The sequence below is a fragment of the Acipenser ruthenus genome, chromosome 1 (genome assembly GCF_902713425.1).
Source record: "Acipenser ruthenus chromosome 1, fAciRut3.2 maternal haplotype, whole genome shotgun sequence".
Taxonomy (NCBI): Eukaryota; Metazoa; Chordata; class Actinopteri; order Acipenseriformes; family Acipenseridae; genus Acipenser; species Acipenser ruthenus.
In genome coordinates this window covers 99,087,028-99,159,116 of record NC_081189.1, presented here as the reverse complement: position 1 = coordinate 99,159,116, position 72,089 = coordinate 99,087,028, and the positions used below count along the sequence as shown (strand labels likewise).

The window sequence follows — 72,089 nt, the reverse complement described above, 5'->3', positions numbered from 1 at the left end:
GCCACGCGTTATCCCGAGGCCATTCCCCTTCGCTCTACCTCAGCCAAATCTATTGCCAACGAGCTTGTGAAGGTCTTTTCCCGAGTGGGGATCCCCAAAGAAATACTGACCGACCAAGGCACCAACTTTATGTCCCGACTAATCCGCGGAACATGTAAACTTTTGGGGATTAAGACCATTAGGACCTCGGTGTTTCATCCTCAGACCGATGGTCTTGTGGAGCGCTTTAATAAAACCCTTAAGAACATGTTGCGCAGATTTATTAATAGTGATGTGCGTTACTGGGACCAGCTGATTCCTCCCCTTCTCTTTGCGATCAGAGAGGTACCCCAGGCTTCCACGGGTTTTTCGCCATTCGAGCTGCTATATGGGCGAAGACCCCGGGGTGTGCTTGATCTGGTCAAAGAGATGTGGGAGGAGCAGCAGGATAATTCGACTAATACAGTCCGGTATGTGTTGGACCTGCGCAAACGTCTTGAGTCTGTGGGAAAATGGGCGCATGACAATTTGCAGCAGGCTCAGCACAGACAGGAGACGCAGTACAACCGAGGAGCCCGGTTACGCACATTTCAGCCGGGGGATAAAGTACTTCTATTATTACCCAGTTCTGAGTCAAAACTTCTGGCTAAGTGGCAAGGACCTTTTGAGGTTACACGCCGGATTGGGGCGGTGGATTATGAGATCTGCCAGCCAGAGAAACACATTTATCATGTAAACCTCTTGAAGCCCTGGCTGCAACCGGAGGCATTGGTAGTGGCGCAGGCAGATGACGTCACCGACCTGGGACCTGATCTTTCTGTGGTGGCGAAAACAGGGTCGGTACAGATTGCAGAAAATCTGACACCAACACAGAAATGTCAGGCTCGGGCGCTGGTGACGGAATTTCCTGATGTGTTTTCTCCCGTCCCGGGGCAGACTCGAGTAGCCCATCATCACATTGAAGTTGAGCCGGGGGCGCCAGTTCGCCAGAGGCCGTACCGCATACCTGAGCGTAAAAGACAGGTAATAAAAACGGAGATTGATGAAATGCTGAGACTGGGGGTGATAGAGGAGTCCCAAAGTGACTGGAACAGTCCAATTGTTTTAGTGGATAAGCCAGACGGGTCCACTCGGTTTTGCATTGACTTCAGGCGAGTTAATGAGAGATCGAGGTTTGACGCTTATCCCATGCCTCGGGTAGATGAGTTGCTGGAGCGTCTAGGCACGGCTCATTTTATGACGACACTGGATTTAACGAAGGGGTACTGGCAGATACCCCTGACCCCGGAATCCCGAGAGAGGACGGCGTTTTCGACTCCCTTCGGGTTATACCAATTTAGGACCATGCCTTTTGGGTTGCACGGAGCACCAGCCACTTTCCAGCGGATGATGGATCGCATTTTGCGGCCCCATCAGCAGTACGCCGCTGCTTACATAGATGACGTGGTTATCCACAGTGAGGATTGGCCGAGTCATCTGTGTAAGGTAGCGGCGGTATTGCAATCCTTGTGGGAGGCTGGGCTCACTGCTAACCCAAAGAAATGTGCCATTGGGAAGAGTGAGTCGGAGTATTTGGGGTATCGAGTAGGGAGCGGCCAGATCAGACCGCTGATTGCTAAGGTGAAGGCCTTGGCTGACTGGCCGGTCCCTACGACCAAAACCCAGGTGCGCTCTTTCTTGGGACTAGCGGGCTATTATAGGAAGTTCATCCCGAGCTTCGCCACGCTCGCTGCTCCCTTGACAGACCTCACCCGGAAGGCTGCCCCAAATACGGTTCAGTGGACGGAGCCGTGCCAGAGGGCCTTTCTCGCTTTGAAGCGGAGATTGTGTAGTAAGCCAGTGCTGTGCAGTCCTGATTTCAGCAAGAGGTTCACCCTGCAGACGGATGCGTCAGAGACAGGTCTCGGGGCAGTGTTGTCTCAGGAGGTGCGGGGAAGCGAGCACCCGGTCCTGTATATCAGCAGGAAGCTCCTTCCCCGTGAAAAGAACTATAGTACCATCGAGAAGGAGTGTCTCGCCGTAAAATGGGCAGTCGAGTCACTCCGGTACTACCTCCTGGGGCGACACTTCACCCTGATTACAGATCATGCCCCCTTAGCATGGCTTCACCGGATGAAAAATAATAATGCCAGGATCACGCGGTGGTACTTGGCCCTGCAGCCCTATGCCTTCCGGGTTGTCCACCGAGCAGGAAAACTCCATCTAAATGCTGATTTTTTCTCTCGGGAAGGCATGGGGGTGTAGGATTTCGAATGGACCGGTGGTGCCATTCTGAGGGGGAGGATGTGTAACAGGGAGAGATCTGGACTGGCCGTCTGACGCAGGCACGATGCTGCAGGGAGGGGGTGGCAGTCCCGTGGGGTCGGCCTGTCAGTCATGGCGGTGACACGGAGAGGTGGGGAGGAGGGGGTGTGCGCTTTCCCCCTCTCTGAGTGGCTGGTAGGCGGGCTCTAATGGGATTGTGTGCCCTATAAAAATAATACTCTGCTGTTTCCTCAGGTCTGCCCTTTTAAAGAAACAAACAAAAGACGTACTGGGAAGTACGGGAGCCGGGACCGAGAGAGAACCGGGACCAAAAAGAAAAACGAGGAAAACAACGAAAAAAAAGATAAAGAACGGAAAAAACCTAACTGTAGTGGGGAACCCGTGGGCAGACCCCTTGTGTAGTGTGAGGGTAGGCTGAGGAGACGGCCAGAGTAGGACGGAGACCCAGGCCGTGCGGCTAGCGACGGCTGGGGTAACGCTGCCGAAGTGCAGCACCTTTTCTTTTGTAGTTTTGTTACTGTGTTTTATTTTCCTGTTTTTTTTTCCCACCTTTGGTTTTGGAATTATTGTTTGAGCACTTGTAAGTGCGCCCGCACTTGAACCGTACCGTACTGGTATGTCCCGTGGTTCTGTGTTACCATAGTTGGTACGCAGACCACGGTGAACAGCGCCCTCTGCGGGCTAAAAATAAAAAGTACACCCAGCACAATAAAACTGGGCACCTGTGCGGTGCTTCAAGTACACCTGCTATTTCTTGTGTCAGTGAATCACCCACCCCCTCCCACAACTTGTTTCAGATAGGGCCCTTGATATTTATCCTGGGTAATGTGATACAAATGTCCTCCTGTAACAGCACTTCAAGAACTTCATCTTACAGAAAAGAGACGGATGGAAGTATCTTCTTGAATGCATAAATAATTCAGAAACTGTTTTGGAACTTTATTCAGAAACATCAGAGAATTCCAACAACTGTCTGGTGCACTGATGTTTGACCTTATACTAACAAAATGGTTCTTTTTTGATGCCCATTATCAAGCTTGAACGAGAGAATCATAGAACAGTTGTCTACCCAGTATGAAGTCGATATGTCGAAGTTACAGGTCTTTTTTCCAGAAACTAAAAAGTCCATTGACCACAGTATGGCCACCATATTATGCCACAGGTCAAAGTGAAGAGTACTGTCAGATTCTGCCCAAAGAGTTTCCTTACCATTGAAAATATGAAGTCAGCTTCTCAAATAATTTATGACATATTAGCAGTTGAAATAGCGACTGCAATGATGGATTGGTTAACCTTTAAGCTCAATTGTGCAAATTTTGTTCATTTGTTCAATAATTAGCTTCCCTTCAAAGAATGATCCTGTAATCTATAACAATGTATATTAACTGTATTTTCATCTGCATTATAGTTTCATCAGATGGACTCGGCACAAAATTAATTTGTGTGGCAGTGTACAAGGCCTTCATTACATTTTAAAAAGCATCATTAATCATTAAATGTACTTTCATGAACAGTCTAATATTTATTTTAATTGTTGGCTGGTAAAGTTCACATTGGCTGTGTACAGGAGTGGTGTTGTTGGGTGCTTTGGAATGCACATGTTGTTAAACTTGATGAGTAAAGAAATAAAAAGTGCTTGGCTGACTTAACTGTTATCTGTAGAGATAAGGCCCAAACAGTAACTTATTAATTGAATACATTAACAAATGTATTGGCCAATTTAAGGCAAATACATATATTTATTTTGCTTATTGTGGCACCTCTTTAAACATAATTTGTTTCAACAAACATTTTCACTCAAGATAAACATGGTGTATTAAAAAGGTAAACTTTTTTCTTTTCTGTTTAAATGACTACACTGCAGTTGACGTGCTTACTCATGTATACACAGCACCAGAATTACAGAACTCAGAAAACACTAGTATCTAAATGAGACAAATAAAGGTTACTGAAGGTACCAAGCATTTAAAATGTTGTGACTGTTTAAGTAGAACAATATAAAGCATTTTCATTCAATATAGTAAGCCATTAAACATAAAAAAAGCATTTTTTCTATACTCCAATGTAAATGTTCTTGTTCTACATGGTTGCAAGAAAGATATGCAAGTATTACTAAATCTGTATAGTGTTACCACTGCCAGTGTAGTATTTTTTACATCAGGATTCATATTACAGTACAGTACATTCCTGATAATACTGTACAAAAGTTTTTGAATAAACCCTTTAACAGCCAGGTATTCAATTTGTATCTGGAAATCAAGTGTAACAGAACACCCTGCAAAGTCTGCCAGAAGCGGATTACGTTACTCTGATGTTATACCGTGTTGTCTGTATCAGAGCGTTGTATTTTTAGACATATTGCAGACTCTTTAAAACATAAATCAACTATGCAATACTTCTCAGGAGCGTGCAGCAGGAGAAAAGCAATATTATACTAATCTCTGTAGTGTTGATTCAATGACAGTGCGTCCTACCTAGGCTCAGTGGAATGGTGCTCAGTCCTGAATTGGCAATAACCGGCACTCATTTAGTAGATGGGCAGTGTTTCCGATGTGCTCTCTATTGTGCGTAAGTCCAAAGAGAGCGACTTCCTTCTCCCTTGCTGCTATATCCTTCCAAGACGTTCTCTGAGGGTGGGGCTTGCTAGAGAGCCAAGAGAGACTGGACAATAGTGTGTGCTTATTACTTATGTGACTTACCACCAATAATAGTAAATAATAAAGTGTGTTACAACTCCCCTCCACTAAGGTGGCTGTGCACAGTTACTCTAACAATACAGTCACATCTAGTGACCTTGGCTGTCCACAAAACATTTTGAACACTAAATGTCGATAACTTGTAAAAATCTAACTCTGTTCTAGAAATAACTGAACATTTTGTAGTGTCCCTTGTAGACAGATTTTGTTTTTCTTTTTATGGTGCTGCCATGACAAGAACATATGGCAAGGGCCCTATAATCTGGTTTGGCCCGGTTCCGCAGGTTGTAGGGTCTCCCCTGACTCCTTTTGGGGCTGTGTGTCTTCGGTTCATAATTGCAGGTATACCCCAGTGACAGAACACTTCATTTTCCATCTTAACCAAGATTTTCGTCGTTGTGCCACGATGCAGGGGAAATAATTCCACCCACTTAGTAAATTGATCCACAGCAACAAGGAGATACTAATTTCCGCTATGGCTCTTTGGCAGTGGTCGCATGAGATCAACAGCTATCTTATACCAGGGTTTGACAGGTTTCTGAGGGACCATTACACCTACTGGTTTCTGGTTATCTGGCTTGACCTTTTGGCAGATGTCACAGCTTCTGACACAGTTTGCAACCTCTCGGCCCATACCTCTTCAAAGGTACCGCTGCTGAAGACGATTTAAAGTCTTGTGGAACCCCACATGTGCAGCTGTCTCAGAGTCAATGAATATCTTAAGCATTTCCTGCTTGACAGAAGAAGGAATTACCATCTTCCAATCCTCATCTGATTCTGTGCGGTGATGATCCCTCTCCATTCAATAGAGGACATCATCTATAAGCAGCGCTCCAGATATGGTTTTGGGTCTGGGAGTAACTTACCCTCTAATCTGAACACTGAGAGAGTAAAATGTATTTTCAGGGGGTAAAGTTCCATGACTGATGTACTCAATGATAGGCAACAGGTACCCACCCTTCTTTTGCTCCTCTTGAACATTATCTTGGCTTAAAAGGAGTGGAGGGTTTCCCTCAGCTAAGGTAGAGATGAGGGCTGTTATGGCTTCTTCAGGTGGGAGCTGCAATTCAGGAAACATCTTGTCAACAAGAGAACTATAATCAGAGCTGTCTTCTAGTACAGTGTTCAGAGACAGGGCATCTGCTGCTTGATTTGAAGTTCCTGCACAGTGCTGCACTTCAAAATCGAATTCCTGATTTTAAATGTCATGCTTGCTAGTCACTTCACTACTGGCATCAGTTTGAAGGACAAAAGGCCTTTGGAAGTTTGGATAGCTCAAATGCACAGCACTCTGTAGCTCTTCTTAAAGATGCTGGAAGGTTGCTTCTGCTTCTGTACTCCACTTCCAAGAGGTATTCTTCTTTAACAGCCTTGTCAATGGCTCAGTAATGTTGGAAAGCCTTTCTATCGATCCTCCGTACCACTTACACATGCCCAAGTATTGTCAAACATGTTCTGGTTTGCTTGGTCTGGGGTACTGATTTTTTGCTTCCATCATTTTTTAGTCAGGGGCTACTCCTTTGTCAGAGATAATGTGCCCTAGATATTTTAATTCTTTCTGACCAAACACACATTTCTCAAGCTTGCAGGTTAGTCCATGAACCTCAAGTTGCTGCAAGACTTCAGTTAGATCTTGCAGATGCCGTTCCCAGCTTGATGAGAAGATGACAACGTTATCAAGATAAGCAAAGCAATTGTGATGGACCTTTCCCCAAAGTTCCTCGTTCATAAGCCTCTGGAACATGGCTGGAGCATTCTTTAGCTTGAACGGCATGACTCTGAACTGGTACATGCCCATGTGTTTAATGAAAGCTATCACTTTCCGACTTTCTGGTGACAATTTTCTGCCAATATCCACAGCCTAAATCTAGTGTGCTGAAGTAGTGTGCCCCATGTAGACTGTCGAGGACCTTCCACATGTTTGCCACAGGAAAGGCATCTGTTTGGGTTGCCTCATTAAGTCTCCTGCAGTCATCATTAAAACTTCCATCATTAAAACTGTTTCATCCCATAGCCTTCCTGCCATCTTCAGTCGAACATTAAACAGTCCCAAGGGTGAGCACCTGATGTCGGTAGCCAAGATGACATCGTTCACTTCCCACGTTGACAAAGTGTGGAATGGTATGGAAAGTTTCTGCATTAGTTCACTGGACATCAAACATTTGGTCGCTCCAGTATCTAGCAACGCCCGAGTCTTGTGGCCACCTATTTCTACCTCAAGGGGAGGCAGGCCTCCATATCTTGACCAAGTAGAGAGATTGGTGCCTTGGAATGAGTGCGGGTTTTCATGGACGCTCTGATCATTGCTTGAGTACTCAGATGTATGCTGTAGATCTTGGTGGGCAGAATACATCGCTGCTAGGCCTTCTGCAGGAGCATGCTCTTCTAATAGGAAGGGCCTCCCTGATGTTTCCCTGGTCCAGGTGGTTGTCTGTGTCTGTGGAGATACCAGTAACAGCAGCAGTTACTCTATCAGGTACGCTGGGACTTCCTTGAGCAGTTTCTGTGCATGGAAGTATCATTCTAAAAGAGCAACAAACTCATGAGGTTTTGGGGCCTCCTTTACTGCCATGTTCAGGGGGCTGCATAACTGATGGAAGACAAAGCCATGGTGTAGGGCTTGCATGCCATGATGTGGATAGCAAAGACCTTTCATGTAATGGAGGTAAGGGGGTGCTGAACTGGAGCTCAGTAACTCTGGGGTTTAGTGCAGGAGAATCTGCTACAGCGTTCTCAGTCTGAGACATTGTTGTCTGGGTGTGTTGTTTAGGCATACCACCCCACAAGCCATGGCCTCCTGAATGTGTCTGACCTCTAAGTGAAGGCTTATCAGGTGCCCAATCACAGCAGAATCAAAATTGCTTTGTAAGTTCTCTACCTTCTGTTTCAAAGCATCTACGTCCTGCTGCATGCCCTGAACACCTTCTTGCACAGAGCCTATGTCAGTTTGCATATTCTCCACAGCTATCATGCTTGGAAATAACACATTCACAAGATGCCATTCGGGCCAGAAGATCAGATGTAATCTTCCCAATGTCACTAACTTCTCTTCTGAGCACATTTTGGAGGAGATTAAGGCCATTGGTAACCTTATGGAGATCATTTTGCACTGACCCTAAAGCCTTATTAATTTGTTGATTTTGGTTCTCCAAAATAATATTTTTTCTCCAAAAGCATATTTTTGAAAACAGAACAATTGGGTTAGTTTTCTTGATTGTAAATATCCTGTTGCCCCTTTAAATTCGCAAGTCGGACGGTTTCTCTTGCCTTTGCATTGCTTTCAATGACTTTGGAATTAGCTTGAAAAGTAGTTCTATACTGTCACCACCAGAGGGAGCTCCAGGCAGCAATTCCACTTTTCGCACACTAGCAGGTCTTTCCCATGGCTGAACCGGACGTATTCCTGCCAGTTAGAATACAGGAAGTGTTTCCTTAACAACACACGGTAAAAATTGTTTTTTTTCTTTTTTTTTTTAACCAGCGGTTTTGCCCAGTGAAGCAAGCTGGAGGGAGCATGAACTGGATGCACTGGGGTTTTTAGAAGACAAATTATGTTTCTTCTGGCGAACGTTCCTGAATAAAAGTTGAAAAACCTTAATTCCCAAGTTGGTTTACCTATGATGTGTGAATAAGAAATATCAAAACAATCAGAATTATGTTGGAAAAAAAATAAAAATAAAAAGTAATGTATTTTATTGTAAACCCTACAGGGGTTGTGTAACAACTCTTAAAGGAAATACTATTAGATACGTCATTATATATAGTTATAAGTATTGGGACATACAGTATTTACTGGTATCAAGATATTTAAACTAAAAAATGCTGTTTGTACTTCTGTTGTAAAAGGACACATTAAATTAAACCTCAGGATTGCTTGTTACTTGATTTGTATTTGGAACAGTGTAAAAAACATCGAAAACGGCCCAAGTATGACAGCTGTTATTCAAGCTGAGTGGTGTTTCATTTCTATTGAAGAGTCAGACTAGGTAATAATGTTACCAGCACGTCAGTAAAACATTTTTTTTTTTTTTTTAACCAAGCAAATAGTCAGACGTTGTACATTTCAATAGTTACACCATACAAAGTTATGCAAAATCCTAAAAATGAATGGCCTTGAGATCAATCCTTTGAACTGATTTATATATATATATATATATATATATATATATATATATATATATATATATATATATATAATGATAATAACGTTTTTTCAGTCACTGTGTAGTACATAAAATGTATGTAGTTGGGTAAATGGGCATTTTTATTTTTATAAGAAGAAATAAATATAGTAATATAGTATGATTATAGAACAAGTAACTTTTTTTAATTTTATTACAGAGGCATCATTGGGACTATTTTGGTCCTCATAATAATTGAATGGTGCAGCCTGTCAGCTTCAAAAATATTAATCTCCACATTAGCTATGGATGGACAGCAGCTTCTCATTGTGTATCCCTGAGCTTTACTTATGGTGACTTCCTTCTTTTGACAGTATTCTGAAATTAACTTTTATTTCAAATATTGTATTTAGTGGACCTTAACTTTTACAATAGATAGGTGAACATTGTAAATGGAATTTGAATGGTATGACAATCTTAAAAATAGTGTTTACTCATTTCCACCATAGACAGCCTGTACTGTGTGAGTGGCTTCATACGACCTGAACTTTGTTTGAACCCAATCAGTGTGATTCTTATTACAATTACTCAAATATGTTTTGTTAAGGTGCTTTGATATGAATTAATGATCTGCTCTTCTGTTTTAGTCGCCCTTCATAAACATTTGCAACCCAGGCTAAATTAGTATTCAGGTAAGAGCCAGCGCCATTTAATGAAAAGGTATTAAAGGCTATTTTGTTGAGGTTGTCTGTGGTAATCACATTTCTAAACCTAATTTAACAAGTGGAGTATAATTTTGCTGCACGATGGATGAGCATCTGCAAAATACACTCCTTTCCATAAGTGGAGTTTAAGTTCTGGAAGGTTAAGAAAGATTTACCTCCATTTACCTCCTCTTCCAGAATGATTATACGTTGATACCGGCACATGTGCAGCGGCTGAGATTCGTTTTTCATTAAGGAGCTTAAATTTGCATCAAAATAAAATTGAAGTAATAAAATTAAATGACTGTAAAATTAAGATTTTTTTTATGTACTATGTATCATTGAGCAGAAAATATTTAATGAAAAATGAAATAGATTTGCTGGACTTTGGTGTACAATGGTATGAGGGAGTATTAGGATAAAGAGGTGGGTGACGGTAAAATTAATTGAGTTTCTTAAATATAAACCAGAGTAGTTAATTTCAGTTCAAGTGACCTATAATTGGAGCCAAGGAGACATTCCAAGTCATGAAAGGCAACTGAAAGACAGCCCTTTCAATAAGGAATGTCTTTTTTTCCCAAAACAACTTGTGTAACCATTACCAGTTGTAGTTAGGTTTCTATTCAATTAAATTACCCAAAAATGTTACAGTAATGGATTTAATTAATGTTTTGTTAGTCTCAACTAACAAAGCCCATGACCCAGATAACTGCAATTTAGCTTGACAATCTTACAGGCTTGATTCTAAAATCATTCTTTCGTTCTGCCACACACCCCTTGACCAATGATAGGCTATGGCATCAGCTTGGATTCCCTGCTGGGCTATCAGTGTTTATTGATTATAATTCATTAGATAATAAATGGCTGGCAGCATGATATAAAGTTATCTATCCCAAGAAATGGCAGTAAAAAAAAAAAAATGATTAAAGCTAAATGACATCCTTCATCATCACAGGATTTGCAGACTTCACTGATTTGGTCACTGAGTAATACCAGAGGTTAGGGATGCTTTGCACTTTATAACAGAATGTACTTGGCAGTGCCCCGTCTAGCAAAAAAGACTGGATTTAATGGCAAAATCAGTTTTACTTTCAGCTTGATTTAAACCGACTACCTGTACTTTACCACAAACATGTCTTCAAAAGGTGCAGTGAACTAAAATTCAAACAAGGCCTCACTAGATATATAAAACTGTTTACATTGTTGTTTTATTTCCTATAGGATCAGATATTTTTTTTGATTTTCCCTCTTACTATTTTTTTAATATAATTTGTTTTAGTTTACGCTATAAAAGTCAGTTTAGGGCCTTGGTATGGCAGTAAAAACATCAGCACCTCAGCTGAGAGGAAATTAATCTTCCAATCAGCTTTTCAAACTCTTAATACAGAAGTGAATTGCCATTGGTAGGTACTCGATTGTAAATGACAGGGAGGACAGCTTTTCATGTTTTGAAATCAACACGTTAATACATTGGTTTATTTAACACCTGCCGATTTTAAATATTCCTTAAAGACAATTCTGATTACAAGCAACAACTTTTTACACATCCCTAGTAAGAATACCTTAGTGCCCCAAACTCATTTGAAGGTACTGTATGGTAATCTATTACTGTTTACATGGCAACAGTACAGAGTAGGCACTACGGAGCTCATCCCTTCTGACAAGTGTGCTGGGTGTAGAGAAGTGCATTCTTCAAACCTGGTGTTTTGTCTTTTTGAAATCCCACTATTAAAATATTTTTATGTAAGTAATAAATTAGATACAAGTTTACTCCCATCTTAAAATATTTCATATTTTATGATTCATGAATGTTTTTTAAACCGTGTTGATTTTAAATAACACACAGTATACTAAGCAATAGAATGTATTTGTGGTACAGTGTGTCACAGCGTGAAAAAAAGAGATAACCTGACAATGTAAAAATAAGACATGGAAATAATAATAGTAAGATATTTAATATTGACTCACAGTTTTATTTTCTCTTTTTTCTTCTCAAAAATCACAATGATTCTCATAAGTTGTTATCTCCAGATATGTACTGTAAGAAAAAGTCACAAAAAACAAATACATGTTTAATATTGCTTACAGATTTCTTACAGTTCAGATTATTAAAATTTGAAAAAAGATAATCAGTGTTGTGATCATGACTGCTTGTATGGGTATGGTGAGGGTGGTGATTATGGACTATTTGGTCTCTGGTCCTACCAGTTAAGGGGAGAAGAAGAAGCCACCGCGATGCCAGGTCAGCAGGATGGACCGTCACGAAGCTACGCCCTTCCCTCCCCCCAAAGCCAAAGACTAAGTGGATCCGCCAACTGCACTTAAGTGCAGGAATAACAAAAAAATAATAACAACAATGGACCCAACCCCCTCTCCCCCAAGTTATAATATGGTCAACCCTGGTTAACTTGACATCCCACAGGTATGCCATTTAGTGTTGACTTATTCGAGGTGCTGAGTTAACCACGGGTGCACATGAGCCATGGCATTAACATGCATGTAAGTAACAGAACTCAGACATTTACAATATTACAGTATTTACACATTTATTTTTAATATATGTCCTTATGAAAACGGTTGAAAGAACTGCAGTGAATGAATCAATTACAGTAGCATATACAGTACTGTACAACTCATATAGGTCCATTGAAATAAGAATAAAATAAGTACAGCGCTATTTTTATGAAAACAATCCAACCACAAACTGTTGACTACTTTTAGTTACTGGCTTGTACTTTTAATTTGACGGCTTAAATAGGCAAAGTTAACAGATGTACATTGTACAGAATTAACTCAGTGAACAAAAACAATGAATAAACAACTTACAGTTTCACACAGAAATCAAGCATTGTTGATTGTTTCGCATGTAAAAACATGGGCTTTGAAAGTTCTGCTGACAAGGAGCTGAGATTCGTTGGAGTATCTTCAATGCCCTCTTGAGCCAAAATCATCTGAACCGTGTCCAGCGATGGCCTTATCCAGTCTGATGGGAGGCTTTGGAAGTTCAGATGTTGAGTTATCCACTAGTCTTTAATAGTTTTTTTATCCCATCGGTACCGGTAATAAGTAGTTACGAGTGGTGTCAAATAAAAAAATGAAGAGGCAGGATGCATATGTTTAATATGGAGAAAATCCAGGACCAAGACTGTCGAATTAAGCGAAGGTGTTGAGTTATCCACCAGTCGAGTTAACTGAGGTTGACAGTATGGGGGTGTGTGTGTGTGTATGATGGACAGCAGTTTCTCATTGCGTATCCCTGTGCTTTACTTATGGTATCTTCCTTCTTTTGACAGTATTCTGAAATTAACTTTTACTTCAAATATTGTATTTACTGGAGCTTAACTTTTACAATAGATAGGTGAACATTGTAAATGGAATTTGAATGGTATGACAATCTTAAAAATAGTGTTTACTCATTTCCACCATAGACAGCCTGTACTGTGTGAGTGGCTTCATACGACCTGAACTTTGTTTGAACCCAATCAGTGTGATTCTTATTACAATTACTCAAATATGTTTTGTTAAAAACTGTGTGGTCCAGTGGTTAAAGAAAATGGCTTGTAACCAGGAGGTCCCTGGTTCAAATCCCACCTCAGCCACTGATTCATTGTGTGACCTTGAGCAAGTCACTTAACCTCCTTGTGCTCCGTCTTTCGGGTGAGACGTAATTGTAAGTGACTCTGCAGCTGATGCATAGTTCACACACCCTAGTCTCTGTAAGTCGCCTTGGATAAAGGCGTCTGCTAAATAAAAATAAGGTGCTTTGATATGAATTAATGATCTGCTCTTCTGTTTTAGTCGCCCTTCATTAACATTTGCAACCCAGGCTAAATTAGTATTCAGGTAAGAGCCAGCGCCATTTAATGAAGAGGTATTAAAGGATAAAAACTAAACAAACCAAAAAAAAAATGAAACAAAGATGAAGGTACCTTTTCCTGTTGGGGGATTTTGGTTAAAATCCAGTTGTTTCTTGATCTTATGATAATTTTAAATCAAAGTCCATTGCTCATATTATTTATCAATGAAAATATGCATAAGAATCCACAGAAACACCCTTTTATATGAAGTTCCCTTTGGTCTCAAATGTTGTTTCACTTAAATGTATTATGGTATGATAGATCTTGACACTTTAAAAGTTACATGCTGAGGTTAGTTGAGTTTAGAATAAAATTGGTGTATGTCTAATGTTTTGCCATATGATGGTGCTGTTCATACTTCTTAGACACAAGAGTAAGCTGTTCTCTATTTATCTGGTTTTAAGGAGGAAGGCTTTTTACTACAGTATATGAAATATGAAATTGAAGTGTGTAGTCATAATCACTTGCATCATACTGTACATTTAAATACATTCCTTATAGTGTTTCAGAGATCTCACAAAAATATGTTAGGAAGAACAAAGAACAAATAGAAAACTCATAATTGTTTTGGGGATGGTATAATGAACTATACAAAGAAAATAAACCCAAGAGTGTTAAGCAGAGATATAATGTTTGTTTCTCATTTTGTATCATAAACATGAAATTTACTTCTTAATTACAGTAATAACTGGAGCAAAAAGTTTCAATTGTGTTACTTTTGGATTTACTGAACCAAGAAATGTGTGCTATATGTTACAATTTGTGGATCTGTTCTAAAGAAACATATTTGAAAAATGAGAAGATCTTGTTGCATTTATATTAACATAGTGAAACATTTTAATTAAACAATCTATAGGTGGCACTTGTGAAAAACATACTTCAAATGTAACAAATTATAAAGTAGATCATTATAGTGTTTTAGGTGAATGTTTGTTTTTTATTGTTGGCTCCGTCTATCGATGTCTGTGTTTAAAAAAGGTATTTACAGTGGGTTGGTAAGTAAATAAGGTTAACTAAAGAACTTTAGCAGGTGTTAACATCATACAGGTTTTAGTTAATAAGGTTAAAAGGTCTTCTGGAGATCTTAAGCATAAAAAAAAACATAATTTGCTTTTATGTAAGTAGCATTAAAGCTGCCAGCAATTACACACAAATCAAATAGCAAATGATCCCACCCCTAGGTACTGTATGCTGTTCCTTTAAATGACTGATGTGTAAATTTCTAACAGCATTCCCAGCAGTCAGTTAATGACGTCACCATGGTTTCCCCCGACTCTAATCTAATGATACTGGGAGTTGCTCAGCAGTGATTTTTTTGCCTCTGTGAGCCGCTTCACTGTCGTCTTTTCCTGGCACTCTGAAAGCAGTCCTGGGAACCTGATCCTATTTTTTTTCCAGAAGCAGTAATGTAGTCTTTCTGAACAGAAACTTCTGATCTGCCGGCAGCAACCTCCAGTTTTCCCTGAAGCAACCTTCTTACCTTTATTTTCCCCCTAACCTCTTCATCTGAAATGGCACTAAAAGAAGGCATATTGCCCATCAGTGAGATGCTGAGTCCTTTCCCAGAGGTGATGGAGCTGAACGTGGGAGGACAGGTGTACGTAACTAACCATTCTACCCTCATCAGCGTCCCCGAAACTACTTTGCACAGCATGTTCACCAAGAACCAGGTGAAAGATTTACCGAGGGACAACAGGGGTCGTTTCTTCATAGACCGAGACGGTTTCCTCTTCAGGTACGTTTTGGATTTCCTTAGGGACAAGCAGCTGGTCCTTCCAGATCACTTCCCTGAAAAGGAGAGGCTTTTAAGAGAGGCAGAGTACTTCCAACTTAATGATCTTCTTAAACTGCTGACACCCAAGGTTACCAAGCAAAGCTCTATGAATGACGAAGGATGCCAGAGTGATATAGAAGAAAATTCTCAAAGTAGTGACCTGGCCAGGACTGCTGCATTAGACAAGAGGTCTGGATTTATCACCATAGGCTACCGAGGCTCTTATACCATGGTCAGAGACAACCAGGCAGATGCCAAATTCCGCCGGGTGGCCAGGATTATGGTGTGCGGCAGGATTGCCCTGGCCAAAGAAGTTTTTGGGGAAACATTGAATGAGAGCAGAGACCCTGACCGACCTCCTGAGAAGTATACCTCACGCTTTTACCTGAAATTTACCTACTTGGAGCAGGCTTTTGACAGGCTGTCCGACGCCGGGTTTCACATGGTGGCTTGTAATTCCACGGGCACTGCTGCCTTCATTAACCAATACAGGGATGACAAAATCTGGAGCAGCTACACTGAATACATCTTTTTCAGTAAGTTCCAGAAAGTTATTTTGTATATTTGAAGTTACTTTATTTATTGCAATATATGTTGTCTGCAGTACATTAGTCCCAGAATGGTTCAAGTCTTACAAAATAATAGAAATAGTTTAAAAACATTAGTTTTGGTAAATTTTTTAAGAATAATATGTGTGGATAGTAATTTCTGTGCATTGCAAATTTCTGTAAGAAATATGGGAAAAGGAATAATTTATATATTTTTTTTATTTACAAGGGAACCAGTGATATAAAGTCCATTCTGTAATCTAAATTTGGATACTGCTTTTCTCACATGAGTACAGCTGATGGCATTCTTAAATGATTTTTGACGGGTGTATGGTTGTCCACATCACAAAGTTTTGCAAAGCCAACAGCTTCTTATTATTTTGGGTAGTTTCAGGTCAGGGTTGTGCACATGGGTAGAAGTGGAGAAGGAGGCATCCCCTTTAAATGCTGCTATCTGGGGTGTGGACAGATAGGTGCTTTGTTTTCTTACCTGAATTTGACACCCCAAAAATCTATATTGTTAAACAAATATTTTAGACATGGGTATTTAGCCCTAGGCTGTATTACAAGTCAGTAGTGTGAATGAGCTGCCACCACCTTTGATTACCCGGTCGGTCTAAGGGAAATCGTAGAAACTTATAGTTTCACTTAAAAACAGCAGTCCAGGGAAGGAGCTTTATATGCAACAGATACATTGGTATGCTAACCAGTGGCATAGTAGAAATTTATATATATATATATATATATATATATATATATATATATATATATATATATATATATATATATATATATTATTGTGATACTCTTAAAATGCAAATCAATACAACCCCCCAAAGAATATAAATCAAAACATATACATACAAAGAATAATACAACTGCTGTATATTCAGACTGACAGACTGCATATCAGTACTAAACACTGACCAATTCTATCATTCAATCAATCACCCACAGGGCTTGCAATTAAACAGAAATCAATTCATAAAACATCTAACAGACCACAAGTGTTTGAATCAAAGTTCAACATTCAGCACTTACACCCTGGATATGAATACATGTTGATACATTTCAATAAGGTCAACATAAATCATCGTGGAACCTGAATCGCTTCACTGGGTACTGTGGAGAAACTGGGGTGGGGTGAAAAGCAGTCTCTGGTAGTCAGCAAGTGGAGTCAGGTTACAAACTGCTATAACAGAGCATATCGTGTTGAAGTGAAATCTATTTAGAGATTCATAAAAGCAAATAGCAATCAGGGTAGGTGGGTTCATCTTTGCAGACAGTTTTATGGTGTATCTAATTCTGGAGTTTTTAATACAGCTGTCAAAAGTTCATTATGAGATTATACCTGCGGGAGACATGAAACGATTGTGGAGCCCCACATGCTCCAAAAATCTTATTTAAAACAATAAAATAAATACAATTCCATTAAAAATGACATTAAAGTTATTTTGACAGTGCCCTTTCCTTATTTTGCTTTCCAAATTCAATTATCTAGTCTGCACACAGGAATTCATTCTCTTCCAGTTTTTGTGATCAGCCTTTAGGGCCTCATTTACAAAAACTGGCTAAACGATGGTGCACAATAATTGCAATTACTGTGCACGATAATAATTTCCGAATTTATTATTGTAATTTTATTCATTATCGCATGAAATAGTGGGCATATTATGGCGCACATTGATTTTATTGTGCCACACTGTGGTAATCAGAATGAATATGTGATTTGTATGGTAATGTATTTAAATGAGGCACCCGGCCACTCCGAATAATGAGATGTGCTTTATTCACACCGTATTTACTAAAGGACGTTAATTTTAGTGCGCGCATTAAAGTGATCATTTATTAGTGCGTATGAGAACCAGGCATTAACCACTGATAAGCGCACTATTTTTCTGGCCTGAAAACTAGTGATGTGCAGTTCGATTGTTTTTACTGACTCGATTCATTTGATTCATTCAGTTTAGTGAATCAATTCAACAGATTTGTTTGTTTGATTCACTAACATTAAATAAATACATCTTGCTGAATTACTTAGTTATGAAGATTGGTTTGAATGGAAAAATTCTGCCAGCAAGGGCCATGTAAGTTAAGACTGTTCACTTGGTGGGCCGCATCGTAAACAAATAAATACATAAAAATATATGCACGATTCCTAGTCATCAATAAATATGCAGGCACGGTTTCAATCAATTAATCAACATATTACTTCAAGTATTTTATAGTACAGAAATAGGCAGATATAACTAGAAGCAGCTTTCCTAGAACACTGACAAAAAAACTAAATATCACAAATGTAATATAATGGGAAGTAGAAGAGTATTTGATTTCAATGGAAATCTCAAATCTCAAATAAAAGATGTCAGAGTATATAATGCTAAGTCTCAACATTTAACTTATATTCCAAAATATACAATTTTTAACAGCACTGAAAAAAAAGATACTGACAAGCTGTGAAAATGTGAAATAGTAATCAGTACCACTTTGAAATGTACCTTTTTATGGCTTCTGTCGGGACACTTGACTCGCACACTTGATAACAATGCTCATTACGTGTTCTAATTCTGCAACTTTTCCACATAATGCCTGTTGATGCAGAATCCAGTGTAAGAACATTGGTACTTCTGCATTTCTTTCTTTATTTTTTTTCTAGCACTCTGCTAGCCAGTCCACTCTTTTGCCCAGTCATATATGGCGCACTCTGTTGTATTCCCAGTTAGTTTCTTCCAAGGTAATTCTGCACTTTCCATGGCTTCTTGAAGGTAAAAAAAGTCATTTCCTGTGGTTGTGTTGTTCATGGCATCCACAGCACTTTTGTTGACTCCATAGCTTCTTTCATTTCCAGTAAACTCAAAATTTGTTGCTTTGTGCAGAGTGTCATAGTGACGTTGTATGTTATAATCTTTCATAACTGCAACCGTTGCACTGCAAATCAGACATCTTGCCTTGCAGTCAAAATTATTCATTGAACAAATAATCATCTGGCTAATTTGGGAATCTTGTGTTCCGCCTCCACCTTTCACTTCTGTGACAACTACTTTTTGGCTACTGATTTTAAATTTTACACACAATAAAATAAATAGTTTAAACAAGCCATCGCTTCGCTATCCTAATCAAAATGATGTGTGTGTGCTGTTACACGTTTGTGTGAGGAAACGGATCCTGTGTGCTAATTGATTGGCTATTTTACTACCTCTGTGAGCGGTGATTGGCGTAATGGGAATGTCATTCATACAATGCAGACTGCACATGTTGAACACGCTTTATATTAAAGAGGCGGGTTGTTTTAAAAAATAATTCTAAAACGGTACAGTACATCAATGCAATTTTAAAAACTAATGGGCAGGCCGCCAAAAATTGCCTCCCCTATATGTATCTTTGACACTCCTACTTTTAGAGTATTAACTATTTATTTTAAACTATGCTTCAGATTTAACTGCAACCTATTTAATAAACTGCAATTTACAAAAAAAAAGCCCTTCTAAAGCTCACTGGGAATTATATTACATTTCCCACACAGAGGACAGGTTTACAGGATGTGAAAGTGGGCTTCTGCCAGGTTGCTGGTTTCCCCAATGTGATTGGTGCTATTGATTGTACTCACATAGCACTGTCACCCTGATCCATGGAGCCTGCTCTGCAGAGTGACAGTGCTGACAAGGATGAGAATTGAGGCTACATCTCATCAATCAATATTTCTCGAGTAAGCAGAACAAAAAGAAAAAATATGCCATTGCACAACATGACTTTTATTGAAAGGAGAAAGGCTTTTTTTTTTTTTTTTTTTTTTTACATTACACAAGGAATACATGTTAAAATTAAAAGGTAATCAGTGCAGTTTCACTTTACGTTGCCTTTGCCTGTCCCCTGCTGAGTGCTCTGTCTGTTGTCATTTTTGGTCAATTTAAGCCACCTCCACCTTCACAATAACCTACTGACCAAAAGATACGCCTGGACTGCTGGAGCTTTTGATATCACGGTGGTCACGGGTAAGTCTCTGACATTATCGTGCACATTAAATTATCACTCACAATACATGTAGTGTGCACGGAATGGTATGTAAATTAGCCAAATACTGTGCACGTTGACTCTGTTAGTAAATGGGGCAGTACATTTAGATTTATCGTGCACGTTAGGCTCTCTACGTGCATGCTAACTCCTTTAGTAAATGAGGCCCTTGGAGTTAAAAAAAAAAAAAAACAGGTAGCCATTTACCAACACATAACATGTTACTTATTTTCTGTATACAGATTTGTCTAAGATTCAAGAGGTTTTTGTTTTTAAATGTATTATGTGTTTATTTACATGTATAATGTTTTAAATAATCAGGTTGCCAAGTTGTCAGATAATGCTCCATGGGGTGAATACATTCAAAATGTTTTATGCTGTTTCTATTTATTCTTCCTGGAAATGTTACTCTTCCCTGGCACTTGATTCAACTTGATTTGTTTTCTAAGATTTATCAGAGTTTTGTCTATCTACAGTATATGTTCTAAACAGGTAGTCTTTAGTACAGGTGTTACACCAAGTGGATTCATTATCAAATGAAAATAAAATGTCCTTATTGGTTTATATTGGTAATATATAAACGTATTATTACAACTGACCTTTTAAATCTCCAGGTGGGCTTCTGGCATGCAAGTAAACTGTAGTGTGAACCCATTGGGCATCCACTGCTGTCAGAAACAGCAGAATGTTTGCAAGTGTGTAGCGACCCAGTGACAGGCATTTTCGCTTCTTAACCATGCTACAGCATGTCAAATTAAATTAGTGGTGTCTTCTAGTCGTCTTGAGTTGTTAAAGCAGACTGAAATCTGTGCTGGCATAAGTGTGCTCCAGTTACTAATGATGACATTCAAAATCAGATTTACTCCTTGTACAAAACATAACCCTACAGCGCACAACACTGCTGACTGTATTTCTCAATATTTTTCAAGCCATACTGAAGTTACAATACAGTGCTGCAATTGCCTCAGGTTTAATTCTTTTGGATGAATGAGGTCTATGAGATCATTTCCTGTAAGTTAATATAACAGAAACACTCATCTGCACTGATGAATTATTAAAACAGACTGATGCTCCTGCCCATAGACCTCAGGCAGTGCTGCTGTCTCGACTTTCGCATCATGCTGCTGGGGTTGCACCTGTTTCAAGTCAGTTTTACATTTGCTTTTGGTATTTTAATGTTCAAAAGCTTCAAACATATTTTGTATAAAACGCTGTGGCCAAAATACAGCAACGATTTCTGTTGTTGAGGAGGCTTTAAAGTATGACAGTGTTAGCTGTTGCTCAGTTCTCGGTTTATTATATTACACCACTTATTTAGGTTTTATTTGAGCAATTCTTATTAAGGTCTGTGTGTATATTATTATGACAGTTCACGATATTAGAATGTATTGCTCCACCTATAAATCTTTAGTAATGTTAAATTATTGGTACAGTGTGTCTATAGAAATTAAGAGACAGGTACTGCAAGCAGTTAAACACACACACACACACACACACACACACACAACCATAGATATGTCAATATTATTATTTTATTACTGTACTTCATTCATATTAAAGTGACATGGCTTGACCATGACCAAATCAGAATCTATGTATCAGCAGTGTAACTGTACATATATAGAGATATTTTGTAAAGAAGTACTTGAACAAGCTGATGGAATATTCATGAACACCACTATACAAGTCCTTGGGGACCAATAAAAGGATGTGTTTTAGTTTCAAAAAGGACATAAAAACGCATTTTTATAACCTCTGCTTTCCAGTGCACCTAACACAGCATGTATATCCTCTGTCACTTTAGATGGGGTTGTCAGCATTAGCAGACTAAAATAAATATCAAGAACTTATTTAACTAGAAAAGGATTAATTGTTGGTTGGAGTCCGAGGACCAGTTAGTAAGCATTGCTATAGAACTATATTTTGTAAATGAGTGCCAGCTGACAGATTTAAATTCACAACAAAGACATCTTTCAGTGACCTTCACGCATTTCCAGTTGAGAAAACAGATGCCTTTGGGACAAGACAATGCAACTAAACGCTGATATTAGTCACTAATATGGTTAAAGCCTTTGGAATTACCCAGATGAGCAGGAGATTAAAAAATAAATAAAATAAAACAAAGTCTGAGATTTCTGAGAATGTTGGTTTTAAAAGAATTTATATAACAAGCTTGTTTAAATCATGTCATTGTCTGTTGTGTTACTGTATATATATATATATATATATATATATATATATATATATATATATATATATATATTTCTGAGAGAGTGAGAAAATGCCCTCAATACATAAAACAATCAAAATATGCTGCATCACCAGCATCTGTATTATACTACCTACAGTGCCTTGCATAAGTATTCACCCCCCTTGGACTTTTCCACATTTTGTAGTGTTACAACCTGGAATTGAAATGGATTTAATTGGGATTTTTACCATTTGATTTAGACAACATACTTAACACTTTGAAGGTGACACAAAAGTTAATTAAACAAAAAAAAAAGACATTTGTTGGTTGCATAAGTATTCACCCCCCCTGAGTCAATACTTGGTAGAACCACCTTTGGCAGCAATTACAGCTGAGTCTTTGTGGGTAAGTCTCTACCAGCTTTGCACATCTGGATCCTGCAATTTTTGCCCATTCTTCTTGGCAAAATTGCTCAAGCTCTGTCAAGTTGGCTGGGGACTGTTGGTGAACAGCAATTTTCAAGTTTTGCCACAGATTCTCAATCGGATTGAGGTCTGGGCTTTGACTGGGCCATTCTAAGACATTCAGGTTCTTGTTTTTAAACCACTCCAGTGTAGCTTTGGCTGTGTGTTTAGGGTCATTGTCCTGCTGGAAGGTGAACCTCCGCCCCAGTCCCAGGTCTCTTGCAGACTGAAACAGGTTTTCCTCTAGAATTTCCCTGTATTTGGCTCCATCCATCTTGCCCTCAATCCTGACCAGTTTCCCAGTCCCTGCCGATGAAAAGCATCCCCATAACATGATGCTGCCACCACCATGTTTCACCGTGGGGATGGTGTTCTCAGGGTGATGAGCAGTGTTGGCTTTGCGCCACACATAGCGTTTTGCGCTACGGCCAAAAAGTTCAATTTTGGTCTCATCAGACCAGAGAACCTTTTTCCACATGTTTGCTGTGTCTCCCACATGCCTTTTGGCAAAGTCCAAACAGGATTTGATATGGGTTTTTTCAGCAATGGCTTTCTTCTCGCCACTCTTCCATAAAGCCTAGCTTTGTGGAGCGTCCGAGTTATAGTTGTCCCATGGACGGTTTCTCCGATCTCAGCTGTGGATCTCTCCAGCTCCTTCAGAGTTACCATTGGCCTCTTGGTTGCTTCTCTGACTAATGCCCTCCTTACCTGGTCACTGAGTTTTGGTGGACGGCCTTCTCTAGGCAGATTCGCAGTTGTGCCATATTCTTTCCATTTTTTAATAATGGATTTAACGGTGCTCCGGGGGATGTTCAAAGTTTGGGATATTTTTTTATAACCCAACCCTGATTGGTGCTTCTCCAGAACTTTATCCCGGGCTTGTTTTGATAGCTGCTTGGTCTTCATGATGCTGTTTGTTTAGATATGCTCTCTAACAAACTCTGGGGCCTTCCAGAAACAGGTGTATTTAATCTGAGATCATGTGACACTTTCACTGCACACAGGTGGACTCCATTCAAGTAATTATGTGACTTCTGAAGGCAATTGGTTGCACCAGAGCTTATTTAGGGGTGTCACAGCAAAGGGGGTGAATACTTATGCAATCAAGACTTTTCAGTTTTTTATTTGTAAATAATTTTGAAAAATATGTAGATTTTTTTCCCCACTTCGACATTATGGACTATTTTATGTAGATCAGTGACAAAAAATCCTAATTAAATCCATTTTAATTCCAGGTTGTAACACTACAAAATGTGGAAAAGTCCAAGGGGGGTGAATACTTATGCAAGGCACTGTATAACAAATCTGATGGCAGTTTAAAATGAATCTGGTCAATCAAAGGCAAGTACTCTGCTTGAAGTGTGTGCATTCTTTAGTGATTCTGTGCTTATATATATATATATATATATATATATATATATATATATATATATATATATATATATATATATAATGATAACTATTACAAATTATTAAATATATATATATATATATATATATATATATATATATATATATATATATATATATATATATATATATATATATATATTGGCACCCTTGATAAAGATGAGCAAAAAAGGCTGTAAAAAATTAACAACACAGGTAATTAGCTATATTTTATGCTCAAATATATGGGAAAACCTTTTTATTTTATTCTAATACAATTGCTCAGAGAAAAAGTTTTTTATTAACAAGTAAGCGTCAGAATTATTGGCACCCCTAAAGATTCTTATAAATAAAATCAAACAAAATTAAATCTGCATTAACATTCTACTTCTTTAAGTTCATCTCAGTCTTAAGGAACTGTATTGTGGCCTTCCATGGCTTCCTGTTTCCCTGGGGTATAAAAATGAGGTAACACGCATATGAAATCCATTTTTTCATCCATCACCATGGGGAAAGGCAAAGAACTCACAAATGAAAAGAGACAAATGGTTGTTGACCATCATAAATTAGGCAATGGGTACAAAACAATAGCTAAAAAATTAAATATACCACTTACCACTATTAGGGCAATAATTAAGAAGTTCAAAACCGCTGGAACAGTGGTAAACTTAACTGGTAGAGGACGTAAGTGTATCTTGCCCCCCATGCACAGTGAGACAGATGGTTCAGGATGCAAAGGGAAATCCAAGGGCCACAGTTGGAGAACTACATAACGTGGATGCATCTTGGGGTCACCAAGTCTCCAAATCTACAATTACACGCAACCTCCATGCCAATAGGCAATTTGGGTTGCCAGAAAAAAAGCCTTTATTGAGAGCAACCAACAAACGTAAGCACCTGGAGTTTGCTAAACGGCATTAGCACTTCGATTGGAACCGGGTGCTACGTTGGAAGAAGGATGCGTGTGCAGAAAAGAACCTCATACCTACTATAAAATATGGTGGTCGATATTTGATGTTATGGGGCTGTTTTGCTTCCACTGGTCCTGGGGCCCTTGTTACGGTCAATGGCATCATGAACTCTACCCAGTACCAGGACATTTTAGCCAAAAACCAGGTTGCCTCTGCCAGTATGCTGAAACTTGGCCACAAGTGGATCTTCCAGCAAGACAATGACCCCAAGCACACATCAAAATCCACAAAGAAATGGTTAATTGACCATAAAATCAACATTTTGCAATGGCCATCTCAGTTTCCGGACTTGAACCCCATTGAAAACCTGTGGTTTCAATTGAAGAGGGCAGCCCATAAGCGCAGACCGAAGGATATCAAGGATCTGGAAAGATTCTGTATGGAGGAATGGTCTAAGATCCCTCCCAATGTGTTCTCCAATCTCATTAAACATTTATAGAAAAAGACAGTGCCGTTATCCTTGCAAGGGGAGGGTGCACAAAGTACTGAAAACAAGGGTGCCAATAATTTTTTTTTTTTTTTTTGGAAATAAATTTATAATTTGAGAAATGTGTAATTTTGGTTGATTCCATTGAATCATTAATAAAGTCAAATATATTCCACATGTTGGAAAATTACAATATAGCTCAGTACTGGTATTATTTATTTTATACAGTCTTTTTTGCTCATCTTTATCAAGGGTGCCAATAATTTGAGTTGACTCTATATATTTTACTGTTTATTAATTATAATAATAAAAATGAGGAACATATGTGGACATTTCTATGTTTTCCAAATTGTATTTCAATAATCCAAGGGTTACCTACTATATTTAAAAAACAACAAAATGCTGGGCAAACCAAAAATGGGCTAGGGCCCTGGTAGCAGGAGATAGCATTGGGCATGGCAATATACAAGGACAAGTGAAGGGGCAGAGAGTTTCAGTGAAACTGCCCAAACGACAACAACCACAACAAACCTGTAGTGTGCAGATGATGCAATTGGGATAGATCTCTTGCCTGCACTTTGGGTCTCTCTATGAGATTCTGCTGTAACCTTGACTGCTGTGCTTTCTTTTTATTCTCCAACCACTTAGCAAAATAAAAATAAAAAAAAAAACATGAAAAAAAGGATTTCTAGACAGTCGTTAAATCAACACAGATAAGGCACAATGAACATGGAATGAAATCATTTCTGAATTGGAAAATTCTGGGATGATTATGGGGAAGCCTATTGTTATTTTACTTTGTCGTCTGCCAGTGCTTAAAATGATCTGCATTCAGGTCAAGAAAACAAGTCTGTTTTCCATCAATTCAATATTGATGTTTTGTTTTGTATAAATCAACACTAACTTGACTAATGTCAATTCCGGGACTCTTTTCTTCTACAGTGGAACAGATTTGCATAATGATTTAATCACTCAAGTGCTAATCCTCAGGTCTCTTGAGAAAGGTTTCTGATAACAGGCTGCCAGCTGTTACTGATATTATTATGATGTTAAGGGACCATCTAAAATCCTCTTGTGGTTGCAATAAATGATAGTAAGCTGTCTGTACATGCACAGTTTGCACTGTTCAAACTAATCTAAAAAAACAGATCTGCTAAAGGTTGAAAAATGAAATACCCTTATAAGTGACACTTTTAACCAAACCTTGTGCATCCCACCAATCAGATGCTGTACATGTTACAGTCTATAGCATGTTTCAGACATGCTCAATAGGGGTCGGGTCAGGAGATTTCAGTAGCCAATTCATCCTTGTTTGCGAAAGGTTGGCGATGTGACTTGGTTTTGAATATGACAATCTTCCCAAAGGGTTGTGACACCCAGCCTCACCCCCCCCCCCCCCCCCCAACACCATGTTGTGACCTGTCATTGCCACTGAATCGGTATTGACTTCACATACAGAAGACCAAAATTTGAAACACATTCAATAACTGCATGACATAACATTGAATTGCCCCATTGTCAAGCATCCTGCTTCCCATGTTCATGCCCTCATTACTTAACTGACGTCAAATTTGTCTCTGAGCCATTAAACCTAAAGCTAAGAGAGTTTTTAACTGAGCACTCTCACATGCACCCCACTGAAGAAACACATGCCACATGAAATCTGTGACTATCCTTTGGAAATTAGGAAAATGAGGTAGATTTGCTACAGAAATATTTACCAACACTATGTCATTAGATTTGGTACCAAGATAAATATGCAAACTATAAAGCACTAATTTGTGGTCTGAGTCTCAAAATGAATCATATGAAGAAAATAGTTAAATGCAGGTTTTATATTACATATATAAAGCAATGTACATTGCATCAGTTCACCTCTGTTTTTATGAATTTATGATTTAAAAGAATACGTTAAAATAATAATAAAAATGCAATATTCCCTTGTCAGGACTCATATGAATGCAAATTGCTATTTGAAATGTGTGTGAAAAATTGATTGAAGTGGGAATTGTACATTGGTAAGATAACACTGGGCAGGTAATGGCATTTGTTCAAGCCTCTCCAACTTAGAAACCTTTACCAAGCTGCCATGCTGTGAAAGTGTACCAGATGAACATTGGGAACCTTGCAAACTAGACCAAGTAATTCCCTTGTGCCTGCTGTATAAGTGTAGGTGATTGTGTCCAGGCTTTCGCAAGCACTTAATAATATTTATCTCGGAAAGACTGGCAATGCTGGTATTCAAAACTTTTTTTATTCTTCACTTATTCTTTAAATTTAAAGTTTACCCAAGGAAGGGATTTTGTGCTAGCGCTTGATATAATCTTATTGCAGTCTTATGGGAGTACACCATTCATTCACGGCCATTCCACCCATTTAATACAACACACAATAGGCACTGAAAATTCAGAAGCAGAGAATATTAGCTGCCTTTTTCAGAGGCCTTTCTGGCAAGATTGAAAATGTAACACTCCAAAGGTCTGACTATCAGGTGCAAGCAGATTTTATCTTGGATTTTTTATTTTGTTTTATTTTCTGGGGAAAAATGATACTGTGTTGTAAACACACTATTTTAAAATTGGATAGGACAGACCTTAATTATGTTGGCTAGAATATTTTGGTGAGAATCAAATAACAACCAGGCAACAACAGTTAATGTTTTGGCTCTTGATCCTGCACGTGTTGAACAATAAATTTTGTTAAGTACTGGTACATATTTTTTTCATTGCTTTTATATTTAATTATTATACACAGTTTTACTTAAGACACAGATCCTTAATTATCAAAAAAAAACAAAAAAACATCACGTTAGTGGTCATTGGGGTTGTTTTCTATGCTAATTATCCATTAGGCCACTCTTGCCCAATGTATAATGGTATATAGGATCCCAAGTCAAAATACAACTCTTTCCAAAATCTGAAAGCAGAAATCTGGTTGAATAACACTGGAAAAGTAATTTTATCAGCATGTAGCAAAGGACACATTTAAAGCCTACAAACCAACAAAGTATTAGCCCCTATATACCACCACATATTATTAATTGGTCAACACTTTCATGTTAAATAAATCTCAATTTCTAATTTGAATGCCATAATTTAAAACAATACCATTATTCCAAATTCTCTCTTTTTTTTCTTTTTTGCAAAAAGAATGTCTTCGATCCTTGACATGCAGGACATATTATTTCACAAACTTGAATCAAACAACTAATACAATTCAAAGTCTCCTCAAATGGTTGTTGCTAACAAAATGTGGCCTACTGTAGTCGAAAAAATACATGACCCTTTTTGTATTCTATCCTACTGCACCTTGCCTTATCAACATTGTTATATCCTTTCATACCCTTGCATGTTTTATTTGTGATGTACCAGGAGATATTCATGTTCTGTTTTCCATTTCTTATCTATGACACAATATATGAGCTCATCAATAGTAGGATTTCTAAGTGTATATGAGGATTAACCCTTAGGGGTGCTTGTCTCCTTTCCAACAGGAACCTAAACAATTTAACAAACTGATGTTATCTTCACATCAATACTGAGCTTCCATTTTAGAACTAAATAGAGCTATCCTTTACCTTATGTATGAGCGATTATGTGTCTGGGGGCCAGTGTAATGAGATATACAATATGGTGTTAAGGTAGCTATTTGGTGATAGAAAAAAATCTATTACAGAATTTAAGGCTTTGGGTGTTACAAAAACACCTGCAGAGCCAATGATGTCATTTTTTTATGTTTTCATTCCTCTTGGAAAGTGATTTTTCAGTTGATGTAGCAAAAAGCAATAAAACAATAAAACAAATGTATAGAGTCTAAGATCACTATTTATTTGATATAAAACATGCAGCAATGTAGTAATGATGACCAATAGTATTAACAGTTATGTGTATTGCCTTGCCGTTTAGCAATGATCTTGCTAAACTGTGCTTGCTGAATTAAGGCATTTTCTTTTGGAACTGTGGTAACTGTAACTTCTTTGTGAACCTATTTATTGTTTGTCACTCCTCCTATTTTTGTGTTGTCTGCAAATTTAACAAGTTTGCTTACTATACCAGAATCTAAGTCATTAATGTAGATTAGGAATTGCAGAGGACCTAATACTGATCCCTGTGGTACTCCACTGGTTACCTCACTCCATTTTGAGGTTTCTCCTCTAATCAGTACTTTGTGTTTTCTACATGTTAACCACTCCCTAATCCATGTGCATGCATTTCCTTGAATCCCTACTGCATTCAGTTTGAGAATTAATCTTTTATGCTGGACTTTGTCAAAAGCTTTCTGGAAATCGAAATAAACCATGTCATATGCTTTGCAATTATCCATTGTCGATGTTGCATCCTCAAAAAAATCAAGCAGGTTAGTTAGACACAGTTAGACACGATCTCCCTTTCCTAAAACCATGCTGACTGCCTCCCAGGATACTGTTCCATATCAGTAATTTTCCATTTTGGATCTTATTATAGTTTCCATAAGTTTACATATAATAGAAGTCAGGCTTATTGGTCTGTAGTTACCTGGTTCGGTTTTGTCTCCCTTTTTGTGGCTCGGTATTATGTTTGCTATTTTCCAGTCTGTCGGTACAACCCCTGTGTCAAGAGACTGTTGCATGATCTTGGTTAGCGGCTTGTAAATAACTTCTATCATTTCTTTGAGTACTATTGGGAGGATCTCATCTGGCCCAGGGGATTTGTTTATTTTAAGAGCTCCTAGTCCCTTTAACACTTCTGCCTCTGTTATTTAAAACTGGATAGGAACAGGTCGACATGTGGGGCATGTTGTCCGTATCCTCCTTTGTAAAAACTTGTGAAAAGTAATCATTTAGTATATTTACAATTTATTTCTCTACGTCTGTGATTTTGACATTTGTATCTCTTAGACATTTTAGCTCCTCTTTGAATGTTCTCTTGCTGTTATAATATTGGAAAACTTTTTGGAATTGGTTTTAGCCCCCTTAGCAATGCTCATTTCTATCTCTCTCTTGGCCTTTCTAACTTCCTTTTTTATTTGAGTTTGCAGTTCCAAGTACTCTTTCTGTGTACTTTGTTCTTGGTCCCTTTTAAATGCTCTGTAAAGTGCCTTTTTTCTCTGAACATATGGGTTCCTATTTTTTAAATCGACAAAGTTGATTTAAAAAACCTGTTGATCAGTACGAGAACAACTGCTTCCTCCAGTGTAATAATATGCATTCCATAACCATATTACATAAATATTCTTCTCATGACTACAGTATTTTACTATTCATAGTAATGTTTCACATATACCCGCATGGACCTCTCAGAACTACATTTCCCATAATTTACAGTGAGCAGGAGGATGATGGGAAATGTAGTTCTCAGAGGTCCATGCGGGTACATGTGAAGCCATCTTGAGGTAGGGAATGCAATTTAAAAGTTTAAAAAAGTGGTCAAAATGTAAAAAAAATAAAAAAATAAAACAATAAAACAATACACACACCTTACATAAACAGTTATAGCAACACATGGGAACATGTAACACAATAAAATAAAAAGGTCCTTATGTACCCTTGTGGCAAAGTGGTGAGTGGATACAGGTGAGTGCAGTGCAGATACAAATCACACTGACAATTAATAACAGGTGCAAGGGTGTTTATTGATAAATTACTACAATGTTCAGAGCCTTATGGCAAACACCTGTAAATAATAATGCTGGAAGTGACTACAGCAGCGTGTATCACTTCGGTTTTGTAAAATCCCACGGGTTTGACCAGCAACCAAAAAGTCCAGTTTTATCACCCACACAAAGACACAGTTCCTACAGTGCGTGATTTAAGTGCTTGTGGTGAAAAGACAGTTCTCAGTGGAAAGTGAAGTGCTGGTGTCCGGGTTTAATGCTGGCCTGTGGCTTCAGCTCCAGATCGTATTAGTAATCTTTTAGACAAACTAAACAAACAAACAAACAAACAATGTTTACAAGACAGACTAACAGAACACTCACAGTTTTTACATGCAGGGACTCCTTTTAGGTTCTTTCCTAACCATTCACAAAAGGAACAGATCACGTCAGCTATGATCCCTATTTATATCCTTGCTCATGACCCCTAAGTTAACGAGCGCATCTGCTCCTCCAATCCTCAGATGCCACACAGTTTACCGTCTAGGTCACTGAGTTTAGATATTGTAGCTTCGCCCCTTTCCTAAATGACCGACCTCCACCTACCCTACGGAATAAATTGTCGTGCCATTTAGTTAAGGGTACTCTGTTCCTTTTACACAGTGCCCTCACAGGTCGAGAGGGAGCTCTAACATCAAGAATCATTCGATCTCTGTCACAGCCCTTTAACAATTTGACCAGTAAGATTGAAAAAAGCATAATCTCTTGGTAACCATGGTTCTTCAGAATGCACTGTTGATTTATTTCTAAAAAAATTGTGCCTGTTCTAACCTAATGCCTTCCTTTTCAACTCTTTGAAATCCCTTCAATACCACATTCTGACCTTTCTAAATCTTTGTTATCAGTTTCAGCCCCACTTGTTAAAGCTTGCCATTATTTGTCTTTTATACTTTTTATCTTGCAAAAAGCCTATATACCATTGACCTAAGTGTTTGTGTGCGAGTCCTTCCTGAGAATGGAGCTTTATTGATCAATTACAGATCAGTATTGCATTCAGCTTGTGGAAACCGGACAGTTAGAGAAATCCAAATAGATAATTCATTATTACATGATCTGTCTTTTTCTTTGGCTCTAGACTAGAGCTGCTCAGGCTTTTTAGTGTTTGACCCAAGGAAATCTCAAAAGCTTGATACTCTTCATAAACAGGCGCCTTTCAAGCTCAATTATAGTCTATGTAATTCAAGCTCGAGTTATTTACATTAATCTTTATTATTTCTTGACGTTTCCTTTTTTTAAAACTTTTTTGTGTATGATTACACAGTGATTTGACAAGCATCTTGTTTGTTTTTGCTCTGCGTCGATTGCTTCCTGATCCTGACTTCCCCTGGTAACAGAGGGGCGTGGATTGGGGAAGTGTGTGCACAAAAATAAATAAATAATAAATAAATAAATGATGTGAGACAGTGATATGCGATGTAACAAAAGAATCATACCGAACGTAACATCGCCTGTTATACAAATATTGTTCTCATTGGTGAAATTCGACTCCTATTGCAGGTACTTTTTTTAAATACATGCATATATATTTACATATCAGTGAGTAAAAACGTTTTGGTATATTAATGCTGACAATCTATACATTACAGGTATAGTACGCTCAAAACACTCTGGGAGTGTTTTCAACGTACTCTACTTCTACATTCAAAATAACACACTACGTACTTTCAAAACACTACATTACATTCATAGCATTTACGTTGCTTTTTACAGTTATGGTATTACATTTGTATTTTCCCAAAATGTTTTTCAGCTTAAGCTAACTGAATTAACCAACATAACAATTTACTAATAGAAACTAACTGTACAAACGTACTGTATATCAAAATACGGAGAGTTGAAATACAAAGCAAACAAAAAAAAATGTTAGGTTATGGATGCAACCCTGGTTCCCTGAAAGAGAAGACGACCACCAACAATACTTTTGGGATTTGCCTGCCACAGGTCAGGTATTCAGGTGGGATGTAGCTGGAAGGCATTGACCCACCCTTTCACACTACACCAGCTGCAACATTGGCGCAATTGCACCTCGGACACTTACAAGGCAGGTGGCTTGCTTGAGAAGTAGTGCCGCTACTTCTTGCTTGAGGGCCGAGACCTGGAGCGGGTCGCTGATGGATGTAACCGTGATCCCGCGAAAGGGAGGAAGATCCACTCAGAACTGAAGTGCGTAACCGACGTGTACGATGGCGAGCACCCAAGTGTCCGAGGTGCAATTGCTCCAATATTGCAGATGGTGTTGTGTGAAAGGGTGGGTCTGAGGCTGCAAGCCTTCAGTGGCCCATATTGCGCTGCTGAGGCTGTGGTGGAGCCTGCTGCAGGGGCTGCCTGGAGCGGTGGAACTGCCTCCGGGAATGCTGTTGCAGGTGGGCCCGGCTGTTATCTGCCGTGGAAGCCTGAAGGCGATGCCTCAGGTTGCCATGTGGGACACTGGGGATCGGGACCATCCGAGTCACCGTGCGTGCCAGGGTGGATGCCATCGTCTCGTTCTATCTCGCACCGGAGCCTGGGGAGGGAGCATCGAGGCTACCTGCCGAGACGCCTCACGTTCTCGGTGGGATCGTTGTAATATCTCCTCCATGGCTAGCCTGAAGGTTTGGCCGGGAGAGATCAGCGTGTCAAGCAAGGCTGATTTGTCCACATCAGGGACCCTCGCTTGGGACAGCCAAAGCTGCCTGCTAGCCACTACAAGGCTTGCCAGGCTCCGGCCCAGGGCCTGGCCTTGGAAGCCGTAAATCTGGGAATGCCGGGAAGGGCTGAAGGTGGGGCAAGAAGCTTGGATCCTGAAGACAGACCAGCATGGTTTGGGCGCTGCCGTCCAAGGTACCTGGAGGAACTTGGAGGCTCGCTCCATGAGCACTGGGATCGGGCATGGAAAAGGGGAAAGCCCAGTGTCCGAGGTTGTCTTGGAGCTGGGACCCGTCTCGAACGTTAGCTCTTGGGTATCTCATCCTGAGGGAAGGAGCTACCATCCCAGGAGGTTGCCATTAAGACTGAGCCCTGGTCTTCCTCAGCCAAAGCCAAGTCTGGTTCTAAAACGTACCAGACAACCAACGGTAAAGGCGGGGAGAGTTCCTGGGCAGGTGCTAGTGCTAGAGTTGGGGCTTGAACAGGGTGTTGGACCTGCTGCCTGGCCAAATACTCCAGGAGTTGAGCCATTTGGTCCTTCAAATTGGAGATGTCCTGTGCCTGCTTTGACTTTATCACCTGCTTAGCACTCCACTCAGGAGCCTGAGCACAGGATAATTGGAGGATGGGGGAGACCGTGGCTCCCAGCGCTGCAGACAGTTCAGTCGAACTAGCTGGAGAAGCCGCACCGGTAAACCTGGCGAGTCTGCTGCATAGAACCCGAGGCTGGAACACTGCACAGATCTCGAAGCATCTAGAGGAGGTGTGCTGCATGCCCAGTCACCAGATGCAGAGGAGGTGCCTGTCCTCTGGAGGTAGCTTGCTTCTGCAGGACATGCAAACATGAAACTTTGGCATGCTTGCCATCAAGATCACACCACATGCAGAAGGTGTCAAGTACTGAGGCACGAGTGGGCTCGAATATCTGTTGCCCAAGCACTGAGGGTGTCCATAAATGGAGGCGCTAGGGCTCTGAGGCCCTGAGGGTGCTGAAAGCACCAAGGGCACCAATCACCAAGTGCGTCTAACACCGGAGTGTCGAAGCACTGAGGCATTAAGGGTACCGAAGGTATCGGGGGTCTACTATATCTTACATAGTAACCATGACCCTATCTGCACTCTCGACAGAGTTATAAGCAACATTGGTCCATGTTGGCCATCTTGGATTGACGAAAACTCACCATTTGAATAACTTTTGATGCTCTCATGTTTAATAAGATCCCTGGAAAATTTCAGCTCAATCGGTCCAGCGGTTCTGGAGGAGTTGCATTTTAAAGCTAAAATGTAGAATTCCAAAATGGCGGCTAAGTGTCATGTCACGTGATATGTGTAATTGCACACCCCTCCTCAACATATGTGAGAAGTTTGAGGGCAATAGCAGCATGTTTTTTGTTGTTTTAGTGTCTTCAAAATGAGTTATCAAAAATACAAAATCCAATTCGGCTGCCAAACCATGACCTGTTTGCTCCATTTCCATTTTCAGGGTCAATTAGCCATAGTCATGTACCACCATACCAAACTGTGAGCGATTTCGTGCAACGGTTTTCGTTTTATGGGCTGTTAAAGTCCTTGGCAGATGATAAGAAAAACAATAGTGATAATCCTATCATAAGAGAGGTCAAAGGTCATGGGCAATAACTGTTTTTGATAGAACACATATGGGTTCCTATATGTGTTCCATTGTAACAGTGGCCCTATCTGCATTCTATAAGGAGTTATTGACTACTTTCACTTTTGACCTCTGATGTCATAAACATGGCCGCCATTGACGAAAACTTTTTCTTTGAATAACTTTTAAAGATTGACCATTCATAAACATGTACAGCAAGTTTCAGAGCTCTAGCATAAGCGGTTTGGGGAGAGAAGAGTTTTGAAAAATGACCAAAATTTTGCAAAAACCAACATGGCTGCCAAACCATGTGACCTACGTGCTTCAGGGTCAACTTCCCATAGGTATCTACCAACGTTCCAAACAGCGAGTCTCTACGTGCAACAGTTTTCATTTTATGGGCTGTTAAAGATTTACCATTGCGGCGGAAGGAAAGAAAATAATAATAATAATCTCTTGAAGAACAATAGGCTTCCAGCCATTCTGCTTGGAAGCCTAATAATAATAATAATAATAATAATAACAATAAAATACAAATTTCACTTATATAGTGCTCTTCAAGCATTCCAAGGCGCTTTATAAAATAAATATAAAATAGCCTGTGTCTAATATATAATCCAGCTACAAATAAACAGAACAAAAAAAAATAATGTTTTCAAACAGGATTTAAAAGATTCGTGATTCAAAGTGCTAGAATCGGGAGCAAGTTCCAAAGATGAGGGGCATTATAACTACATGCCCCGGTTGCAACAGAGTTCAAATGAACAGAGTTCAAATGAATCTTAGGGACTGTCAGAAGATTAGCGTTTTCAGATCTCGGGGAACGACCAGGGGTCAGCAGATCTGGAAGATAAGAAGGTAATAATACAGCCCTATATGTACAGCCCTATATTTCCACTGCAGTGTCTTACAATACCTGGGTTGGATCATTTAATGAATTGAATTCAGTGCGTCAGACTCCATTATTGCTTGTCTGACTGCATTCAAGTTACAACATGCAATTGATCAGTATCACTTGTCAGTCTCAACACAACTGTCTTGGTTTACATGCACTTTAGAAACTCCAAATTCTCTCTCCACTGTCGAAGTGGTATAGGTAGTGTGCGGCCAAAAAATGGTATGTGCGTGGCATGTTCAAAACCAGTACCATATGTTTACAAAACCTGCTGAAAGTAGCCCTGCCAAGCTTCTTTGACCAAATTTAAATAATAATAATAATAATAATAATAATAATAATAATAATAATAATAATAATAATAATAATAATAATGAAGCCCTTTAAAAAGGACTGAAAGATATTTTGTATCCTTTACACTTTTGCTATTTTCATCTTTGTTGATCGGATAGCTGATTGCTTTAAGCACAGACTTCTCAGTCCCTTCGCAGTAAGATAAGATCCAATTCATGTTACACTAGCCTTAAGTAACATCTATCATCGGTAACTACTAACAAAAAGAAGTCACATTTGTACCTCAAAATGTATTAAATCAGCATAACTGGAAATGTGTGCAAGCGGTCTCCTACAGTATACTACTGCTATGGGCTACCGATCTCAGCACCAGGCTTTAGGGACTATGTATAGAGTAAAATCTCTCAAACCTAATTTGTAGGGCAAGATTTGTTTGACAAGAACAAAAACATGAAAAGAAAAAAAAAAACTCACATTCAAATTCCAGACGAGCGTGTTTGCTGCAGCTAAACTTTGATGTGATTTTGATTAAAATGTTCTTTTAGACTATCTGGGTTATGGCCATTTACTAAAGCCTCCAAAGTGAATCTCCTTGGTTTTTTTAATGGATATTATCATAATTATTTTCCAGTGCCCCCACGTCCACACTCAGAAGTGTCAGTTATGGATGTAATTTATTCAAAACGCTGTTGTAGTTCTCTGTGGAAAGATAATTGCTCACCATTCCAAACCTCTATTTTCCTCTGATATAATCTGTTACCATTACACATTATATAACTCTCGGTACATCTTTGTATCTTTATGCCTGCCTTGCCAGTTCTAACATGGAAAATCAATACATTAATGTTACACTACATTACTGCAGGTGCTGGGGCAGAATTGGGACACAAGGTGTAACGGAGAGGAATGTCTATAATGTGATTTAATTTTCCATAGGACAAACTCAATTTATTCGTATGTTAAAATCAGAGCAATGCACAGACTTAAAATCAGAAAACAAGAGGTGCATGTTAACAGGAACAGAAGTCTACTGCATGAGGAGATTTCACTGGAACTTGTTCAGTAATACTGATAATTTTACCCTGATAGCACTTTAATAAAATATTGTACCAGCTATTCCTATTACTTTTTACTTAATTCACAACAGGAGACTGATGTTTCATTATGCAGGAAACATTACAGTATGGGAATGTTTCTTCATCTTGTAGTGCTATATCATTTATATACTCAGCGCTGCCAATGAGCTGCGTAATGGGTGATTTACGAATTGAAAAAAGTAGAATTACGCAAGATATCTAAATTTAATCCGTAAGAATACGCAGAGCAATTTTGCTGCACAGCTTGAGTTCGCATGTTATCAAGCTCGGTTGATTTTGTCAAAGCGGGTTCACGGTGATTCGGCAGCTCCTGGGTGAACGTGCAGCAAACTTCCAAAAAATAATGCACCAAAAATAAACAATGTGGCACAGGAAGACTAAGCTGAAAAAAAACACATATTGAAAGTTATCACATTAAATAGATAAGACACCAAGGCAAATCCTTTCTTTAATGTAATATCTGCACCCATATTATATTTATATATATATATATATATATATATATATATATATATATATATATATATATATATATATTAGTGCTGGGACAAATATCTGAATATTCGAACAAATATATTTTGACATGTATTCCGATACAACAATCAGAAGTTCGTATTCACTCAAAGTGATAAAAATACCTTGCACTTATTTATCGCCTCACCAGAAGTTGTGCAACAGTTTCAAAAATGGCAAATGAAAAAGAGCTCTATGTGATATGTGATTACATATTATATATATATATATATATATACAGACATGCTCAAATTTGTTGGTACCCCTCCACAAAAAACGAAGAATGCATAATTTTCTCTGAAATAACTTGAAACTGACAAAAGTAATTGGCATCCACCATTGTTTATTCCATATTTAATAGAAATCAGACTTTGCTTTTGATTTTTTATTCAACATAATATTGTAAATAAGAAAACAAATGAAAATGGCATGGACAAAAATGATGGGACCGCTAACCTAATATTTTGTTGCACAACCTTTAGAGGCAATCACTGCAATCAAACGTTTTCTGTAGCTCTCAATGAGACTTCTGCACCTGTTAACAGGTAGTTTTGGCCCACTCTTCCTGAGCAAACTGCTCCAGCTGTCTCAGGTTTGATGGGTGCCTTCTCCAGACTGCAAGTTTCAGCTCTTTCCATAGATGTTCGATAGGATTCAGATCAGGACTCATAGAAGGCCACTTCAGAATAGTCCAATGTTTTGTTCTTATCCATTCTTGGGTGCTTTTAGCTGTGTGTTTTGGGTCATTATCCTGTTGGAGGACCCATGACCTGCGACTGAGACAGAGCTTTCTGACACTGGGCAGTACGTTTCGCTCCAGAATGCCTTGATAGTCTTGAGATTTCATTGTGCCCTGCACAGATTCAAGGCACCCTGTGCCAGGCGCAGCTAAGCAGCCCCAAAACATAACCGAGCCTCCTCCATGTTTCACTGTAGGTATGGTGTTCTTTTCTTTGAAAGCTTCATTTTTTTGTCTGTGAACATAGAGCTGATGTGACTTGCCAAAAGGCTCCAGTTTTGACTCATCTGTCCAAAGGACAGTCTCACAGAAGGATTGTGGCTTGTCAATATGCATTTTAGCAAATTTCAGTCTGGCTTTTTTATGTTTTTCTTTCAAAAGTGGAGTCCTCCTGGGTCTTCTTCCATGGAGCCCACTTTTGCTCAAAAAGCAATGGATGGTGCGATCAGAAACTGACATACCTTCACCTTGGAGTTCAGCTTGTATCTCTTTGGCAGTTATCCTTGGTTCTTTTTCTACCATTCGCACTATCCTTCTGTTCAATCTGGGGTCGATTTTCCTCTTGCGGCCGCGCCCAGGGAGGTTTGAAATATCACTATAATCCAATTATTTATTATCTTTTCTAAGGGGTACCAACAAATGTGTCCAGGCCATTTTAGAATATATTTGTAGAATAAGCAATAACTCATCTCTTTTCACAGCTTCTTTGCTTTATTCTATGACATACCAAAGGCATGCAAGTATACATGATAAAATAGCTTTTAATTTCATCACTTTTCAGGAGGAATGAAGCATTATTTCAATGAGCTGTAAGGGTACCAACAAATTTGAGCACATCTGTATATATATATATATATATATATATATATATATATATATATATATATATATATATATATATACAGTACTGTGCAAAAGTTTTAGGCAGGTGTGAAAAAATGCTGTAAAGTAAGAATGCTTTCAAAAATAGACATGTTAATAGATTATATTTATCAATTAACTAAATGCAAAGTGAGTGAACAGAAGAAAAATCTAAATCAAATCCATATTTGGTGTGACCACCCTTTGCCTTCAAAACAGCATCAATTCTTCTAGGTACACTTGCACAAAGTCAGGGATTCTGTAGGCATATAGTCAGGTGTATGATTAAACAATTATACCAAACAGGTGCTAATGATCATCAATTCAATATTTAGGTTGAAACACAATCATTAACTGAAACAGAAACAGCTGTGTAGGAGGAATACAACTGGGTGAGGAACAGCCAAACTCAGCTAACAAGGTGAGGTTGCTGAAGACAGTTTACTGTCAAAAGTCATACACCATGGCAAGACTGAGCACAGCAACATGACACAAGGTAGTTATACTGCATCAGCAAGGTCTCTCCCAGGCAGACATTTCAAGGCAGACAGGGGTTTCCAGATGTGCTGTCCAAGCTCTTTTGAAGAAGTACAAAGAAACGGGCAACGTTGAGGACCGTAGACGCAGTGGTCGGCCAAGGAAACTTACTGCAGCAGATGAAAGACACATCCTGCTTAGTTCTCTTTGCAATCGAAATATGTCCAGCAGTGCCATCAGCTCAGAATTGGCAGAAAACAGTGGGACCCTGGTACACCCATCTACTGTCCGGAGAAGTCTGGTCAGAAGTGGCCTTCATGGAAGACTTGCGGCCAAAAAGCCATACCTCCGACGTGGAAACAAGGCCAAGCGACTCAACTATGCACGAAAACACAGGAACTGGGGTACAGAAAAATGGCAGCAGGTGCTCTGGACTGATGAGTCAAAATTTGAAATATTTGGCTGTAGCAGAAGGCAGTTTGTTCGCTGAAGGGCTGGAGAGCGGTACACGAATGAGTGTCTGCAGGCAACAGTGAAGCATGGTGGAGGTTCCTTGCAAGTTTGGGGCTGCATTTCTGCAAATGGAGTTGGGGATTTGGTCAGAATTAATGGTCTCCTCAAAGCTGAGAAGTACAGGCAGATACTTATCCATCATGCAATACCATCAGGGAGGCATCTGATTGGCCCCAAATTTATTCTGCAGCATGACAACGACCCCAAACATACAGCGAAAGTCATTAAGAACTATCTTCAGCGTAAAGAAGAACAAGGAGTCCTGGAAGTGATGGTATGGCCCCCACAGAGCCCTGATCTCAACATCATCGAGTCTGTCTGGGATTACACGAAGAGAGAGAAGCAACTGAGGCTGCCTAAATCCACAGAAGAACTGTGGTTAGTTCTCCAAGATGTTTGGGCCAACCTACCTGCCGAGTTCCTTCAAAAACTGTGTGCAAGTGTACCTAGAAGAATTGATGCTGTTTTGAAGGCAAAGGGTGGTCACACCAAATATTGATTTGATGTAGATTTTTCTATTTTTCTCTGTTCACTCACTTTGCATTTTGTTAATTGATAAATATAAACTATTAACATGTCTATTTTTGAAAGCATTCTTACTTTACAGCATTTTTTCACACCTGCCTAAAACTTTTGCACAGTACTGTATATAATAAAACATAAAAATAAAACTACACCTCTTGAGGGTCTACTTAAAAATTTTTGACAGCAAAAAGTAAACAAACCAGATTATGCAGGTGCACGCATAGTGATATCTATGAAAGAAATGCACTGTGCTGCTTTAGAGCGAGTCAGAATCTCATGGGACAGAAAAAGGCAAGCACGTCAGTACCCAACTTTCTGAAAATGTTGTGCAATGATTTATATATAGATTGTATATTATATATTTTTTAGTACGACTTTCTGTTATGTGGAATACAATAAACAAGAACCAAAATGGTGAGTTCAGTGTTTAAAGTTAAATTTCAATTTTTGTTTGCTTGTTCAGCTACAAAAAGGCACAAGTAAACCTTATGTTATTACTTTATGAAAACATGTCTATGGCCACTGTTTACTGTGAAGAAACAGCAATGGCAAGAAGTGAAAAAAAAAGTAAAAAATAAATAAAATGCAGTGTCAGCTTTATGTACTATTGTGACGAAGTGCCCGCCCCTGTGTGTATTTTCTGTGTTATATGTTGTATGTTGCGTGTGTTAATGTTGGTGTATAGTCATTGGTACACGGGATATAAATGGTTGTGTGCAGCACGAGTATTTAAATTGTATAATTATATTTAGGCACGGGATTGCACATCACTGCACGTGCATTTAAAGTATAGTATGTGAGCACGGGGTTGCACAGAATTAATTCACGTGCTGGGATTCAAGTGAATAATTAATTAGTAATTGAATCCCAGCACAACAGTATATATAGATGCACATTTCTTTCACTCGGGGTTGGGTGTTCGGTGAGTGGAGAACGGGATTGGAGACGGAGGTAGTAATTGTAAAAATAATAGTAGTTAAATCTGCTCACCGTGTTTTGTCTGTGTAGTCCATTTGTTTGTCTGTTTATTTTGGCCTCAAGCGCCATGTCCTGTTTTGTGTTCGTATGTTACAACCTTTTTATTTTGCTGTTCTGTTTATTAAATGCTGAGCGAAACCATTCGCTCAGCTCCACCAAACCACACCTCTCTGTCGTTTTATTTCCTGCTTCTGGTCTGACGTCACCCACTCCGGCCGTCTTTGTGACAACTATTTAATTAGGGAATAAACAAAACAACATTTAACTTGAACTGCTATTTGTTTTGTCGTTAATTCACTGTGGTAAAGGCCTACACAACGTATTCTTTACTCCTGGGATATTTTTCTACTTAAACGTGTTGCTTATTGTAACGTCTTGCTGTGAAATGAAGGCACACACACAGGGGCCACGCCCCCTGCTGTCTCTGCCTGCGTTCAGAGCAATATAATGGATTTTATTACTTTATGAAAACTAACCAATATTTAAATTATTAACGAATATCCAAACATGTTCGTCCCAGCACTAATTAATATATAATAATACATGCTTCCAAAATTTTAGGGGGGGAATGGCAAAAAAGGCAGTTTTGCATATAAAAAACTATTTATATTTTACTACATCATCATTCATACTGGTGTTGCTTTAAAATAAGCTGCTTTCAGGAGACCTAACAGCTGTTCATCACTGTGAGACAGAGCACTCTCCATTGCTTTTGCTATTGCCTGACTTGAAGTTTTTTGCTGCAGCAGAAGAAAAAGTTGATTCTCTTTTAAACCAGCGCTCCATTTCTTTTTTTTTTTTAACTCTTTACGCTCTATTTCCGCCTGTTTTTCACTGTTTTCATTTATGTATGTTTAACTACTGGATAGTTTGTGCTGCATGCATGTAACATATCAAATGAAAGGCCACAAAATGTCCTTTCATATTATGTAAGTTGCAACAGGATCAGGCATACTATATGTGGTAGAGATGAGAATATATGTTTAAAAAAATAAAAATAAAAAACGCTTTTCCAAAAAAACAAAAACAATGCACCATTGAACCTCAATATGAAATTGGGGGGGGGGGAGAGCTGAGCTTCTAAGCTTTCCAATGATACCTCCCCTTTCAGTCTAGCTGCTACAATGACGGAGCAATAGACTAAAAACCTAGGACTATATAAAGAAGGACAGGACAGTCAATCCCGTGATGCAGTTCGGTACTCAATTACAGGCGCCATTTGTGGCACTACTTTATTTTATTTATTTATTTTAACCAGAACTACTCACAATTCAGCTCATAATGCTTTCGTCACTGACACCCACTTCCTTATAGATTGTTGTAGCGTTTCAGGCATTCTAAATTGGGTGAAAAATACAGTAGCTTGGTGAAAGTTGCAGATATGCAGGAGCAATTTGAAAAAATGTACGATTCCCGCAATCACACGCTGAAATTCAAGCCCTGATTTATATATATATATATATATATATATACTGTAAACCCGGCTGCACTCTCGGCGGTTCGTTGCCTCTTTAAAAGCAGACCCAGGACACAGAAATTGATTTTTCAAGCGCTGACGCGCTATTTTTAATAAACAAAAAAAACAAAAAACCAAAATAAACATCTAGCTCCTTCGGAGTGCTAACTACACAGTTATACAGGTTCCTGACTAGCTCGCAGGATGGCTAAGCCATTTATCTGGCATAAACAAAAACACACAGTTTTATCACAGCTAGTGATGGGTGCAAAGCCTCACCCGCTTCGACTCGTCTCGAACCATTAGAAGCAAACAGTGTTGTGAATCAAAGGTTCAATTGGTTTGCATGAAGCAATACATCACGTGACACAAACGCCAACAGTTCTACGGATCCTCTGAAGCTAATGACGCTCAGGGTATTCAGTCACGCACGCTCACGGAGTAAAATCTTGCTGACGGTGTCGTAGGTGCACTACTGAAACGTTTTGATGGTATATTTACAAAAGAAGACACAAACCACCAATACAATTAATTATTGTTAATTATTATAAAAATAAATGTAATGATTATTTGAGATGTTTTTCAGAAATAATTGTTAATAAAATGTCTTTTCAAACCTTTGTCAAAGAAGTCTTGAATTCAATATTATTTCATTGTGATACATCAACAAAATAAATATAATTTATAAATATCAAATTGCTATACTACTGAAAAAACACCATTACACCTTAAAGCACCATATGTTGTTGATGTTTGTGTTATTACAGTGGGATCTGTGGCGGCTCTTTGAGTTTAGTGCAAGGATGTAATCAACCTCAATCCAGAGGTCCGGGTTCGCGTCCGCCAAGTCATATATGTAATATGCATTTTTCTTTTTTTTTTTTGTATAAATATATATATGGATGTACATGTAGAAATCTTTGCATTCAAGTATGTTTTACTGAAATGTAATAAAATAAACATTATTATTATGTTATGTTTCTATATATTATGCACTTTAAAAACACTTTTTTTTAAAATGTCCAATAGGCTTTAATTGACTTGGGGTTATGCTTCAAGTATGTTGTATGCTTAAAAAAAATCTAGCCACCCGAGAGACACCGATGAGACACTGAACTAATGACCCATTAATGCTATGCCTAATACTAGAATGCCTATGAGTTTTGGAGAGGGGCTTCAACTGATTCAACTACGTTAGTGCGGAGCTTCAAATCATTCACGAGGTTCATTGCTTCATTGAGGCTTCAAATCATACACGGGGTTCATTGCCTCATGAGGCTTCAAATCGCTCACAGGAGCTCATTGAGGCTTCGGATCAGTCACATGATTCAATGATTCACTACTCCAGGTGATTCAAATGACCACTGCTTCATGTGAAGCAAACAAATGATGTAACCCGCCTCGAACCATCTGAAGCAAACAGTGTTCCGCATGAAGCAACACATCACGTGATCTGACTGAACCACAATCAATACAATGCTTCGTTGAAATATAGCCTAGATTACTCCTGAAAGGAAGCATTTATTATGTCTTTCTCTTTTTTTTCAATTTGTTTATTTAAAAAAATATCAGCAAATATGATTCTTTTAGTTTTGCATTTTGGAAAATGCAATTATTATTATTTTTTAAAATCTAAAACAAGCTCTTTACACGCACACTTCCTCACAGGAGCAGGGATTTGATCCTGCGCATGACAAGCATTTCTAATTACACGACTTACTAACTTGTTGCACCACCGGGAAACTGGCTAACAAATGAAATATCAAATATCTTACTTGTTTCAGCACTAATTTCCCAGCCGAGTACATCTGAGGTCAGATATGCCTCCCTTTCTAAAGCAACATTATCGTGTTTTCGATTGTACAACAATTTTACATTTCAAGTATGATAATGCGTATGCGTGACTGGCTTTTTTGTTGGGTAATCACATGTGTGGTTGATATATAACCGGATAACAGAGAAATTATAAAATCTAACTTCATTTTGTAAGTCACAAATGACACTGACAGAGCCTGTAAAAAGCGTGCTTTACGGTGTCTTTCATGTACATTAGGCTACAGATCATTATTTCTAAATGCCAAGTTCCAGGCAATAGCAGCCTGTGTGTAACTCGTATGTTCAAGTTCAAGTATGTTCAATGACGCGGCTTTACCAATAGATGTCACTATGGAGCATGAAGCGCTTCAAGTGATTCGGCTCAGTGAATCTTTTGTGAAGCAAATGGTTCAGAGGGTTCAGTGGTTCAAGAGGCTTCACTTTTCCCACCACTAATCACAGCACTTACTTGTCTATCGGCTGCTCGAAAACAGAGCACACCTTCTGTCTCCTTCTACTGAGCAGTCTGGTGCAGACTGACTGCACCTCTTAAATACCCTGCACCTGTTTCTAATTCACAATTACTACCAGGTGCAGAGGATAATTAACAATAAAATAAATTAAACAATTAGCCAGAATGTGTATACGCACATTTTTTATGCAGGGAGGATATTAACCCCCTCCCTGCTGTGTTTTATATATATATATATATATATATATATATATATAGAGAGAGAGAGAGAGAGAGAGAGAGAGAGAGAGAGAGAGAGAGAGAGAGAGAGTCCGGGTTTACCCAGTGGAGGTGGGATGTCGAGGATTTGTGGCACACTCTACAACCCGGTTTCTCAGAGACATCGGATTCAGTGGCCAAGAGTTGCGTCGTACAGTGAAGAACTTATCTGAAGCAGCAGAGAGGAGCAGCAACTGGCTGTGGTTGAGACGGAAAGATTCTGGCTGGGGATCTCAAGCACAATAGAAAGAAAGAAACGCTGATGCATGGGTAAGTAAGCTGGGCTGAGTTGAGTGGGGGACCGTCGAGCCCTCTTGAGGTGTCGTGGACTAGTCGACGAAACACCGAGGATGGAAGGTGCCCACTTGAAGACTCCAGAGATGTACCCTACTTAGCTCAATCCAGACTGTTGTCATGCTGATGCGCTGGGGAGACCGCACTGTGGTTGATCCCCGGGGCCAGCATCACAGTCGTTGTGTGTGCTGATGCGCCAGGGAGGCAAATAAGCTGATCCCTGGAGCCAGCATTACACTTCAGCCATCAACACCAGGCAGAAGGATATCTACATCATCATATGGAAGGAAACACAAATGGATGGAGTCACAGATGGATCACATTAGTTTACTGTAGCTACGTCTTAGTTGGTGCTTATCTTGGCGAGAGCCGAGTTCAAATCAGCATGAAGTTTTAACATCTACTCTCGTGTAATGGAAATCATTATATATATATATATATATATATATATATATATATATATATATATATATATATATATATATATATAGTGAACCGACTTGCACCACTCACGGTTCGTTGCCCCTTTAAAACCAGACCCAGGACACCAGAATTGAATATTTACGCGGTTACGCGTTATTTTTAATAAGCACAAAACAAAACAAAACACAAAATAAACCCCTAGCTCTTTACCAGCACTAACTAACACACAGGAACCTAACTAACACAGGACGGCTAGGCCGTTTAACTGTCACACCAAAACCACTTTAACCAAACCACACAGGTTCACACTGCACGCTTTTCTTCTTGACTGCTCTGAAGCAGAGTCTCCCTTTTAATACCCTGCACCTGGCTCTAATTTAATAATAATCACCAGGTGCAGGGGATAATTAAACAATAAAACAATTAACAAATTAAATTAAACAATAAAGCAAAACAAACAAATGTGCATTCGCAATGTTTTTTTACGCAGGGAGGATTAACCCTGTCCCTGCTGTGTTACTATATATATATATATATATATATATATATATATATATATATATATATATATATATATTGTAAGAAAGAGCGGCGTCGCCTTTAAGAACTGGCAACGCCATTTGAAAGACTATACAACCCAGGAACCCTAGCATTAATAGGCAAGGCGGGGTTTCTGGGTATAAAGGGAAGTGGAGCGGGACAGCGGGGGTGATTGTGGGGAGCACCGCCGGTGTGTACTGCTGAACAGTTCTCAGAGAGTTGAAAGGGCATTACGTGTTATTGGAAGGTAAAGTGAACGTTTGATTTCGTTTTGAGCAAAAGCTGTGTTTTGTTTTACCGTGGGAGTTTATCCCCTTGGTGAGGTAGTCTTTTGTTTTGGTAAGGTTTAATTTATTTTTATGAAATACTGGACGAGAAATGCTGTCTATCGGTAACGAATTTAAAATAATTCCGCAGTTTCCGTTACGATTGGGAACCGTCACAACTGCCGTTTGTAGGTGGATGTGTATTTACTTCGGGACTCGGAGAGAAAGCGCGTATTCATGCGCAGCTAAAATAGCGAGCTGTAACAGCAAGAACTAAGGCAACAGTCTGGGGTTTTGGGACATGGTTTTATTGTAACAGACATGAACAACAGTTTCCACAGGTGGCGTGGACAATAAGGATACTGTGCTTGAACTCTGAGACACCCCGTGTTTCTGTGAACAAGTGGGACATTGGTTGCAGGGGTTCATTCCCACAGCTTGGATACAATTTCTATCAACAGAGCCCGTCTTCTAGGAGGGCCCATTCCATACTTGTGGATCCTTGCCGGTGTTGCAGCAATACTCTAACAGAGGGTGTCCACGCTATCCTTACATCCACCTGTGTTCAGAGATACTCCAGCAGTGGGTGTCTTTGTTCTTACCTGTGTTACAGCAAGTTTCCAGCAGAGGGAGTCTGCGTTATCCTGACCTGTGTTGCAGAGAGACTCCAGCAGAGGGAGTCTTCCGTACACTCACCTGTGTTACAGAGATATTCCAGCAGAGGGTGTCTCCTTCTTCTTACCTGTGTCGCAGCCAGATTCCAGCAGAGGGAGGCTGCGTGATTCTTACCTGTGTTGCCGAGAGACTCCAGCAGAGGACACCGGTTCCCTACTTACCTGTGTGGTAGAAATACTCCATGGGGAAAGGACTTGCAAAGGCCTCGGCCTGCCGGACTCGGCATTCTGAAATAGTTAGAGAGGGACGAAGAAGTGAGCCAGTTAGTGACCCGTACAGGGCTTTACTCAACATAAAGAAAGTGATAATTTGTGTAAATATTGTAAATAAAACTTACTTGACTGAACGTTCCTCGTGTCTGTGCCAGTCGGTGGAAGCAAGGGTAGAGTATCACACGGGGGTACTCTACTGGTTTGTTACAATATATATATATATATATATATATATATATATATATATATATATATATATATAAAAAACATTTCTAATGCATTTGTAAAATCCCTTATTCTCAGAGAATACATTTGTCAAACCATCCTCTGATTTAAACCAACATGACAGTTGGTGTAACAAATGCACCGCTGAGAATAAGGGGTTTTAACAATATGTATTAATTTTCCAGTCTGCACTACTCAAAAATATTTTATTGTAAAAATGTATTTATTATTTGGTTAGATGCAACAGCAAAATATTTTTTTATTAAACATAACAATATGCATTTCCTAAAAAACTAGCTTAAGCATTAGCCGATATAGCTTTCAATTATTTGTGAGCAAGATTAATCTTTTTGCTAGAAAGGTTATCACCCCAAATAACCTGAGATTTACAAGCTTTTAAACAAATGGTGTAAGATCTACAAATTATGTTTCCTGTCTCACAAGTAAACCCAGGGTTCACTATGTATTGTCTTTAATTTGTCAGTATTAGGTTGTGATTTAGAGACTTCTTCATTCAGCAGCACTTGGCACGCTGGGTCTCATTGGAATATATAGCTGATGGCTATTTTCTCTTCTCCTCTCTAGCAATTGCATGTGGCTGGTTTTAGTCCCCATTGTAATTTTTTCGAACCAAGTACAGTAGGATTAATTTACTCTCCTGGTGGGCCGCCAGTTTGCACCAAAGTACCTTTAAGATTTACATCTAATGTAAAAAAATAATGTAGAAGCTGTTGTTTTACCCTGGTTTTTTTTTTTTTTTTCATAGCTTGCAAAGTGTCCATCTTTTAAAGGTATGCAAGATAAACCTATGACCATTACCATTTAGTACTTAGCTGAATTTACATTTAGTACATTCGAAAAAAACACCTGAAAAAACCCACGGCCCATGATTATTAGTTCACCCTGGGAACCCATTATATTCTACAGCTGTAGCTTTTAGCCTGCCAAAAAGCCCTTAGCAAGCTGTGCAACCCTTTAACTAATGCCGCCTACTAACAGTTTTGAGCAGATTTATTAATGCTCATAATTAGTACCCTGAATTAATGTTATTTTGTATCTAGTTGCTAGCTGTCTTAGCCCTCCTGATATGATGGAAGAGCAGTGGTCTAATAGCAGAGGAATAGCCCCCCCAGAACACTAAGAGGGCTATGTAAATAATAACAAACCACAAGGTGTCCACTTATGCTGATATATATTGGAAAACGTGCTGCTTTGAGATGAACCATGTATCAACACAGAAGAAAAAAAGAGAGTTAATTTAAAACATAAATACAATTTGATTATATTCAGTGAAATAGGGCATACCATATATTCTTAAGAATACAAACAACAGTACGACCAGTACAATTGGGCCATTCTGCATGTTCTTATACTGCTATACCTGCAGAGACTCCTTCATCTGTTCATATGCAAAAAAATATGAGTTTTCTTTTTTTTCAGTACATTATAAATAACTGTATGTTAAAAAGACAGTAAAGTGTCAAAGATTGGGGATAAATCGTTTTTTTATAAATTAAAGATATACATTTTTGGAGCACAATTGTGTGCAGTTATCTCTTTTTCTATAGAGACGTTTGTTTCAGCACATGAATGTACCTTGTCCTTTCTTTCTCTTCATAGCCACTAATCCTACGAGCAGTTCCAAACAGACGAACAGCCTTCAAACTCAATGACCTGTTTTAAATGGATTCACCCATCACTAGTGCCTAAAGTGGTCCGATTTCTGAGTCTCACCAGCCTCCACAGAGGACCCTCAACTAAATTAAATTAATATCGTCCACACTTTGAATGCTTTTGAACAGTCAGAATGGCAAATCAGTACAACACACCACATGAGCCAAAATATTAGATTATTTCCTACAATAGTTTAATAGGTATAAGCTTTTCTTGTGGATGTAGTGTATTTAAAAAAAACAAAGGATTATTTTGCTCGATATACAGTATATTAATAATCTATTATAATTTATAAATCACATAATTAATAGGGTTAGGTTTGACTAAACAATAAACATAACTATATCTCATAATTTCAAAAATATTGTAAGGTATTATGCGCCATTATACTAGGTAGTGTTGTAGATATAGAGATACACCATGAACTTTCATGGAGTACTATAGTTATTCCAGAAATGAGGAATAACCAAGATGGCCCCAGAACATACATGGATTATTCTGCTTTTGTATAACAAGCACGATGTACTGTATGTATGCAACACAACTGGCAATTGAGCATTTTTTGTATTTTTTTCAATCTTTTCTTTTAGGCTGCTGGGATTCAAATACAAACATAATTAACAGCTATGTTCTAAGATGTAACACAGAGTCAATGTATGGGAGATGTCATGTAACTACAATCAGGGGTGGGGACTCTTAAATAGGATATATCGTGAATCTCAAACCATTCCAGCATCTGAAGACATTGAAAAAGACTTGTAGTCAAAATGTTTGTGACTTAATTTAAGTTTCTATAAATAGAAATAAACACCATTGTCCATGGAAACACAATGGGCCTGATTTTTCAATAGGGCTTTCATTTTCGGTGGAAATGGCAAAAATTTTCCACCTGTTAATCCATTAAAAAATATCCGCGGATCACTTTTCATGCATAATTTTCTGTGGTTCTAAATGAATAAGTAATGAGCGTTTTTATCCACCAAAATAATACTTCCGGTTCAATTGTGTTAGCAAATGCTATATAAACACAATAGAAAATTGTACCAAACCAGTGGAGAAATTAGTCAAAATGTAAATCCAAACACGAGGGCAAATTCTTATTTCCATTCAGTCTTACCAATCGCTTGTTTAATTAGGACAACATAAAACAAACAAACATGATCGGAACACATAATGGGAGTTATATGTTTGAAAGGCGGTATAACTGCTGTGTACAAAAATGAAAATGAATGAACACTTTTTTATGTACACAAAAGATTTAAATTAATCATTATTTTTTTCTCTCTAAACAGATAAAGACGGGCTTTAGTCTAATACATCCTGAAATATCTATTTTTTAAATCATGTAAACCTTTTGTGTACATTAAAAAATATATATTTATATTTTATTTTTTCATTTTCATTTTTATGTTATGAGCCCAAGCCGAAATACGACCCCATCGGGATTGGGTCACCCCATCGCCTTGAGATTCGTTGAGATTTTTAGAAAGCCAAAATCTTATTCAGCTTGTGCAGACAATTTACCAAAGCTGACCTGAACAAGAACAGATAACAGAACAAGATCTGGCCACCCCTTCCTGTATGACTAGTTTGAATTATTTTCCAGGGTAGCCCCAGATTTGTCAAACTATACTTTGGAAATAAAAATTTAAAAAGTAATAAATAAATAAATAAACGCATTGCAGACATATGTTCTTAAATAAAATCATCAAACCATCCGACTTCCTGGGTTATGGCCATTTACTAAAGCCTCCAAAGTGAATCTCCTTGGTTTGTTTAATGGACATTATTATAATTATTTTCCAGTGCCTCCACCTCCACACTCAGAAGTGTAAGTTATGGATGTAATTTATTCAAAACGCTGTTGTAGTTCTCTGCGGAAAGATAATTGCTCACCATTCCAAACCTCTATTTTCCTCTGATATAATCTGTTACCATTACACATTATATAACTCTCGGTACATCTTTGTATCTTTATGCCTGCCTTGCCAGTTCTAACATGGAAAATCAATACATTAATGTTACACTACATTACTGCAGGTGCTGGGGCAGAATTGGGACACAAGGTGTAACGGAGAGGAATGTCTATAATGTGATTTAATTTTCCATAGTACAAACTCAATTTATTCGTATGTTAAAATCAGAGCAATGCACAGACTTAAAATCAGAAAACAAGAGGTGCATGTTAACAGGAACAGAAGTCTACTGCATGAGGAGATTTCACTGGAACTTGTTCAGTAATACTGATAATTTTACCCTGATAGCACTTTAATAAAATATTGTACCAGCTATTCCTATTACTTTTTACTTAATTCACAACAGGAGACTGATGTTTCATTATGCAGGAAACATTACAGTATGAGAATGTTTCTTCATCTTGTAGTGCTATATCATTTATATACTCAGCGCTGCCAATGAGCTGCGTACTGGGTGATTTACGAATTGAAAAAAGTAAGCAAGATATCTAAATTTAATCTGTAAGAATACGCAGAGCAATTTTGCTGCACAGCTTGAGTTTGCATGTTATCAAGCTCGGTTGATTTTGTCAAAGCGGGTTCACAGTGATTCGGCAGCTCCTGGGTGAAAGTGCAGCAAACTTCCAAAAAATAATGCACCAAAAATAAACAATGTGGCACAGGAAGACTAAGTTGAAAAAAAAAACACATATTGAAAGTTATCACATTAAATAGATAAGACACCAAGGCAAATCCTTTCTTTAATGTAATATCTGCACCCAACTAAGGTGGGTAAAGAAGTAAAGTTTAATTGTTAAGTCAATATCGCAACAAGCATAATTCAAAACACTCAAAAATCATAAATATGCACTAAAAAAATGGAACAGTGCTAAAACAAAATGGTACAGCAAGTAGCACATATGCATCAAAATACTGAATATTTTTTCACTGAAGACGGTCCCTGAAGAGAAATGAAAGCTAACTTACTTAAAGAAATGTATTGTATTTATTGTAGGTTCACACACAACTTTAAACACTCAATTATAAATCCTGCTTAAAACTAAAAACAACTGTGTACAATTCTACTCAAATACCATTTTTATATTAGGTGGATGGTTTGGTCATTTTATTTAAAAGCATATGTCTGCAACGTATTAAAAACAGTTTTAAAAACAAAATAATATGTATAAAATACATTAACAAAGCAGGTTACTCTTGATCTCTGCTTCCTCATCCTGTATTTGTTTAGACACATATTCTCAGTAAGTTTTAGAAGCAATAACACAGATTACGTTCTTGATAGTAAATTAATATATACAAGACACATTTTTAACTTCATGGAATATTCCATTTCATTAAAATATTATCGATAAATAATTTGATCATTATCGTTATCATTACAAGCCTACACTTAATTATTATTTTAACATTTTATTTTATTTATTTATTTTACATTTTTGATAAAATAATTAAATAAAGCATTAAAAAAAATATTATTTCACTGCAAGACTTTACATTAAGACGAGGTCATGTAATCAAAATAGTATGTATATGTTTGTAGTTTTAGTATTTGGGTATTTTGGAATGATTCACACAAATATATATCTTGTTAAAACATCAATCAGTGTTTGTAAAAGGCTGTCTTTGAAGACAGTATTTCTTTTGATATAAGCCTGTATAGTGAAAGTCACCATATTCTACACAGTCAAACACTCTCCATATGAGTGCATCAGCCCCACTGCTGCCTCTTCATTTTATTGCTGCCTCTTTATTCTATTGACAATCCTATGTCCTTGGTAAAGCCAGTAATCCTATCCTGTAAAGAAGTCAAAGGTGTGTGTGTGTGTGTGTGTGTGTGTGTGTGTGTGTGTGTGTGTGTGAGTGAGAGGGAGGTTGGGGGTTTGGAGGGGGGTGGGGGCCTTATAACCACAAATTGCCAGTATTCATATGAGTTATACAGTTCTGTAACCTATGGATTCTGAAAACCACTACAACAACACAACAATGGTCCATTAGACCTGATGTAAAGGTCCATTTAGATCAAATGCCTGTTTTAGCTTGGCCAGCACAGCTATATCATGTGTTTATGTCTCGGTCTGCATGAAGTTCTCCTATTCCTTAGCTTTGGTACACCAGACATAAGAATGTTTCACAGTAGTCAGCTGATTTCCCTCACATGCTGTCTTTAACATGATTTATGTCTTGCTGAGAGGCAAGTTTAATAAAATCTAATGGAGTGCTGGTACAGTTTTATTGGGATATTGACATTTTATCACCAATTAACTTGTGTTATTTATCTCATTACTCTGATAGCATAGAATGTATCACGGGTGGTTTTCAAGATTAAGAGTGATTTTACTCTAATTGTTTCAGCTTAAGTGTTTCCCAAAACATGACTGAAAAATACCATTAGCGGTTGAAGCCTGAAATATATTATATTAAGAGGCTGATGTAAGGATACTGCAGCTGCAAATTCTTTAAACGTGTGCAAGCCGTGTTTAGTTGCCGTAAAGTGGGACTTTAGCTACCGCTAAAAATGTGGCATATGTAAACAATGTTTTTCACCTGCACTTTGCCATTATTAATCCATTTAAATTATAACTCAATAAGGACTCTCAGCTCTTCCTCAGAAAAAATTATTTTCTTTTCCGTGTGTCAAGAGGACTTTGCTGCCATTCCTCTGACATATGTTTTTGTTTGCTTTGATTTTCGTGCTCCACAAATCAATCAATCAATCAGTCAATCAAATTAATTTTGTATAGCGCATTTCATGCCAAGGCATCCCAAAGCACTGCACATAAATAAATGACAAATAAATATACTATAGAATAATAAATTATATTAAATATACAATGCAATATAAAAAAAAAACATCCAAAAACAAATGGGAAAAAAATTAATTAATTAAAAAAATAAATAAATAAAATACAGTACATATTAACAAAATTCTAAAATAGGCCTTCCCAATCTACAAAAAGGTCTCTGCATAAATCTCAAATCTCATACAGCGCCTACTGCTCTCTGTGCTCCTAACTCACCTCACCTCTGGGCTGTCAGGGCGGCCGCTAAATAGCCCGATGCACAGGCAGCGCTCATTGCAACCCTCATTATCATGATTGCAGCTAATTATTTGTGTGTGTTGAGTAATTTGTATTGCTCTTAAGCTTACATAGGGTGCAGTATAAAATAATTGCCTGGCCGCTAGGCAATTTGGATTTTGCAAAAATCAACAGCTTAACAAAATATCAAAATCCAGAAGATGAAATGGCAAAAGAAATCCGCCCGGTATCCTGTTTAATCCTACGAACATAGCAATTCTTCGACTCCGCACAACGCCGACCTTCCATATCAGCTGCAGCGGTACAGTACTCGATCATGCAGCAACTGTATCTAGTATTCTGACCACTAGAGAAATCTTCCTTGGCGTGCATTTCCACCGCGTCTTTGTAAAGATTGACATGTTCACAGAATCCTGAAAGCTCTGTTCGTAAATGATGCCAATACAGCCTCGTCTCTGCACGCCCATATCGGCAGTAGATCTCTCAATCATCACGCTGCACTATTTCCAAATAATCTCCAAGCTGCAGCGATCCATTGCTACTTTCTTTCAGGAACTGAGACACAAAATCATAATGGGTAGGACATGAATTTGATTCAATTCTCATTCAACTCGGGATCCCCAGCTTGTTTTGGTGAAAAAAAGCTACTTGTGGCGAAATTGTCTTGGTTTTCGTGTTTTACAACACATTCTTATAGTTTACCCTCTTGCTTTCATGAAGTGGACTCATGCATGTTTAATCGTAACCACTATAGGGTAGTATGACACCACAAATTGTGTGTTTAAGCTAGTGTATCTATATCCTTGTGTAAGAAAGCCCTGTATTTTCTAATCAAATAACACCGTGTAACAATTTTTTTTTTTTTGGTTCCTGGGTAGTAAGTGTTATTTCCTAATTACTTATGCCTCAAAAGTATAGAAAATGGCTATTATTCCCTACAAACTTTGCTTTTGTGACCAGGACAGTGACATTTTTAAATTTACCTATTTCCAATGAGAAAACGGGCGAATTTGTGTCTTTTCGTTCACATAAAGTCAGAAAAAACAACATATGAATCCAAATTAACATGTATTTATACTAAAGTAATACAAAAATGACTACAAAAGATTTAGAAATGAGTAGTTTTTCGAGATTTACGATTATACTGTAAATCACTTTCACGAATCAGCCCCCAAATGTAGTCTCCCATCATGTTCTCGTTATACTGTCCTTGGTAGCGGCGTTCAAAGTCCAGTATATCCTGGTGGAAGCGCTCGCCTTGCTCCTCCGAGTACGCTCCCATGTTCTGTTGTGCCGTAGTTCTTCACCAGAGTCTCAACCAGCTCCACATAGTTTTCGGCCTTGTGATTGCCCAGGAAGCCCCGAACCACTGCGACAAAGCTGTTCCAAGCCGCTTTCTCCTTACTAGTGAGCTTCTTGGGGAATTCATTGCACTCCAGGATCTTCTTTATCTGTGGTCCAACGAAGACACCAGCTTTGACCTTTGCCTCAGACAGCTTAGGGAAGAAGTCTTGAAGGTACTTGAAGGCTGCCGACTCCTTATCTAGAGCTCTGACAAATTGTTTCATAAGGCCCAATTTGATGTGCAGTGGTGGCATCAGCACCTTCCGGGGGTCCACCAGTGGCTCCCACTTGACGTTGTTCCTCCCCACAGAGAACTCGGTCCGCTGTGGCCAGTCCCGCTTGTGGTAGTGCGCCTTGTTGTCCCTGCTGTCCCAAAGGCAAAGATAGCAGGGAAACTTGGTAAAACCGCCTTGGAGACCCATCAGGAATGCCACCATTTTGAAGTCTCCTATGACCTCCCAGCCGTACTCATCATACTTCAAGGCGTCCAGCAAGGTCTTGATGCTGTTGTAATCCTCTTTGAGGTGCACCGAGTGAGCCAGGGGAAGAGACGGGTACTTGTTACCATTATGGAGCAGCACGGCTTTGAGGCTCCTGGACGAGCTGTCAATGAAGAGGCGCCACTCATTCTGGTTACAGGCGATTCTGATTGCCTCGAACAGACTGGTCACATTGTGGCAGAAGCAGAGCCCATCTTGACGGGTGAAGAAGCTGGAAAAAGGTTGGTGACGCTTCCTCTGATCTGCGACTCGCACACTTTCATCCAACAAGTTCCACTGCTTGAGCCTAGACGTCAAAAGCTCGGCATTGGACTTGGTGAGACCAAGATCTCTAATCAAGTCGTTGAGGTCTTTTTGGTTGGGGTAGTATGGGTTTCTCTCCTCAGCTCCACCTCTGAAATTGTCATCTGGATCTACAACGTCTTCCTCACTGTCTGACTCTCTTCTAAATACGGCTGCTCTCTCTCCGGAGGAGTGGGAACGGGGAGCTCATGGCAGTGTGGCACCAGGGCGATGGATGAAGGAAGGTCCGGATACGTGATAGCAGGTGCATTCTTGCCAGTCTGACGTTTGGAAGGGTCCACCATGCAGAAGTAGCAGTTGCTTGAGTGGTCAGTGGGTTTCCGCCAAATTCTTGGGATAGCGAACTTCATGGCTCTCTTTTCCCCTCTGTACCATCCTACAAAAATACATTTATTTCACCCATGACTAATGTGTAAGAGATTCTCGCAACATTTTTCATATATGATATATTTTTTCAATAACATTGAAAATTGTAAAACATTTTAAAATTAAAAACTTTTACAATTTTAAAAATTTTAACAAATTTTATAACATAAAATTCCGAGCAACAATTGTCCATCTTACCTTCCAGAGTTTTTTTTGCAGTGCTCACAGGTGAAATGAGGTGCCCAGGGTTTGTCTTGATCCCCGACAGGCATGCCGAAGTATGCCTTGTAGGCCTCACACATCTTAGCAGATGCTTCCACGGAGTACTTTCTCGCTCTTGTCTTGATAAATTGGCCGCAGACATAGCAAAATGCGTCTGCCAGATGCTTGCAGCCTCTTGATGCCATCTCAGAAAAATGCAGATATGTATTCACTTAGGCAGCTGGAACTAAACTGAACTGGTGGGCTTAAGGCCCCTGTATTTATACTACTATTTATATTACTGGAATGTTCTAGAAGTTACTCCAAGTTTACTCAGCACTGAATCTATCTGGAATGTTCTGGAAAATAGGTAAATTTCAAAATATCACTGTCCTGGTCACAAAAGCAAAGTTTGTGGGGAATAATAGCCATTTTCTATACTTTTGAGTAAGCAATTAGGAAATAACACTTACTACCCAGGAACAAAAATTGTGTTACATAGTGTAATTATTACCTGGAGCTTGGTTTGAAATGTTTACTTAAAAGGCTAATAATTAATGTGTGGAGCTGCCAGCAGACACTGAAGAACTATTAATATAATTGAAAGCATTCTCATACCTCATGATGGATAATGCATTCATAGACTGTTCAGTTCAACAGGTTTTGCAGCAAATCTACATCTTGCAGCAACCTCAGAGCAAACGCCTGCAGGGATATGATCCACCGCACACTTTGTATCAATCTGCCTAAATCTGCCCCAACATTTGTATAATTTATCTCTCTTCAGCCCTCTTGACCGGTCCTCTTTGTCACTGGTCATACAACTTCTTTGTCTTCTAATATCCTTAAAATCCTTTTTATTCAAGACACCACTTTCCCGGTACTCATAATATCATGGCCGGTGCATTAGCTCAGATACAGATATCCAGATTCCACCATAAAGTCTGTTGCTCATCCAATGCCTCTGGAAGTTTTGCAATCAAATCATCTATTCAACTAAATCTCTCCTTAGTAATTTCCTGGATTCAGCCCAGTATAGATGGCATCTACTCTCACCCTTCAATTAGATCATCCTACACCACCAGCTGGAGTACTTTTCTCAACAATTTCTGAACTAAAATGGATTTGCAACCCCTTTCAATCAAGATTGAAGTCACTTTTTGTTGTTCATTCCAGGACTCTTTCACTGTCAAAGTCTACTTATCTGGAATCCAACATCAGTATTATGTGATATCCGCTCTTCAACACTCCATTCCAGCTGTTCGTCTTCACCTGCGTAGGATCTTTAAGAGCCATGATCTTCCTCTCCTTGTTTGCCATTTTTACTGTTATTAAAATACTAAAATACTTTAATCTCTCGAGATCTAGTGATGGAATCTGTTTGGCCTCTTCAATTTCTAGGAATCATACTGGCACTGGATGTTTTAAGCAAACCCTCTGTCTAAACTCGATAATATTCGTTCCCCATTTTAATTTGTAATTCGCATTTTCCCCAAGGTCGGACATTTCATATTTCGATTTACTTGCTCTTTCATCAACAGCCAAAAACTTGGATTCCTACATTAATATTTCATCAGAAGCTAGAAAAGACAATTAAATGTGGTTGGCTGTCATTCAGCATTGGAACGGCCTGTCTATATTCTATGATGATTTCATTTCAGCCCCTCTCGACCTGGCCTTATTTCCAAATGCTTCATTTAAGATATTTTGGAGGGTTTTTTTAACAAGTAATTGTTTTCTCATTTTTTTTTTTGGTCACTAGAAATTGAAAACCTATCATTGCATCTAAAATCCACAGCTCTTCAAATATACCCAACAGTCGCAGCAGCACATATATGGGGTCATCTTTGATCAAAGAAATGAATACTTTTCATGTGTGAAAACAAATCTACAGTTCATATTATCTTTCCAGTTCACCTGTTATTATGCAGTTACTACAGTGATTTCCAGATTTTAGTCTGGTCCCTACAGCTCTGCTAACTCCAGCAGTGACATCCCAGTTCAGCCAGCTAATTTTTAACTGAACCTATCTATCAGCAGACTACTCAATACAGCACAAGCATCATGGCTGCAGCACTCCTACTTCCATCAACCCTCTTATTTCACCGGCTGGACCACCTATTGATTTTCTGTTCCCAAAGCAGGGTTAATCCGACTCCATTTAACCAGAATTGGATAATGGCCTTCATAGTTAATGCAAAAAAATATTTACATCTGGTAGCACCTACTATCAAATCCAATTTGTCAGGAATTCAACACCAATTTTGCTTGATGTCTATCGCTTCTCCAACTATACTATCAATCCCAGTTGTTCGTCTCCTCTTGCGAGGAATTTCCAAGTGGTCTCCGGCTCCACCTGCTTGCCTGGCTATCTCTATAGTGATTCTAGGTAACTTGATTACTTTCCCCGCCAAGGCTGATTTTCTCTATTTGACGATTTAACTATGGAAATCATATACCTAACAGTATTTTTGTTTTTTGAGATGCTCTGAATATACAGTTCCTTCTATTCCCTACTCTAGGTATCCGCTGCAGTGACCTGAACCTCATTCAAGATTCATATTTCATCCTATTCCTTCAGATTTTAAAAACGGATCAGCTGCGGCAAGGACAATGTATTCAGCTTTCAAAACGCAACTCTCCTCTGTGCCCCTACACTTCCATACTGAAGTACATCGCAGAACGCAAGGCCATTTCATTCTGTGACCCTTTGTTCTTCAATTCAAGCCGGTCCATTGTAATATGCCCATATGCTTCCATGCTAAAATACATTACAGAACGTAAACCCAAATCTCCTTTCCGACCCCCTATTCATCAATGCAAGCAGGTCTGTTGTCTCAAGACATTGGTTTTGTTCTCAGCTCTCCACTTTGGTTTCCAGAGCAGGTCTTCCCCCGCAATTCTACACTCTGTATTCATTCAGAATCAGGGCAGCCACTTCAGCAGCAAGAGAAAAGATTAATCAGCATCTAATAAAAAATATGGGACGCTGGACCTCATCAGCAGTCGAAGCTTACATTCGATCTTCACCAGCCGAAATAGCATCTGTCCATCAGTCTATTGCTAGTATGTCCACAGTGGGGACGACCTATCCGCCTGGGTCACAAAAGGTTTCCTCCTAAAAAAGAAAATAAATAAAAACGAAAGGGGGTTTTTCCTTTCCACTGTGTGTAGGGTCTTCACATAGTCAGTAGGGTACAGTTACTAACCTGTGTCACGTTAAGCGTTTTCTTTCTTTTTGTGTTAAATGTTTCCTCTCTTTTCTTCTTTTCTATATGCAATGGTGGTTCTCCTTTTTTCTTCTCATAAACGTCTTCAGTGGGGAGCCGGGGGTCCATCCTTTGGGGGGTCAGTGATTCCACTTTCTCCAATCCTTTGTTAAGACCCACTGACTCCGTGAGTCAGAGGGGACCCCTGGCCAAACCCCTCCTTTAGTATGCATGATTCCTTGTCTTCTTCTCTTTCAGGTACTGATGCATCTATTTATGTGAGGGCCCCAAGCGGTGGAACCCCTCTTGTTTGTCGGGTCTCATGTGTTTCGCCAAATAAGGCAGCAAAGACAGAATCTGAGCATATATACACTTCTGGGTTAGTTTATAAAGCAAGCAGTCTCTTTTTCTGTAAAAGCAGCTGCTGTTTTCTTTAAATCTGCCCTGCAGCCGTCCTCTCACAAAGATTATCAAAGATTTTAATTTACTTATCGTCAGTCCTCTCCTACATTTCATTTGTGTTAAATGAAATGCCACATGTCACTGTCACTGTCAGATGAACTGCATCTCAGGTGTCAGATAGTTACTTTGCAGTGACACATGGAGCACAAATTAAAAAGATTTGGATTTACCTGACATCATGCTGAACGCAGAACCTTCATCTGTTATTTTTTGTACATATAGATTAACATTGTAGTGTCCCATGGGGTTCTAATTGTAGTTTTCATTTCATAATTAGGAACCTTATAAGCCAATTTCAAACATATGTGGTGTATGTGTTTTATGTATAATGGTAGAAGCATGTGGCGGAGTGTCCCGCCCCTATTTAAATATTATTCCTTCTCTCCGCTCCCCGTACTCTCTACTCCAACACCCCAACATCAAGTGCAGAGAGCTGCAGGTTTATATACTCTGGCCGAGGGATTAACTAGTTGGTAATTATCTTATTATCCCCCGGCCAGAGTCTGCACGCGTTTGGTAAGGATGCATGACTGTCAGCTATTTAAGTAATCAGTAGCTGATCAGCCATGCATCCTCACGGGGTTTTTAAATAATAATAAAAGACACGGCGCTTTTACCCGCGCCGCAAACAAAAATACAAATAATAATAAATAGGGGCGGGACACTCCGCCACAAAGCACCATCACCCATTTTTATTTGTACAAAAGACATTTGATTGTTTAACCTTTCCTGTACAATTAAATAAACCACACTCTTCAAATATTGAATGTCACCTACAAGGCATAATCAAGTATTTATTTTAATGATATATTAATTATTCCTTACAGTCTTTCTGTAACTGTAATATTAGTTTTAATAGAACAAAAGACATAGTACCTTCTATTTGAAATGCTGTACAATCAAATAACAGTTTTTGTGAATAAAAAAGAGAAAGCCTGAAGTGTAGCTTTTGCCAAGTTCATTGTCTTGTTTTGTAATTTAGATCATATTGCTTGCCTTTTATCCCTAACAAGATCTGTTCTGCATCCAAACACTACATGTCTGACAGCTGGTGCATCAGTAATCACCTTAACATCCAGCTGTTAAAGCAACTAGTTGTCAACATTGTTTACAAATTTAAGAAAGGTTTAAAAATTAAAGAAAAAACTGTTTTCACACAAACGCACACACCCTAATTATATCAATGGGTTTTAATTTATTTAAAGCGATTATTTTTTTGTTTACATGTTAGAAAGTTAATTGTTAAAAGTAATTTAAAGAATACTATGTGTTGCATTACATTTTGAATTTGAATAGACGACAAGCCTTTTGCATTTTGTTCATGCATTTTCACTGTTACCTTGCTGTCTTCTGTGGTACATTGAACTCAGTAGTTGCCATAGTGATGGATCTTAGACCAACTCGATTTCATACAGTAGTGACACCGAAAAACAGTACCGTGGCATCTACTGAAACAGAGCAACCTGGTTGGTTAGAAAAATTGTAATTATGTATAATAAACAAAAAAGTGTCTATAAAAAGAAAAGTGAGAGAATATTTTAGTGATTTGATAAATAAAACTTGCTCTATGGCATGGATATGCAGTTTTCAGATACCTTTAAGGTGGTAAGTCAGCTTGCTGTGGGGTTGAATCGACAGATTCCTAGAAGCTACTTTAGATATTGATCACTTTTCATCTAGTCTGTTACCAAAGAGATAATCAGGATGTCTGTAGCAGAAAAATAATGTTTAAAAGATCTAGTAAACTAAAGCATAGGTGCAAGGAGAATCTTTCAACTGAAGGACAGCATATTCAGAAACTTACTAATTAAACCTTGAACATTAATGATAATGGCAACTTTTGAAAAATTACTAAAACAATTTCATTAGAATTGCTGACAGCTCTAAAAAAAAAAAGAAAAAAAAAAGAAAAAAGCAACCCACATACTGTAGAATATATATGGTCATGTCTGTTAGATGTCGTGCCACTACTACCAAGCAATGACTAAGGGTGAAATGGAACTTAAATTACAAAGCAAATATTTTATATGCAAAGGCAGTATCACATTACTAACTGTTTTAACAGTTAAATGCATCACTTTATGTATTCCTGTCTAGTATTTCTCAAAATGTAAAGAGAAATCTCCTGTAAGATACAATCTGATGTCCACCTAGAGTCAGAAAGGCACGCTTTCTTTATGGAGAGTGGTCTGGAAGGGGCATGTAACCATGAAAGGTTAATACATCTGTATAAAAGGAAATAACTGTAATTGAAGAAGCCGTCCACAATTATTAAAAGTATACCTAAGATTATTTGAAAACACTGAGGCAAATAAATTAATTCTATAAGATATCCTTCTAGACATAATACCAATGCAAAAAGATTACAAAATATTAGGAACAAATAATACATGATATGATGGTAGCACACTTGTTAATATTGGTTCAGTCCATTATTATACTAATGTAAATCTAAATATGACAATGTTACCATTGTGTTATCATTCTAACAATGATAACAATGTGGCTGCCCTTAGCCTACCAGTACCATTGACACTAATTTGGGAAGGTGCTTTTGTCCATATAAATAACGTCAGAAAACAAATAATGTGAAATAAAATATATATAAATGTAGTTAATGTAAAACTACCACTAGTAGTTTATCTGAACATATTGACCTACTGATCAATATACAAGTGCACTGTATGGTTATGACTGGATTTGAGGGGTGGCCTGGAAAAACAAATGATATCCACACAAACATTTCAGTTTTCAGAAAATTGCATTTGGTTCATAACATAAAGCAAGCATAGGTTATTTGAAGAAAATGAAAATGTGTTTTATTAATTTTTTTTCAGGACACCCCCCCCCCCCCCCAAACTAATACATATTCAACATTTTAAGACAACAATATGCTTTGTTAGAAATATCATCTTGATAGGCAAAGACACTACAATACAAGTGGTTCCATACATTATTTCTATTGATTGCAGTTAATGAAGACAAAGAACACTTGTTCCCTAAGGGTTCTTTAAATAGGCATTTAAAAAAGAGAAACCAGTTGTGAATAAAAAACAAACACAGCAAATGAGTTGCACAAAACCATAGATTTTATCCATTAGGACAAATGAACAAGGTACCACACTTGTATTCAGTGTTTTCAGAGTTGTTTAATCAAATTCAAAAGAGTCCCTGGTGTTTATATGAAAGCTCTTCAGTTGTATGAAGTGTATTTAGTAGTCACCATTGTGCACATCATTTTAAAACCCTACCACGTTGAAGAGTCAATATCCTTTAATTGCTCCCAAGTATCTGCTTTTGCAAATCATTTATTTGGGATATGTTAGCACTTTTTAGACAGAACTAGAATGCTAAGAATTACAAGACAAACTGTATCTTGACAAAAAAAAACAATGACAAAACAAAATGAGAAATAAAAAACAAAATGGTGATAAGGTGTATTGCTCATTAAAATATGTTACATGTCTTTGAAACAGGGCGATTATCTTGACAGGAATACCAAGACTTTTAGTGAGCAAGGGGTTTTGAGTGGCTTCCAATGGGCAATAAAAGACATTTACAAATTCCTGGAGAGTTAGGCATTTCTTCCAAATGGACACAAGCATATGAATTACTTATGCATTCACATTTTTGCATTACATACTTGAGCCCATTTCCTTTTAAATCAATTCCCTTTTGTTGAATGTTACATATTGGTCTAAAGGGGTTTCATAGTAATTAAAAAATAAACAAACATGAATGACTGTTTTTCAGTTTATGTTTCAGGTCTAGTATGTATGTATTTATTTATTTATTTCAATTAAAAATCACTTTTTGGTTTGGTTCCATTTGCAGGGAGTCTGCCAGATGACGTTCCAGCTTCATGTATAATTCAAGGAAATACAAGCTGACAGAGAAAAAGAGACACAAAGCTATGGCTTTAAATCATTACAGACACTGCACCACACAGGGAAAAACAACCCTAAGAGACACTTTCATAATCAAGATCATTTAAAACCTGCAATCATGGAGGCAGGCAATTATACCATTACCCATCGCTCTAGCTTGAAAAATACATTTTTCACGTAGACAACCTTGTCCTTGGATTACATCCTCTCTCAAGAAAAAACATTTATTTTAATCAACCAGGCCTAATGAAATTATCAAAGGAATCTTTGACTTTCCCTAAAAAAGCATTTAGGAGAATTTGGAGTTTAAAACTTGCAAATTTCAGTGATTTGTAATGTTCTTCTTGTTGTACTCTACAAATACACATTAGGACTTCAACATGATATAAATCATTCAGTGTTAAAGCAGTGTCTGATCACTTTCTGAGAACTGTTAATAAGGTTGCATATTTAGGAATCCTAAATCTTTACTCTGTGTATGTGTAATACAATCCAGAGTTAGTAAATATGATGAATACTAGTGACAGGGAAGCATTGATGCTGGAAGTTGTATCTAAAGGATACACCATGGAGCAATTATTGAGTAATGTAGTTATTCCATGAATGAGTGAAATAACCACAGCACTCAATGAACGTCCATGGAGTATTCTGAATATCAAGAACAATCTATAGAAAATAAAGTATGTTTAATCCTAAATTTAACAACTGATTTCAGATAATAATCTTTTTTCTTAAATCATGCTCTGAATCTGTTTGCAATGCAGCATAATTTGAAACAGTGCAATTTGTCTGGTCATTTTTTTGTTGAGTTGAACAAATGCAAGATAGATTCAAAGGGCAAGGCAACACTTAGATTAGGTATTGTGGATTGAATGTAGAAATGATTGACCGTTTAAATTGAGGGGGTTTTGGCCCAGGATCTCACCAGGCCTCTGGGAGCAGCCCACAATTGAGGTGAGACACTGATGGTTGGGTAATGGAACATAGACCCCCGCAGAAGGGCAATGGCACTGCAAACGAGGAGGAGGGGAGTAGGCAGTCACTGTATTTAAGCATTAGTTTAACCAATGATGGTGGTGAAGGGATCTTGTAGCCTAATGCCTTCAATTGCAAAATGGGACCTGGTAAAACATAAAAATAAATCACTCAGAAGTGCTGAATACAGAAAGTTGTAGTGAGTTTTCTTCTGCTATAGAGAAATTGTGCACAACTGTCTTTAGGTCTGACAACACTGAGTATTGAGTTCAGTTCAGCATTGTGTGTATAGAAGTAAAGTTTTCATTTTACTGTGATTTTGTTTCTGGCAGGGCCAACCCAGAGGACGGTATCTCCAAAACAAGAATGTGAAGAGAGGAAACAAGAGAAGCTCCCAGACAAAGGAAGCGAAAGTGGAACTTCTCTAAACGAGCTGTCCACCTCCAGCTCTGAGACCCATTCAGAAATTACCAGTCCACAAGACAACATCTCCTGTGCTCCACAGGCTTCCTCACAACAGCCAAGCACACTCACCTTGGATCGGCCTTCTAAAAAAGTCTCTGTGCAGTGGATGCCACAACCAGACAAACGCAGGAACAGTGAGCTCTTTCAGACTCTGATGAGTGCCCCTCGAGAGACAAACCTAAACAAAAAGAAAGCTTCTGAAAAGTTAAGTGTGGAAGAAGAAATGAAAAAGTGCATACAGGATTTTAAACAAATTAAAATACCTGCTGATTTTCCAGAACGCAAACGTCAGTGGCAATCTGAACTGTTACAAAAGTATGAGCTATAGGGTTTTGTTTCACCCCTAAACCGTGTTACTGTACAAATGAGACTGGCTGTTAACCAGTCTTTCAACATCCAGCTAACACTGTCATATCCACTTGGCATTGGTTTGATCAAAATACTGTATGCTTACAAAATGAATTTAGACTCAGAAAGGAGGGGGACTTCTGAAACTAAATAGCTTACAGGGAAACTTGTGTGGTATTTAAAGTGAATAATGTATGATTAAGCTAGTGTGTTTAAAGCTATTGGTTTTTAGTTGCTATGTGCGCCATTGAATATCACAAGAAGCTTCATTAAGGTAGGCTCCAAATGTTTCAAATAGACTGCTATAATAAATCAAGTTAATTAATCACTGTGTGCTTGCATGAATGGACAGGTGATCATGGAATAGATCCAGATTCCTAAATATATGTGTTTATCTACACATCAGATGTGAAACTTAAATATAAATGGAGGTTGTCCTTGATTATTCAAATGTCATACTGCATTTAGACTGTATTGTTAGTTTATGGTCAGTATGTTAATTGCTAAAGTATGTTTTCAATTTCTTTAATTTATTTTTTGTGCTGTGCTTTACATGTAAGGACAATGTAAAAAAACCAACAACTTTATGACATATTGCTTTGGAAGTGTTTACGTAACTGTTAAACCATGAAAGTAGTATTATAAAGTACTACTTTGTGTCTAGGTGTTTACTATTGGCATATTTTATAACTAACCAAATGTAATACTAATAGGATAAAAGTCCTGGGCTATTGAAAATTGTTTTCTAAGTTGTCTTATTAATGTAAATGTGTCATACATAAAAACAAAATGTATGAATGATAAACAAGTATGTTTAAGAAAAAACTGTATTCTGAATTGTGATTGGCAATTGTTTGCTTATGAACCCTTTAATATGTGTCACTTTTTCTTTATGACGAGTAAATGTGATGTTAAAGAGCAGTTTGACTACTCAGTCGCCTGACCAATCACTGCTTGGCAATCCTCACTATATTTTAACCAAGATATCAGGAATCCCAATACCATTATATTAAAGGTTTTAAAAATATTTTTCTTACCTCTTGCTCGAGCAACGAAGTCAGCACTCGGATAAACGATACCCAGATACACGTCAGTCGTGTTTTACCGTCTGTGTATTAAGAATAAAATCAATTCCCATTTTACATATATATATATATATATATATATATGTATATATATATATATATATATATATATATATATATATATATATATATATAATAAATTAATGCACTTACCCATCACATGCAATTTCTGACTCTGTCACCAGTTTTCTGATACAAAGCCCATCTCTTCAATGTTAAAATTTATTTCATCATCCGTCACAGTCCGCATTTTTTATCTTTTTTACATACACATGGCTGTGTGTCGGGACAGTGTGTCCACGCCATGTTCCAGAGTTGCAGAGATACTCTGTTGGTTACACAGAGCTTCAGCGAGTTTTACCTGATGAAAATACAGCAACAAATAAATAAACGAGAAGAGCAATTCCAACTACAGTAATGTGAAACAGTTTGAAATACTCTGTGATGTATTTTTTTTTTGCTTTTGTGCATTTTCATTTACAAGTGCACTGAGAAATTAGAGCCTTATTGAGCAACACCTGCAATTTTGTATACTGTTTCAATAATGTGTTTTTTTTTTCCGGAATCTTTTGATAAACTGAGCTGCCTTTTATGTTTTACACAAATCTGTGCATGAGTAACATTTTGATTTCATTTTGCTATTGGGTCGTAATGTGGAATTTTACATACTGCTACAAATTAATACGTACCGGATTTAAAAGAATGTACTGTAGAGTCCACGTGTCTATAGTCATCTCTTTTGGTAAGTGATATTTTCAGAATCATATCGTTCTGAATTTAAATACTTATGTTGAAAATATAGTACTGTAACCAACTACAGTACATCTAAATGGAAGCCTATTTATTTTGAAACACAGTCCTTTCAGCTATGTATAATGTTGGATACTAAATATGTCTTTATATATTTTGTTTAGATATAGCTGATACAGCATAAATCAATAAACATAAAATGTTTTTGAAGTTCATACCACAAAGTTATCAAAGTTTTTTGGCATACAGCTCTCAGTCTGGCTTGCAGATTGCTGCATAATCCAGTTTATATCCAGGATGTCATATTTGTTTACATCGTCAAGTTGAATTTGTTTGAATTTCAGAAAGTGAGAAAACAGTGACAGTGATGTTTTAATCACAATTTTAGTGTTTGGAGAATCTTTCTTTTGTAGTATGTTTTTTTAATTTATTTATTGTTAAGTCAAAGAATCGCTATTCCGCCATTTTCCCTTGTTGTGAGGAGTGCAGGGGAGAAGGGCATTCCTTTGAAAAGGGGCGGGACTAACAGTGTAACAGGGGCAAAATGCAACTGAGCCCAATCCAGCATAGGACCGTGGGCAGCTGCGCTCAGGCTAAGTCACCGCCGTGCCGTAATCCGACTACGCCAGCTCTATAAAGAAACTAAAATTTAATATTTGCCAAGTTTGCCCTAGTTTAACAGCACAGGTTATTTTATTGGGAAAGAGCAATGCATGAACCACAAGAAAACCAGAGAGCAAGCAAAGATGGAGTTCAATGTTTTTATTAAGATAAAATATGCTTTTCGCATTTACAAAAATAGATCAAATTAATCCTTTTTTCTTCAGAGCGTCAGAAAAACAGAGGCATATTGGTTACCAGCTACACAAATTAGACACAATCATTCACAAATTGGCATCACAATTTGTAAAGCACTGAAAGGCACCTAAACAGAATAAAACAATCCAATTAGTTACATTGGTGAATTGGAGATCTGGTTGTGGACTCAATCAACAAAGTGTATTCAAATCAAAATAACTTGGTTTTCCAACTAAACAAAACAAAACCTACCGAGTCCTCAATCTCACCTCCAATGGAGTTCAGATACCGAGCATCTGGCACGTATTCCGTTGACTAAGTAATCCCATTCTCACAACCGTCAAAGAAAGGAAATAGATTTTCATTTTACAGGCTAAACTATCACATAGGAGCCATTCTAGATCTCCTCCTACCCCTCTCACTCCAGGCAGAGCCAGTGCCAGGCTAAGAATGTAGCAGCAGCAACACAAGCTGCAATTGCTATATGCGGATACACACCACCGCCAGTGTACGCTACAGTTGTAAGCTCAACACATAACAAGCAGTTTCTCAAAAGCCCTACCGCCGCTCCTACTTCCCAGCCCGGCATCCATGCTCACTCAAACTGCTTGTTATCCTGAACATCCTCCCAGCTCTGTCTCGTTCTTCTTAATGAGGCTTTATAAAGTATCCAGCTACAAACAATTGGACTAATTAATCAATTACAACACGATTTCCTTACACACATTTACACGTGCTTTAAAAAAAAAAAAAAAAACATTATAGAATAACCAAAGTTTAATGGAAAAACGAAACATCTATATATTATAAATACAAACTAAAGTGCAAAAAAAGCTTAACCCTGTTACATCCTTCCCCATTATTTTTTTAATGTGTCCTCACATTAACTACAAAAAATAAATTAAATAAAACACACAATTCAATTCGAAAGCTCAGTCCAGCCATCCCGTCATCTCCACAAATGGAACCCGACTGTTGCACCTCGAAACAGTTCTGATCCTCTGACATCTTCTAGCATCTCACCAGGGGGAAGCTTTGCCCATTGCAGCACCTGCAAATAACTCAAAAGAAACACAGCCCAACACTCAAACAAACTCATACTCGCCTTTATCACTTCTCATAATAGCAGATATTAATCAGTTTGTTATCAGTCACCTTTCTGTTCTTTAAAACAAACCCTGGTACATAGCATACTCTAAAACAAAATAACTTCCAGCATAAACAAACATTTTCCTTCCATTTTAAACTGAAATCTAAAGCAATGGGATTCGTTTAGGATTTTCATTACAAATAATTTATAGTTTAATCCCCTCTATACAACATATTTTCTACCATTCAGGGACTGGCACACTTTTTCCCCCCAAACCCAGCCGTCAGCCAATCACAAGAAAATATCACACCACCTCAGCCTCACCTTGCGGATTTCACTCGGGTCACTGCTCTTCAGGTGTACACCCCACTCCTCCCCTTGGGACCAGCAGTACCCCAGCCATACTCACCACCCGACTCCAGAGTTGACCCATAGACTAGGCTCTTCAGACCGGCACGAGCAACGAGGGAAATGGTCTCTTGGCCAAACACTCTTGTGGCCTCAACCACCCCTCTCTTTTCCCATAGGGACCAGTCCCATGCTCAGTCTTAGCCCACCGCTCACACAGGATTTACTCCTGGCTACCCTCGAAAATTAAGGCAAGGGTAAATAATTATCACCATATCAAACTTCCAGGGCAGCTGTACCTGGAAAAAACACTAAAATCCAATTACACACATTAACAAACCCACAAATCAAACCAATCCCATGCTCCAATTCCCCTTTTTAATTTGAATTCTCCATGTAGCGAGTCCATTCAAATTTGCAAAAAATCTGTTCCACTCCCGACTGGGATAAAACTAATACCCTTTATAAAAGCCTGTATTT

At 38.3% G+C, this 72,089-nt stretch overlaps 1 protein-coding gene across 1 annotated transcript; it reads left to right on the top strand.

Moving 5' to 3' along the window:
* The first annotated feature begins 14,909 nt into the window (after positions 1-14,909).
* LOC117421013 (BTB/POZ domain-containing protein KCTD8-like) lies at positions 14,910-68,669 on the top strand. Its single transcript, XM_034034854.3, has 2 exons — positions 14,910-15,932; positions 67,058-68,669. Exons 1-2 carry the CDS (start codon positions 15,134-15,136, stop codon positions 67,516-67,518), a joined length of 1,260 nt encoding a protein of 419 aa, XP_033890745.1. The 5' UTR covers positions 14,910-15,133; the 3' UTR covers positions 67,519-68,669.
* Positions 68,670-72,089: the final 3,420 nt, after the last annotated feature.

What these genes read in the sequence shown, in the direction of transcription:
- LOC117421013 (XM_034034854.3), top strand. Translation starts at nt 15,134, where the DNA reads ATGGCACTAAAAGAAGGCATATTGCCCATCAGTGAGATGCTGAGTCCT. An exon ending in CACTGAATACATCTTTTTCA is followed by an intron (nt 15,933 to 67,057) that starts GTAAGTTCCAGA and finishes TGTTTCTGGCAG; the next exon opens with GGCCAACCCAGAGGACGGTA.